This window comes from Bidens hawaiensis, unplaced genomic scaffold (assembly GCF_021521415.1).
Source record: "Bidens hawaiensis isolate Kalapana, Puna unplaced genomic scaffold, B.hawaiensis_p1.1 tig00012636_1, whole genome shotgun sequence".
NCBI lineage: Eukaryota > Viridiplantae > Streptophyta > Magnoliopsida > Asterales > Asteraceae > Bidens > Bidens hawaiensis.
This window is the reverse complement of record NW_027492042.1, coordinates 170139-242227: the sequence shown is the minus strand read 5'-3', so window position 1 is coordinate 242227 and position 72089 is coordinate 170139. Positions and strand designations below refer to the sequence as shown.

General features: G+C 36.3%; 1 protein-coding gene, 3 long non-coding RNA genes, 3 other non-coding genes and 4 pseudogenes across 8 annotated transcripts; 2 read left to right on the top strand and 9 right to left on the bottom strand.

Annotated features, from left to right (window-relative positions):
• Window positions 1–2822: 2822 nt before the first annotated feature.
• LOC143541687 (6,7-dimethyl-8-ribityllumazine synthase, chloroplastic-like) lies at window positions 2823–5332 on the bottom strand. The gene is made up of 8 exons (XM_077034445.1): window positions 5146–5332; window positions 4933–5051; window positions 3922–4017; window positions 3628–3723; window positions 3470–3548; window positions 3330–3376; window positions 3197–3256; window positions 2823–3111 (listed from the first exon to the last, which is right to left on the bottom strand). Exons 1-8 carry the CDS (start codon window positions 5303–5305, stop codon window positions 3070–3072), a joined length of 699 nt encoding a protein of 232 aa, XP_076890560.1. The 5' UTR covers window positions 5306–5332; the 3' UTR covers window positions 2823–3069.
• A 2871-nt stretch (window positions 5333–8203) lies between these two features.
• Window positions 8204–10889, bottom strand: LOC143541686 (putative pentatricopeptide repeat-containing protein At5g08310, mitochondrial; annotated as a pseudogene).
• Window positions 10890–12500: 1611 nt separating this feature from the next.
• Window positions 12501–16504, top strand: LOC143541684 (ribose-phosphate pyrophosphokinase 4-like; annotated as a pseudogene).
• Window positions 16505–16689: 185 nt separating this feature from the next.
• LOC143541698 (small nucleolar RNA Z279/snoR105/snoR108) lies at window positions 16690–16796 on the bottom strand. The gene has a single exon (XR_013136796.1). It is a non-coding gene; the product is annotated as a small nucleolar RNA Z279/snoR105/snoR108 (small nucleolar RNA).
• Window positions 16797–27165: 10369 nt separating this feature from the next.
• LOC143541699 (small nucleolar RNA Z279/snoR105/snoR108) lies at window positions 27166–27277 on the bottom strand (annotated as a pseudogene).
• Window positions 27278–28232: 955 nt separating this feature from the next.
• On the bottom strand, window positions 28233–28334 carry LOC143541700 (small nucleolar RNA Z279/snoR105/snoR108). The gene has a single exon (XR_013136797.1). It is a non-coding gene; the product is annotated as a small nucleolar RNA Z279/snoR105/snoR108 (small nucleolar RNA).
• A 1814-nt stretch (window positions 28335–30148) lies between these two features.
• On the bottom strand, window positions 30149–30253 carry LOC143541696 (small nucleolar RNA Z279/snoR105/snoR108). The gene has a single exon (XR_013136795.1). It is a non-coding gene; the product is annotated as a small nucleolar RNA Z279/snoR105/snoR108 (small nucleolar RNA).
• Window positions 30254–30655: 402 nt separating this feature from the next.
• LOC143541691 (protein MEI2-like 2) lies at window positions 30656–34097 on the bottom strand (annotated as a pseudogene). The gene is made up of 10 exons (XR_013136792.1): window positions 33669–34097; window positions 33431–33589; window positions 33223–33339; window positions 32990–33141; window positions 32799–32890; window positions 31887–32561; window positions 31724–31808; window positions 31570–31638; window positions 31302–31481; window positions 30656–31227 (listed from the first exon to the last, which is right to left on the bottom strand). The product of XR_013136792.1 is annotated as a protein MEI2-like 2 (transcript).
• Window positions 33911–34559, top strand: LOC143541692 (uncharacterized). Its single transcript, XR_013136793.1, has 2 exons — window positions 33911–34066; window positions 34454–34559. It is a non-coding gene; the product is annotated as an uncharacterized LOC143541692 (long non-coding RNA).
• A 9827-nt stretch (window positions 34560–44386) lies between these two features.
• On the bottom strand, window positions 44387–45922 carry LOC143541683 (uncharacterized). The gene is made up of 3 exons (XR_013136791.1): window positions 45714–45922; window positions 44516–44872; window positions 44387–44447 (listed from the first exon to the last, which is right to left on the bottom strand). It is a non-coding gene; the product is annotated as an uncharacterized LOC143541683 (long non-coding RNA).
• Window positions 45923–48757: 2835 nt separating this feature from the next.
• LOC143541682 (uncharacterized) lies at window positions 48758–50789 on the bottom strand. Its single transcript, XR_013136790.1, has 3 exons — window positions 50711–50789; window positions 50506–50562; window positions 48758–49885 (listed from the first exon to the last, which is right to left on the bottom strand). It is a non-coding gene; the product is annotated as an uncharacterized LOC143541682 (long non-coding RNA).
• Window positions 50790–72089: the final 21300 nt, after the last annotated feature.

Here is a 72089-nt window from a genome sequence, read left to right as displayed (position 1 = left end):
TTTAAATAAAACAATAAACGCCCATAAATCTATTACAAGATTACTAAGGTCTGTGTTTCCCGTTGCATCACGCGAGGCACCCGTCTAGTAGCTTATAATATAGTGAGCATGTTATTGGAAATGGAAACAAACCATTTCTTTTCTTAAATAATAACAAAACACAATATACTAACTTGATCATTTTTTAAACTTCCAAACAACAAATTATATGATAGTTAGAAACTTAAACAGTAGAAGCACATCCATCCATGTTACAACTAAGTATATGGTTTTAATATTCCAAGCGACTTGATTAATAAAACAGAGTAGAAAAATCTAGCTAATTAGGACAAAAGCATTAATTTATTTCCTCATTTATAACATACACAAATAAAGGAAGATCAATACCTGCAATGCTGCTCGATATATTAGTCCCTCGTCAGCATTCACTGGTGCATTTGAAACAGACATTGGGGACCTCAGCGGCGGTGAAGTAGCTGAATCCCTTTCAGATGAGTCATTGTATGCTTTATATCCTTCTGGATCCCAATCACTCGATTCGCTATCTTCCAAACTAGTATCCATCGGTTCCATTGGAGACACTACAATTCAATTAACCAAAATCAGCACCTCCTAAAGCCCAATTTCTGAATTAACATAGATTATATGAGTCTCAAAACATGAAATCACAAAAATTAACCAAAAGATGACCTAACAAACTCATTCAATGAAAACTGACATTACAAAGCAGCATTAACGAATGAAATGAGGATTTTAGCATGATCAAGCACTTATTCTTAACCGAACTATTCATATTTTTCATATAATGCTAGCTTGTATACCTCCAATTCATTCATGTGTTTCATGATCAAGCACTTATTATTCACCGAACTGAAAACTCAAACGAACCTAACAAACCGAACAGGTTATCCGAAAACTAGGGTTGCAAACGAGCCGATCCGCTCACGAGCTACTCGAGATCGGCTCGTGAAATAGCTTGATCGAGCCTAAGCCTAAAACAATCTCGTTTAATAAACGAGCTTGGGCCCGAGCTTCACTTGTGAAGCTTGAGCCGGCTCCTAATCCTATACAAGCCTGTCATTTTTATAATATATATATATATATATATAATACTATTAGTTAATATGTATAATGTTATGAAAAAATAACTAAACAATATATATATATTATATTGTATATAAAATTATAATTGAAAAAAATACAAAAATAATTATAAATATATAAAAATTAATTAATTAATTGTAAACAAGCTGAGCCACTCACGAGCCAAACTCGAGCTTTAGAAATATAGATCGAAACAGGCCGAGCTCGAGCTCTGGTAAGTTAAGCGAGACGAGCTCGAGCCTAGTCGAGATCAGGCTAGTGTGTAAGTTAAACGAGACGAGCTCGAGGCTAGTGTGTAAGTTAAACAAGCCGAGGCTCGGTTCGTGCTCATTTACACCCCTACCGAAGGCCGATTGGTTAATAAAATAGATTAACCGGTTTCTTGCAGTTTAGGCTAATAAACGAACCGAAATGTGACCTAAAATTCTGGAATTAGGTTTACGCATTGTGAGATTGTAGTAAAAAGGACGAATAGTAAAGGATTAACAGGAAATTGAGTTTAATAGACGTACGTACAGTTATTATGTGTGCAATCGTCAGGAGTGAAGATCGATCAAAACCCTAACACCCCTGCTTTTGTTTTGATTGCAGACAATCAGTAGGCAGTGTAGTGTGTGTTCTATTACCAACTTTTATATGACGTTATTCAAAATATTTCGGTTTGGCGGATTGCAAGGTATGACTGAAATGGTTATTAAACACTCACTAGTAAGACAAACTTTTGTTTAAAACTAAATTATTAATAACTTTTTTGAAACTAAAATTTGGAATCTCCTTTGCTTCTTTAAATTCCGGAATCTCTTTTGCGATCACATTTATTATCCCTATCTCTATAATTACACTACATTTCTCTCTCATGTTCAATTAAATAATATTTTTTATACCTTTATCATTACAGTTTTCTCTCTCCTCTACTTACAGTCAATCCAACAAATATTAAAAAATAAATAGGGGCAAACAATGTTCCCCAAATTTACAAAAAAATCACTACATTTCTCTCTGTTCTTTTTTGTCATCTCCATCATCTGACTTATCCACATATCCATTGGACTCTATACGATTATATGAAACTTATACGATCGTTTAAGACTTTAGAATATGTCATAAACATTCCATACGATAGTATGGCAACCATACGATCATTTTTTTTATTTAAAAAAAAACAACCAGCAACTTTGAAGATTGATGTGTGTGTTAACCACTGACGTAGGATGGCTGACATCTTATATCACGTCTGGAATATTGTATCGTGTCGTTGCGTAAAACGAGGGTAAGTATGCATGGAATATTATATCATATTTCCTTTGACAACCACATCTGTATACTATCACAAATCTAAACGCATTATTGACACATGATGGTTGAAGATATGTTAGTTAAAATGAAAAATTTACATAAGAATGTTGTCGTTGACTCTCGTTGTCACCCAAATCTCACAAGACATCACGTTTTAGATTATGTTGACGCAATACTATGTCAAAATCATTAAGTTATACGAGCCATATAAATCAAAATCTTACATTCTAGTGTCATATACCTCGTATGATTAATGTCATAACACACCACCATTGTCACACCGGTCAATATTATTATATAACCTCTATAAACAAATTTTGTCATACCATGTTATCATACGGGACATATAATATAACAACCCGTATGATTTGGTGAATAAGTCATACATTTAGTATGACTTGTCACTTGTTATAGTACACTAGTGATGTTTTCTTCATCAATGACTATGCTAATTAAAAATCAACATCCATTCTCAAGTTTTTCCACTTGATTCTCACCATTATTAAGCTGAAATATGTCATGTACTCAACAAAACCACAATATTCTTTTTAATTTTCCTTGAAAATTACAAACAAAAAAAATGCGAGAAAAGATTAATCGGCTCTATAAGTAGTTTAAATGAGAGGAAACTCATATTCGTCGTGCATTTACCAGACTGTCCCACAACAATTAGTCCTTCAAATGATGCTCAAACAGAGATGCCATTTCAATCTGCAAAAAGATCAGGTCAACTTACATATGCATGTATTTATAACTATATATATGTGAGCATGTTAATAAAAAAAAGTCAACTTACAGCAGTCAAAGCTGCCTCGGACCCCTTGTTCCCTGCTTTACCGCCAGCACGATTCAAGGCCTAATACATATGCACATACATACATATATTTAGACAATTATAAAAAAACACATAAGACAATTCACAAATTTACCTGATCCATGTCTTCACATGTCAAGACTCCAAATATGCAAGGAACGCCTAAAACATTGTAATTGAATAACATGAAATCAGTTCAAGCAAAAAAACTTACAGTTAAATTTGTTAATCTTTAAATAAAAATGTAAATCAAACCTGAATTAATTCCAGCTGAAAGAACTCCAGATGCAGCTGTATTAGCAACAGCATCATAGTGAGTAGTATCACCTCTTACCTAAAAATACATAAATAGTTAGTTATATACATTCAGACATCGATGGCAATGTATAACTTGGGAATAACAATAATATTACCACGGCTCCAATACACAAGATTGCATTGTATTTCCCTGATTTTCCAAGCTTTTGAGCAACCAACCCAATCTCAAAACTACCAGGAACCCACACGACCTAATAAGTTTAAACACAATATTAGTCACAATATACTCATAAACGGTTCAACCAAATTGCATGTGATAATTCTAACCAACCAAGAATGATTGATAGCCAAACACTAATTATTAAAAGCTTGTTTTAACATGTTGCGATTTGGTTATAGCCCACAAAAAGTATAGAATTCAAGAAAGAAAAACAAGAAGTATTACATACATCAATGTCTTCTTCCCTCACTGAATATTTCTTAAACGTGTCCAAAGCACCCTCCAGCAATGGCCTTGTAACAATTTCATTGAACCTTGCAACAACCTATGTCATGATAAGTAGTAACATATAACAAAATGTCAAAATATACAGAACATTTTGTTTAATTAAGATTAAACGATTGTTACAGAACAAGCTACAGTTCTATGTTATAAATGAAACCTAGAATCATCAATGTGAATTACACTCTGCAAGCTAAAACACCGCATCAACTCAAAAGAATGCCAGTAAAAGGAACTAAATTTTGTTTTTAAATATGATAGTAGCATCAGTATTGTAAAAATCGCAATTAGGCACTGATCAATCGAAAATCAGAGTGCTATCGAATTGATTTCACCTAATAAGTCGATACCAGTAAAAATTGGTAAAACATCAGTCAAAATTGGTCGAAATCATTGAAGTGTATGAAAAATAATACTTATTTTGAAAAATCATATATAATAATTTGTATTTTGGGGTGTAAACATTCCGAGCCAAGCCCGAGCTCAGCTTGTTTTGACTCCCAAGAGCCCAAGCTTGGCTCGTGAGTGATTTTTATAAGCTCGGGCTCGACTTGTTTATCATTTGTTAATCAATTTATACACATTTTCAACAAATCTTATATACTTTGAGAAAAAACTTAAGCGAGCCTAAGCTCGCCTCGAGCTCGTGTAGTATCTTAAACGAGCCAAACCTTGGTTCGAGCTCGGTTGTGCAGTGTGAAATTAATACATAGAAGTCCAAAAGAGGTCAAACTTAAAGATACACAAGGCTCGTCCACGAGCTTCCCATACAAGGCTTGAGCTCAAATAAACGAGCTTTATTTGAGGCTCGGGGTCGTTTCAAGCTTTTTATCGAGTAGCTACGCACGTTTGCACCCCTAATTTCTATTGCATTTGCTACTCATAGAACTAACTACATTAAACACTTAAACCACACTTATAAGTTTCATATTCTAAAGATAAAATGAAGTAAACTAACAATGGCGAACCGGAACCCCTCGGCTTTCGTCAAGAACCCGGTGAATTGGCGAACAGCTTCGGTTTGAACCGACAGTTTCTTCCTCTCTGCTGGTGCTACAAACAGCGAATTAGATAAACCTAACATTAACAGAGAGTAATTAATAAGTGTAAATTAAACAAATTGAATAAATTGAATGTGGAATTTGAAACCCTAGATGTTATGTTATGTTACCTTTTGAGGGAAACTGAATGAGTGGTGACGTGGAGATTTGACGGTGATAAAGAAGAGATAGTGAAGATGAGCGATGGGTAGATGATGATAAAATTGATGAATTGGTGGTGTTGTGAAGACGATGAAGAAGAATGGTTGATGAACATGAAGCAGCCGCCATTGTTGTAGAGTTTGGGTGGAGTGTGTAGTGTAATTCAGTTTGTCTATCAATTTCGTGAACGGTTTGACGGGAAGTTCGTTTATAGTCATTCGTTAATAAATAAATGAACGACTGTGAGCAAAAAAGTTGTGTTTATTTAAGTTAGGGGTGTTCAAAATATGATTCGAATTCGAAACATTCGAAATTCGACTCGATTCGAATTCGAATATGAAGATTCGAATTCGATTTCAAAATATTCGAATTCGATTCGATTCGTATTCGAGTATAGTAATCGAATACAAATCGAATACGAATTCATGATTTTTATTCGATTCGAAATTCGAATTCAAATTATATAATATATTAATATATATATTTAATTTATTAATTTGGGTCAAATCCTTAAATAATAAATGTCAAAACATAATAAATCTCAATAATCCATACTGATATTTCTTAATTTTGTCAATGCTTAATTTTGAACCTATTTTCATGTGGTATTGTAGCTACTTTAAACTTATATTTATTTGTTTTACATTGATGATTATGATTTTTAAAGTTTTTGACAAATGTGAACTTGAATCAATTCAAATTTATTCGAATTCGAGTTTCAAATACGAATAGAATCGAATTTCGAATATGGGATGTAATACGAATACGAATCGAATAATCCAACTTTTAAATGAATACGAATCGAATACGAATACCAGCAAAAAAATAAATTATTCGAATTGTTCGATTCGATTAACTTGAAAATTCGTTATTCGATTCGATGAACACCCCTAATTTAAGTAAACAAACGAACATGAACACATGTTTCATTCGTTCACTTATGTTTGTGAGCATGCATTTATGATTGTTTATCTATGTGCATTTTTTGAATGAAACGTTGGTATAATCGTCTACTTAATGTTTTATATTTGTTCGTTTGTGTTAATTAACGCCTTGTTCTTGAGTTTTTTTAAATGAGAGAAAGGGAAAGAAAACTAAAGATAGTTAAAAAATGGGTGTTCTTGAGTTTTTTAAAAGAGGGAAATGAAAGGAGTATGAGGAGTTAGGAGGGATTAAATTGATGTTTTTTCCCAAAAAATTATCCTCCTAAAAATGGGATGATTACTAAGGATAACATAGTTATCATTTTCTTTCCTCTAACTTCCTTCCAACTCAAGAACACACCTAATTAAAAAAAAATTCCGTTCCCTTCCCTTTCTTATCCTTCCCTCTCCTTTTATTTTCTTTTCTTGGTTAAAAAAAACTCAAGAACAAGGCATAAGTGTGTTCATTTATGTTTGTACACATATGTTTGTTTATCCTTGTTTTGTTCAGTTATGTTCATTTATATTTGTGAACTGTTCATTTAGATTTTAAATGCGGACATAGATGAACACGAACATGTACATTTCTTAAACGAAATAACATGAACACGGATATTTGTCCTATTAAGTGTTCGTGTTTGTTCAGTTTGTTTACATACCTATTTGTATGTGTGACTTAACTTTTTTCTATGTTGTCATACACCCACTATACGAGTCATATATGTCTCATATGACTTGTATGGTGGGTGTTTGAATATGTCAAAGGATATGTGAATAACCAAAATCTGGAAGTTGCTTTATATATCACCAGTTTTCTTTAATTTAAAATGCATGATAATTATTAATATATTATTTTGTGCATTAGTAAAACTTATGAGGAAATGTTCATGATTTTTTACACATACTTCACTTTTATAGTAAAAACTGAAGTTGATTAGTTTTCACGAATCAAGTTATTTTGAATGAAGTTTGATTATTCGTTATGCTATACAACATCACTTGACACTCCGGGACAGGGTGTTTAAATACGAACCCTTGAAACTTCCCAACATGATGTACTCACCTAATTCCATACCACCTCTTGTGGTGTTCTAGCTCCATTATTTGAACCCTCACGTTTCCAAGAAAATCAACCCCCTTTCTCCTTATTTTCCTCTCATCCAATGCGAGTTCATGAACCTGGAATGATCTCAAAATGATCCCATCTAGCATGATTGAGGCAATTGTAGCGGTGTTCCCGACCAACCCTTACAACCCTAAACTCTATTTGGCGAATACCCCCCCCCCCCCTTTCCCCTTTGGCCCATCAATTTTACCCGCACCTGACTAATATAACCCGACCGACTCAATTTCACATCTACCAGATTAACTTGACCAAACCAAACACATTACCCGAAAACCGATTAACCCTATTGTTATTAGAATTAGACCTTTCAAAATCAAATTAAAATATATAGTCCATTTATATGGAGGCCAATTGGAGCACACATTTATTGGGTTTGGTACTAAAGGCATGTTGCCCTTATCCTGAAGGCATATATACTTCACTCTTTCTGAAAAGTCAATCCTACCCCAAATGTTCCTCACTATCAACATACTCACAGTCACCACAACATAAAGAAAGAAGAAAAAATTTAAAACTTCCAATAACTTTCATTCTTCTAATCTGTTCAAAAATACATTTTAAACTCGAAAATATGTTCGAGTTTTAACTTATTGGAAAGTGAGTTAAAATCCATGAATGGCAAAACAACCAATGTACTCTCACAAATGCAACAACAAAAGAACTAAAACATGAAGTCACAAGCATGTGCTAAACTAAAAAAAAAAAACATTGTACCACAATATGCATCTATTTGGAATTATTGACAATTTGACATTTCAACCAGAAGCCAAGTTCAGATTTAATGATTAAACAAATATTAATATTAAACATAATGTATGTATTCCTTCAAAATGAGCTCCAAAAATGAGATACCGTTTATATACAGTTCTTGATATATTGACCCGATAACTAAGCTTGTGTTCGGTCATCCAGATAACACACAGGAATTCACGATACCATTCAACCCAATCAAAAATCAACTTTGAGTCAAAACTCCATTAAACTGACCGACAGGCTCGACCACTCGACATACCTCAAGTTCCCCTGCCGAGCTCCCCAAACGAAGCCACCCTTCCAAAATGAGGAGCACACTTTGTTGAACAAGCACATTCAAGTGGGCGCCAACTGGAACAGACGGTACAGCGAAAACAACTGAAAGAGCCAACCTCAATGCAATTACGCAGCAACATCTATGTTGCAAGGAATAAAGTGATCATAGAAACTGTAGCTGCAGAGCTAGCAATCCGAGCTATACAAATACAACTACGGCCCACCTGTTTCTAACAAATGACCCGGAACACTACCATCTTTAATAAGATTCTTGACTTCCAAACAGGTCAACTCATCATCCAACAGTTTGACCAAAGCTTCCTTTAACACAATACAATACCTATCAACAGAATCCGGAACCCGTTCATCTTTAATCATCTTTCTCAAAACATAAACCGCCTTCGGTGCATTCGATACGGAAACAAACGCATCTATTAACATCACATAAACATAACCATCTACCTTCATATTCTTCGCTTCCATTTCTTCAAAATATACCAATCCTAAATCCGGTTTCCCACATTTACAAAGTCCATTAATAAAACCCATATAAGCTATCTTACTCAGGTCACAAACTTTGACCATTTCATTCCAAGTCAACACAGCTTCGTCTGACTTTCCAGCATTACAAAATCCATCAATCAGAGTAGAATAAGTAATAACATTCGGGTTTCGTTTCTTCTCACTCATCATTGAAAAGAAACAAACCGCTTGATCAAGCTCACCACTTTTGCAATACGCATCTATTAACAAATTATACGTCACAACAGACGGTACAAACGATTTTTGTAACATTTCATCGTAAATGTCACGAGCTTCCGACACTCGTTTATCTTTACAAAGACCGTTTATGATAGTATTATACGCAACCACATCGGGACAATGCCCGTTAGCAGATATATCCTTAAACATTTTTAACGCATAATTGATTTCTCCAATCTTTAACCAACCGTCAATAACTGTAGAATAAGCAATCATATCCGGAAAATATCCGATTTCCTTCATTATTGCCAAAAAGCTACACGCGTCGGCCGCTTTTCGGTTTATTGATAAGTTTTTCACAAGCAAAGTGTAATGTTTGATCCATGGTTGATGCCCGTGAGTATGCATTTCACGAAGCACGTCTATGGCACCACTCACATCACAAATCTTGCAATAATATCCAAATATAGAGTTGTGAGTAAATTGCGAAGGTAAAAAACCATTCGTTTTCATATCATCAAGAAGCTCGTGACATTTGTCCACTTTGTTTGCATTGCTTAAAGCGTTAATCAGATTATTGTAAATAAGTAAGCTTTTTTTACAACCGATTCGATCCATATCATTAAAGAGGTCTAAACCAATGTCTAACTCACCTTTTTCGCATAAACTGCTAACGACAATTTCAAAAGACGAGGCGTCTAAAGAAACAAGATTTTGAATCTTGAAAGTGTCATCATCAACATCATCTTTGATGACTGCTTGAATGAGATGACGGGCTTTATCGGTTGACCCGCCTTTGACCAGACTAGTCAAAGCAGTATTAAACAATGTAGTCATGGATTTGTTATTCACATGATCTTTTGCCTCTTTCAGTAACAAGATCATATCTTTCTCATCGGATAAAGACGATATTAAACTCTTGAATATACTAACATCAGGACGAATGTTCAACTTATTCATCTGTGAGTACAATTCTAAACCTTTTTTAAACTCTTTTCCTTTGCAAAACCCTTCGATTATAACCGAATACAGCGAAATCCCGGGAACAAAGCCTAAAGTTTGCATCTTTTTTAACAAGTTTACCGCATAATCGACTGTACCATTCTTCACAAACCCGTGAATCAAAACATAAAAAGTCTTCTCATTCAAACTAATCTTAAACTCACCCATCTTATCAATCAACCGAACCGCTTCCTCCACCTGACCCGCTTTAGTCAACGACACAATCAATATCGTGAAAACATACGAGTCAACCCACCCGCACCCCTCCATCTGTCCAAACACATCCAACGCCTTTTCAAACATATTCGCCCGACAATAACACTGCAAAACCGAAGTCAACGTAAACTTATCCAACTTCCACCCGTTATCCCTCATCTCACTCATCCGCACCTCCATCAACTCAACCGACCCCGCCTTCGAAACCGCCTCCAACAACGCGTTATAACTATTATCATTCACCACACACCCCATTCTCTTAACATGATCGAAAAGCTCGTTCGCCTCATTAACCATCCCTAACCCACCTAAACACCTAATAAAGAACCCTAACCCACCCGGGGTAACGTAACAATTTGAACTAATGAAATCAAGATACAAAATTTTCATTGGGGCATTTTGTAAGTGTAGCAATTGTGGCGGTACCCGGATTGGGTTGATGCCCAATTGAAGAACTTGAAGGCTGGTTGCCAGTTCTTGAAGCCTTTGAGGGCTGTTTCGACTGTGTTTGTGGTGAGTTTGAAGTCAAATTGGGTTAGTTTTGATGGGTTTTGGTGGGTGAAGATGGAGATGAGGTTGGTGACTGTTTGGAGGGTGTGTGGTGAGTGAGATGAGTGGTTTGTGAAGTGGGTTTTGGAGTGAATTTGATGGGTTTGAGCTAAGGGTTTGAAGATGAAGATGAAGACCATGCGGCTGAGTGTCATGGTTTTGGGTTTATCAGAACATGTATGCAGTTCACTGGAGTCTGGGTTCAGCCATAAGAGTTATTACTTACTAAGAATGTTATTACTTATTAAGAATGTTGTAAATATCCGGACTACGTGTCGATTAATCTCTGATTAATTATTAGTTCTCACTTTACTGATTAATTTTAGGTTAATCAGTCAATGGTTAAATCCGGCCAAAACTAGGATTAATCAGAGTTAGTCGGCTTTTTCCGACGAGCTTCTGACCAAAATCGATGGTTTCCAACAAAATTCCGTTCAAAATCAGCGGTTCCAATAAGATTCCAGCCAATTTCTAGCAAAAAAGTGTGTTGTGTATATATAAAACTGAAAACCATACATTAAAATCCAATATGTTAATTCTGATTAATATCAATTAGTCATGATTAATCAGTAGTCCTTACTTCAGCGCCCGATTAAGGACTAGCGATTTTTACAATACTAAATTTCGGTATAATTAAACTCAAGAATTCAGACATAAGATTGAATATCCAATAAAGTTGTATTTTTGACGTTATATATATATTATATGTCGGTTAAGTTACATTTTGATGTGTAAAATCAAACAAATGTAGCGATGCTGATATTCTTTTGGTTATGTTACACTGCTGGTATTGTTATGAACCAATGCCGATTGAACTTTCTCTTCGTAACACACGGGTTGAAGTCCACCTGTTTAAAATCAAAATCAAATGAAACTTGAATTAAGTTTTAGTATGTTTTTTAAATCACCCCTCAGCATCAAATAATTTAATATGAAACCTAAAAAATTGATATTGTAATGAAGATAATTGTACTTTAGTATTTTGAAATTAGGTTAATCATATTCATTGCAATAGACAATATTTTGTAGAAACATAAAAAAGCCTTTTTGTAACTTGTTCTAAATTGGCTAATTTATAAACATGTCAAATAATATGGCTTAGAGCCACCATATAATGTTTTAATAATACCTTTTAAATGACTTGACTTTGAGTTTTTAAAAGTCGACCTAAAATTCATCTTCTTAAACTTAAAAGAGCCCAGTCAAGCTGAGCAGTTTAACACTTTAACATTGACAGCTTTGGTGCCGCTAAGCCCCTATAAGGCCAAGTGACGGCACCATAGTGTTCCACATCATTTTATTATTATTATTATTAAATTTGATAATAAAACGATTGTTGCCTTAACTCACCTACGAAATGCCCAGGATGGACAACTTTAGGTTTCTATTGACGCCCGGGTTTTGCCGAGCTTTATGTTCACTTCCGGTATCGTAACGAATGTAACCGAATCCGACCGAATTTGCGTCGACTCACTATCGAAACACCCGGGATCACTTAGGTTTTACCAACAGCGAGTTTTACGGACTCATTGTTACAACGCTTAATACCGACAAGTGACAACGCTCGGGTTTACCACTTTACATGTGTTATTTTCATATTTTAATGTTTTGTATGTTAATCAACTGAACTCTCAGTGGTGCGAACAACTGCAATATGACATAAACATATTCGATCTGCCCGGCATGTTATCCGACCTAGTTATCTACAAATATATTATTACTATTCTCATTTGAAAATGAGGTGGCTGGGCATTTTGGTTGGAATCATACTTTTTGAAAACAAAGCCCCAATAATAATAATAATATTTAAAAAGCAGTGACTCTCATTTCTTCAGAATCTACCACCAACAGTCTTCTTCAATTAATTACCAAAACCCTAACACATTCAAAATGGAGAAGCCGCAGAAGAAGCAAGTGCTTCTGTTCTACTGTGTAGAAGCTGAACAATTAGCTCGCAAAATAGCTGCTCAATCGGAACACATTCAGCTTCAATCCATCAACTGGAGGTTTAATAAACAAATATATTATTATTATTATTCTATGCTGTTTTCACTTCAACCTTTGATGTTGTTAAAAGCTATTTACTTTACGAGATTGTAGGGTTTTTAGTAGTTATTGTTGCAATTTGTATACTACTTTCATTTATCTAGGGCCGTCCAAACCGCTCGTTGCTCGCTCGGAAAAAGCTCGTTCGTTTTCCGCTCGAATGTAAATGAGCCGCTTTGCTCGGTTTGGTTTGTAAACGAGCCAAGCAACGAGCAAAGGTATGGTCGGTTCGGTTTATTTTTATATAATTATATATGAACAAATATAAATATATAGACAAAACACATAAATATAAGCTTAAAATTTTTTTAATCCCCTTTAAATTTTCCTATTCTGTCAGTTTTATAGTTTTATTTGTTCGCTTCAAGTTTCTAGAATACTTGAAGTTTGTCACATGATCATTATATCTCATATCAAAGTTATTTTTAAAAAAATTTTACAATCTATTACATTGTAATTTTTTTTGGGATAAAATTTCATATATAATCACTTACTACAAACGATTACAATAAAGAGGCGGGGAAACAGGCAACAAGCTGCGCAGCAACCCTCTTTTGGATAGCAAAGCCAATCCTACTAAAAACGAAACTTTGGGACCTAGGAGCTGAAGAGGTTCCGTGTACGACACACTAAACCCTACTTAAAAAGTTCACAACATTCAAACTTGTTTCTTATTGAAAATTTTAAAGTGAAAAGGAAATAAATAATGCTCGAAATCGCTCGATGTTCAATCGAAAAATGTTGGATTCGATTTTGGCTTGTTTCGGTTTTTGCTCGGTTCGAATTTCAGTCGTTCGATTTGTTTTGGTTGTTAAAGAGCCAAGCAACGAGCAAGCCTTCGCTCGGTTCGGCTCGGCTCGTGAATAGCCCTACATTTATCGCTCCATAAAATGCGAATTGCTTTTGGGGGATTCAACTATATAAAATTGTTTTTAGTTCGTTAGTAGTTCCTCAAGCTCAAGCTCGGATTGGGCTCGGCTTGTTTATTATTTTTAACTAAATTTAGATATTTATATTTATCTATACATATGTTTTTTAATTATTAATTTTTCTATAACATAATATATAATAACTAGAGGGATACCTGCACAATGCGACGGGGAACACAACTATTTTTTATATAAATAAAAAATTATTGCAATACCATTACAAAGAATAAAATGCTCGTTTTTATGATGTAATTTTTTAAAATATTAACGTATAAAAAGGTTATGGTCGTTTAAAAATCGTGGGGTAGTTGGTTTAAAAGTCAACAATAAGTTTTAAAGGATCATACCATATGTTTTTGATGTTGTAATTGCTTAAACTATTAAAAATTTGTAAAATTACGGTTTTGTCCTCCTTAAATGTATTATAATGTAGTATTGATATTGATATAGATAAGTATTTAATAAATATATATTAATAAAATTTATATAAATACTCAGCCTTATTTAGGGTTGCAAGCTGGCTAGAGCTCGATAACTGAAGCTCGGGCTCACACTCGTTCATTAACCAAGCTTATATTTAGGCTCGAGCTCGTTTAAGCTCGAATCAATTCGAGCCTTTTCTGAGCCGAACTTGAGTAACTCATGAACGGTTTGGCTCGTTTACACAGTGAAAGATGGTTATGGGAACTTGCTAGTTCCTATCATGAAAGTGAATATTGTTAAATATTAATTCGAAATCAATGAAAATCTTTGACATTTGAAGCCATATGTTGAAAGATATTGTAATTTATTGTTTTAACATATATACTGTTTTCAGGAGTTTTGATGATGGATTTCCTAACTTATTTATAAACAATGCACAAGATATCAGAGGGCAGCATGTATCTTTTCTTGCATCTTTCAGCTCACCGGCTGTAATATTCGAGCAGTTATCTGTTATATTTGCGCTTCCAAGGCTCTTTGTAGCTTCTTTCACTTTGGTTTTACCTTTCTTCCCAACTGGATCCTTTGAAAGAATGGAAGAAGAAGGTGATGTGGCTACTGCATTCACCATAGCAAGAATATTATCCAACATTCCAATATCAAGAGGCGGTCCCACAAGCATTGTCATATATGACATACATGCTTTGCAGGTTAGTTGAAGACTTGAAAGTATTTAAAGTTATTTGATGATGAATGTTGAATAACTAACATTAAGCGATTTCTAGTATAGTTTATGCTATTTGCTATAATTTATCTTTTTGCAGGAAAGGTTTTACTTTAGTGACAATGTTTTCCGTGTTTTGAAACTGGGATTCCGTTATTGAAACAACGTCTTCACGAGCTTCCAGATGCTGATAATGTAACAACCTCTTTTGTTTCTGTTTCAGTTTTATGCGGCTTATATTTAACTTTCATTATTATCAAGGAAAATCATGAAAATATCTATTTTGACCAATAAATTTAACAAAGTAGCCTTGACTTTATAAAATTACTAATCAACCAGAGCGTGACAAATTTCTTTTGACGCAACAGATTTCAATCTGTTGCAGCAGACCCATGCATCCAGAGGCCCCACGTATTTAAAAAAATGATTTCTTTTTATTTAAAATTAAAACGCGGCGCAGGAGATATCACTCTAACGTAGGAGATTTTAGTTGAGAGTCTTATCTGTCAGTGGTTGGTGGAAACTAAAAAATATTTTTTATATTTTTAAAAGGTCAAGTTTATACTGTTAATATCGTACGTCAAAATTGATATTTTCATGATTTTCTTGTATTTTACCAGATATTATACTCTTCAAGAATATTGTTTCCACATATTATGAAGATAATGTTTTTCTTTCATATGCTCTTTAGATTGTAAATGTGTTTCCAGATGATGGAGCTTGGAAGCGATTCCACAAGCAGTTGGATCACTTTCCCATGGTAAGTTGAATATTATTACAAAATAGCAAATTGAAAATGTATATAATATTTTACTTTCAGGTGGTTTGTGCAAAAGTTCGCGAGGGTGATAAAAGAATAGTAAGGTTGAAAGAAGGCAATCCTAGTGGTTTCCATGTAGTTATTGTTGATGATTTAGTGCAATCTGGGGGCACTTTAATTGAATGCCAGGTACTTTTTCGACACACTGTATGCTTTGCAGTTATTTGTTAGAATTAACGATGATCATTCTTTTGTTGCAGAAAGTTTTGGCAGCTCACGGTGCAACTAAAGTCAGTGCTTATGTCACTCACGCAGTGTTTCCTAAAAACTCGTGGGAAAAATTTGTTCACAAAAATGGTGGTAAGAATAAACCTTAAAATGTTTGATAAATAAAAATATCCTTGATTATCTTATTATGTTGTAAAGTAAAAAGTTATTGAATGGTCAGTTTTAATACTTTTTCTTTATACAGCATGCTTTTTTTTGTTAGATTTGGTAAATTAATCAGGATGCATACTTATATGACTATAATGCGTTAATTTAATAATCAAATAGTTGTTTAGATAGATATACAGGTTCTCACATTTTTTTGCTATTATCATGTGCAGAGAGCTCAAACAAGGCGTTTGCATACTTTTGGATAACCGATTCATGCCCGCCTACTGTGAAAAACATTGAAAACAAGGCTCCTTTTGAGGTGTTGAGTCTTGCGGGATCGATTGCAGATGCACTTCAAATATGATGGGCTGCTTCTATTGTTGTGGTTTATTTAACGAATAAACGAGTCGTTAACCAGTGATTAGTGATTATTCATCATGTCTAACCGCATGTGTGCCATTTGATGCATTGTAATCATGCAATTTTTGATGGGACCTAGAACTCTTAATAACAAATAACGTGGTTAGCCCCAAGGGGGTGGTTTGTTTAGGACATGGTGCTTCATAAAGAATAGGTCTTGTGGTGTTGAATGAGGTGTTTGTGTTTTCAACTTCTTGGTGGTTATATTAAATGTAACAAGCTAAATAAACACAAGTAAAGTTATTAAAGCAAAACAAATAAAAAAAACAAATAAGATTAATAGAAAGGGATCAGATGGTTTAAGAACAGAGGTGCCCAGTTGTCGTAACAGGCTTTGGGCGAACACCTCGTCTTGCATGTTTATGTGCGAGTAATGACCACTCATCACTTCCCATCAAAACGTGCCTGAAGGATCATGACTTTCTTGAACAATCCCCCCCCCCCCCTCCTAACCATTTTATATAGCATCCAGCCAACTAATCCACTTTCTTTTAAGTACGATATGGGACTACAAATAGCCTAACTCAAACTGTGTAAGTTAAATGTCTGTTTTACATTGTCTATATGATTACAAAAGATATTGTTTTACATTGTCTATGTTTGTAGTGCCAAAATGTCGAGTTTACACATTCACTTGATACTAAATCATTTATATGTGAAGAGGTAGGTCCCAGCAGAGCCCAGTTGGACCCGCAAGACTCACCTCAAAGAGGGACGTCTGCGCAGTTGAACCCGCAAGACTCACCTTCAACAGGGACGTCTGCGCAAAGGCTAGACTCGCAAGACTCACCTTGAAGAGAGACGTCTGCGCAGAAACCAACTGGATCCGCAGGACCCACCATGCTCAGAGACGTGACGTCCTTACGCGCAGTACGCAAGCTGTTCCCGCAGGAAAAGCCTCCCAATGGTCGACGTACTCCGCCTGTTCCCGCAGTAACGGATACTAGCCATCAGGGATGGCTACCCGCGCAGCAAGGCTACACGCACAAGGCACTTAACTCTTAAATAATTCAGTAATGTCACCTGAAGAAGGAGTGAGCAAGCCGGGAACACTCCCGCCCAAAGCCGAGAATACTCCCGCCCAAATGAGCCAGTCCGTACGCTACTGGAGGACCTTTTGTACTGTACCTGACGAGGTATGGACAAAAGGTCTGACCAAAGCAGCGACAGCTCACTGTGACAAAGGAATAGTACACAGCCGGCCTGGTCACTATCAGCCGCTGCCTACTCACCAACCCCTGTCACTATTAGCCGCTGCCTACTCACCAACCTGTCGTAGCACGTGCATAGCCTGCAGTTGGTGGAAAAGGAATAGTACACAGCCGGCCTGGTCACTATCAGCCGCTGCCTACCCACCAACTACCAGCATGGCATGTGCGTAGCCCACAGTTGGCAGAACAGGAATACTATTCAGCCGGCTGTACCTTCTTGGAAACCTACATTCGGATATAAATACTCCAACACCTTGGAATGGTATGGACACATTACATAATCTTACATTATCTGATATCTCATTATCTTATCTTCTCTAGCAATCTCTCAATATATACACTTATATTCAGAGCAATCTAGTCTGATTCTCACGCCGGAGGGTGGTCACAAGGAGGTACCCCCCCCCCCCTTCTCAGTGACGAGCTCACGGTGTCTGTTTTGCAGGTCATCAGAAGAACCATCTTTGCCGGACTTAACCCTCGTGGGAAACATCTATTTAACCCCCAGATTATCCGTAATCTGCCCGGGGTCAATTAGTGTTTCTTCATTGGCGCCATCCGTGCATAAAAGCTAGAACTTGAATCTTTTTCAGTTTTTTTTTCAAAACTTCTGGAAAGATGGTTAAGGTTACTCCGTTGCCAAGGCCAACGAGTGACCAAGAAACCCCGGTCACCACAACCCCAGCCACTGGGGGGAACACCGGCGAGTACACAATATTTACGAACACTACCCCGGTTACCCAAGCCGGGAAAAGTGCAGTAAATTTTACGAACACTACCCCGGTTACCCAAGCCGGGGCAAGTGCAGTAAATAATCATCTCCTGGGATTCATTGATACCCAGGTGGAAAGACAACAGACGAGGCCCCCCCCCCCCCCCCCGCCAAACACTTGAACAAGTTAAAGCGTGGGCGGAAAAACGTCAAAGGGAATTCCAAGCTGAGTTGGATGAACGCTTACGTTCACTCCAACAGGTTGACGAATTCGGAAGCACTCGACAACAGCTCAACATGAGCAATGAGTGCGAGTACTTGGACGATGATTCGGAGGAATCCGACACCGACGTAAACCCTCGCCATAGGGCGAAAGGGAAGCGTAAGGAAACGGACTTCCAACCAAGAAGGAATTTTGGAGAAACCTTCAAACCAAAAAACGCGGGTGGAAATCCACGTGACTTCTCTAAAACCTTCAGACCAACCGCTGCAAATGAGGGAACCTCCAAGTTTTCAAGGGACATTGCGGAAGCAATCGCCCCAAGAAGTGCCAAACAGATGTCCAACATCGGCACTTATGATGGTATATCCGACCCAGACGATCATTTGAACAGATTCATAGCGGGGGCAACCGTCAGCAAATGGACGGAACCCACGTGGTGTTATATGTTCCAGATGACGCTGGTTGGAGCAGCCAGAGCGTGGTTCGACCGTCTACCGGTCCACCACATCTACGAATGGGCAGACTTCCAACAGAAGTTCAGCCAACACTTCAGTCAACAAAGAAAGTACACTGAAGAGCAATGGACAATTCTCAACTGCATCCGAGAGGAAGATGAGTCTTTACTAGACTTCATCACGCGCTTCAATTCAAAGAAGCTAAGTCTGGGCAGTATTAGCGAAGATCTTGTTCGCGCTGCTTTCATCCAGGGCACGAAAGACCCAGAGCTCATCCGCACCTTAACGGGTAAAGATGGCATGCCATCCACATGGGATGCCATCATGACAGCAGCTAAACGCTTCGCGGAAACGGAAAAGCAACTGGGTAGAGATCTTCCCCATAGCACAAACCTCTACACCCAGAAAACAAGAGAAAACAATGTCCTTACCGCCCGACTAAACAAAAAGAGGAAGCTAGGTATTTGGCAGTCAAGGGTAAACTTTGACACCTCATCCGGCTTGCACCATCGGTTAGGCGGAAAGGACAACAGGCAGTCGTCGAACCGGAACCCCCGGTGGACGCCGCTCACCAAAAGCGTCACCGAGATTTTCGACACCGAGAGGCTCCCATGGCCAAAGGCTCCAATAATCCGAGAGCGTCACAACGCTGATCAGAGCAAATTCCGTGACTTCCACAGGACAAAAGGCCACACCACCGAGGAATGCGTAGACTTGAAGGACATCGTCGAAGCATTCGTCAGAGATAGGACGCTCAGGCACCTCGTGGCGTAATGAACGCTGAGCAGGCTAATGCGTGTTGAACCCCAGTTGGGAAAAACACGAAACTGCAGCTTCAATGTTGGAGGCTACATACTGCGTAAACAACGAGATCCTGAACCAAGTGCATATCGGCTCGATGGCACTCCCATCCAAACAACATGGAAGGGAGCTCAATTACACAGTGCATGTAGATCAATTCCAAACTTGTAAAAGAAAAGGCCCAGAGCCACTTCTAATGGAAATGATTCTCCTTATCACATTGACACTGATAATCTTACATTTATACTTATGAACTTTCCACACTGATATGCCGGTCTTCACCGCATACATAAGTGGGGAAGTAAGTCGTTGCGTGTGGAAGGCGGCAAAACCCGCATAAACACAAAAAACGGCCAATCTTCACGCAGGTCAGTTATAGGTAAAGTTGGGTCATCCCACTAAATGAAAGTGCCGGTCCTACCCGCACAAATCATGATAGAGGAAACCGAACTAACCTATTGACAACCGCGCGTCGAACGGTTAACTTATCCAAAACACTGATATGCCGGTATTCACCGCATAAATAAGTGTGAAAAGAAGTCGTTGCGTGTGGAAGGCGGCAAAACCCGCATAAACACAAAAAACGGCAAGAATTTCTAAGGAAAAAATGAGGAAAACCTTCACGCAGGTCAGTCATAGGTAAAGTTTGGTCATCCTACTAAATGAAAGTGACGGTCCTACCCGCACAATCATGATAGAGGAAACTGAACATTAACCTATTGACAACCGCGCGTCGAAAGGTTAACTTATTCAGAACACTTAGAAAATCTCTTAAGGAAAAAATGAGGAAAACCTCCACGCAGGTCAGATATAGGTAAAGTTTAGCCATCCTACTAAGTGAAAGTGACGGTCTTACCCGCACAATCACGAAAGAGGAAGCAAAACTTTAACCTATTATCTGTCACGTTGAAAGGTTAACTTATCCAAAGTACTTAAGAAATTGCTAAGTTAAACTAAAGTATGCACAAGCGAATCATATATTGTTTATGCGGCAAAACAAGTGCCAAATTAAACTATAATATGCATGAGCAAGTCGTATAACGTTTATAAAGCAAGAGTGACGGTCCTACCCGCACAAAAGATTTATATTCCATAAAAATTCAACTGTTACAAGAATGGCCGGGTATCCACCCGCCTATAAGAATATAAATCTATACAAAGTTGTAAATCTATCCTAACAGTGGGAAGGGATTTAAAAGATCAAGCTTCAGGGCCACTGCCTCCAAACCCACTTGTACCCGCACCATCAGTTGGCTGTGGCGGTTCAAGGAAGGTCTTAAGAATGGTTAGCCCATCATCAGCAGCAGCTACTTCATTCACCTTCTCCACCACCGGGTGCGGGAAGGCGGCATACTGGCTCACTGCTTGGTCATATACAGCTTCAGTATCCACATCATATAAAGGGAAGTTGGAAGGCGGGATGCCCTTCTCAACGAACCCTAGACCAAGCAGGAAGCCAGCCTTTTCCCCATCCTCATGAGAAGCGTTGAGGGCTGCGCTCATGGCATCGTCATATGATGTGTCCGTGAAGACTCGATGCACAACCTACAACAAGAAAAAAATACCAAGTATCAAAACCTTTTCTAAGTACAAAGGAAAGCGTAAAGACATTATGAAGCTAAGCTTACCTGCGACAACGCTTCTCGTAGAAGCCATTCCTTGGTAACCAGAGCCTCCTTGAGGGCAGCTTGAGCTTGGTTACGGGCGCGTTCGGCTTCACTTTTGTTAAGGTTGGCAAGCAACACTTCCTTAGCAGCAGCCTCTTCAACGCCCTTTAGCTTACGCTCAGTATGGTCAAGCATACCCCTCTGGTCCAAGATCTCTTGGAGCTTCTTGGTATCTTCCATGGCCAAGGCATCATGAGCCTGCTGGAGCCTCTCTAATTTGGCTTTGAGCTCCTCATTCTCAGTGCGTAGAGGCTCAGCAACAGCTTCAGCCTTGGTGGCCCTCTCAGTTGCGTTCCGTACAGTATCCTTAGCCAACCGAAGCTGTTCATTAGCAGCTTGGGTAGCCTTGGAACGGGCCTCGAGACGGGCCTGGACTTCAACCTCGAGGGCCTTGAAGGCCTTCTCCTTCTCCGCAGCAACGGCGGAGAGTCTCCTGTTCTCCTCCCGGATAGCCCGCGCCTGAGCTACTTCTTGGATACGAGCCGCCTTTAACTTGTCGTTTTCACGACAAAGCAGCTCGACGCGCGGCTGCATCCGGGCAAGGAGAATTCGAAGCTCGTTTGTCAGCCTACCTTCTTGGTAGCTCGACATAGCTTCTCCCAGTGCACCACTGGGGGCGGCGTGGCGCGCCCACTCGACGCAATCCACAGCCGTCCGAAGGGTGGTTCCCCGGCGGATGTTCCACCGAGGAACAGACACCTCATTCGAATCCGACACTACAAAAACAAGAAACAGTTAGGAAAAGATGAGATATAAAAAAAAAAAAAAAAAGATAACAGGCCAAAATAACCCTACGCACCTGTAGGGTCGATGACAGGCCTGTAGCCGCCAAACCCATCACCCGAACCTAACGGATATCCATCCAAGAGGTCAGGCAGATGGGAAGGAGGCAGAGATTGGCTAGAAGCCCCAGACATACCTGCTGAACCGGCCGGGGGCGAGGTGGTCACCGGTGCCGGAGGCACGGTTGAAGCCGCCGTCGTAGAAACCAACGGAGGTGAACTCACAACCGTGGTCGCCGCTGCGGAAGAGCCCGCAGAAAAACTCACCGCCGGCTCAGTGAAGGAATCAGTGAATATGGCACTGACAGCCGGCGGAGACGATGTTACAGTTGGAACAGTTGCCTCAACTGAGTGAGCAACTGAACCAACACTTGAAGCAGGCGCAGCCGCCTGGGTCATCGCCTCGGGTAGGTTGACTAAACCTACCGTCATGGGTCCAGAGGTGCTCCTCCCCGCTCCACCCTGGAATGCGGTTGCATCCACGCCTGCATGAAGACAACATATTTAAATATAATGGCGGAAAGATATGAAGTTAAAAGTTAAAGTTTACACTTACGAGTCCTCTTGAGCTTGAAGGTGCGAATAGGCGGGGACGAACCCGATGGAGTCGGCCTCTTCACGCCGGTCACCGTCGTTGTACTAGGTTGCCCGGAGGTGACAGCTGTCTCAACCTCCGGAACAGTGGTCTCATCACCACCAGGGTTCCCCGCCACCTCTTCACTCTCGGTCTCCGACTCTGACCGATTCCCCTGATCGGCAGTGGAGGCAACCTTCGCCTTACCCTTCCCGCCAGCAGCCTTCTTCTTCCGCGTGAAGAAAGGACCATCTGGGATTCCTCATCAGAAGATGACAAAATTAGAGGAATTCCAGCAGAGGTTTGAGCATTGACAGGACGAGGGTTAAATGACTCCTTACCTGGCCGCGTGGCGCTCAGAATCGGGTGGCCCGGCGGGTAGACCTCCACAAACCGATCCGCCGTTTGCTCCAAGATGGGCAACTCGTTCTCATCAAGAGCACGGGTACCCATCCGAGCGGGACCACCAGCTTCCCGCGGATGCAGGAGCGATTGTAGGTCGTTTCCCTCTGAAAACAAAAGAAAAACAGTTAGAAGAAAACTTTAAATCAGCAAAGAAGATGAAGCATACCGTAAGGGATAGAGTTCAAACCGTATTCAAGGACGATGGGAACCTGTGGCGCCTCCGCCCCAGCATCCTTCCACGCCCGGCTCATACCGAGCATCACCATCCCGGACTCCGCAAAGCGGTAAACCGGAGACTGGACCCGGGAAATCTTGGAGAACCATTCCGCCTCCTCGTAGTTGAAGGCGTGAAGGTTCGGGAGAGCTCTCCCGTTCTTGAACGTCATCGCTATGGGGACGACGCAAGCGGAGATATAGAAGAACTCCCGCTTCCAGGACCGAAGACTGCGCTCGGTAGCGCAGATCTTCAAACCCTTGATCCGAGTGACCAAGGTATACCACCCCTGGATGCACCTCCAGGAATAGAAGGTCATCAGGCGGTCGACATGGGGCTCCACGCCCAGAATGAGGCACACCCATTCAAAATGGCGAATCTTGGCGATCGCCATTGGGTGTACCTCCGTCAGGTGTACACCGTGTCTCTCCAAAACACGGTACACAAACTTCGTCAATGGGAACCTAAGATTCCCATAAACGAAGAATGCGGCATACAACCCTATCTTGCCCTTGGGGGCATCGTACACCGTCTGATGAGGCTTAGGAAACTCAGGCTCGAAAGGCTCGAGCATGAACTTCCTTACAATGTACTGGTACAGGTCGACGGTAAGAGCACACTGGCACTCACCAGCAGTACTCTTATCGTCCTTATCAGAAGTAGACGACGGATTCTCGGCATACACGTCAGACTCCTCGGCGGTAGCCTCAAGATCATGAACGGAAGACATGTTTTGAATGTAAAGAAGAACGATTTCAGGAGAATGCTAGACAGAAAAGTTAGAGTATTCGCCGGAAATCGTTTAGAAGAAGAAGAGAGGTGAAACTGTGAGTTGAGATGCAACCTCTCTTCCTTTATATACTCATCGAAATGAATGCGATGAATTTAATGCGGAAGAGAGAGGAAAACGCTGGTGCAATGAAACTATGACACGTGGAAAAAGCAAGCTGGCAACAGCTGTTGACAGGACGCGTGCCGTAAACTTCGCGGCCACGCGCCCGAAAACTCGCGCCCACGCACCTGAAAAAGCGTCTGGAATGACCATATACTGTCACGTCGCCATAACTTCCTGCACGTCCTGACACTGTCAGAAAAAACCGTCGGACGACGTTTCAACAGTTTGGACTGTTCATATCCTTTCACCAACTCTTCGAATTTCAAAAAGATTCAAAAGTAAGCGGGACTATACCCCTTACCTTGGCAACCAAGTAACTATAAGACAGGTGCGAGTACAGTGTTAAGGCAAAACCCTTCACATACTTAGCACCCGCAGGGAATTGAAGCCAGGAATACCTTGGAAGTAAAGTAACTATAAGACGAGTGCGGGTACAGTGTCAAGGCGAAACCCTTCACATACCTAGCACTCCGCAGGGAATTGAAACCAAGAAGGATCTTCTGGGCCATGCTTGCGGAAACGGGAATAACATCCCCGCATAGCGGGAACGTCGAGAACTAGATTGTTTGAAGCTCCAAGATGGAATTGGTTGTTTAAACATAATTGATCACTATGTTCAAAACTACCAAAACCTCATGGAGAATCTACACAACTGGAACTCAATGCTCCTGACTTGCGAGGAGGTTACAGACCTACCCGCATCATACCCAAAGATCAAGCAGAAAAGTCGGTAATTTCTGCATGTGACATTAGGACTTCCGCGGGAAGAATCCCCATGGAAAACCTTAAAACTAAACCCTTTTCAAAACCCTTTGCTTAAGTCTAAAAGTTCACCTCACTTATTAATAATTCATGAGAAGAACAATGGACTGGGGGGACTTGAAGAGGTAGGTCCCAGCAGAGCCCAGTTGGACCCGCAAGACTCACCTCAAAGAGGGACGTCTGCGCAGTTGAACCCGCAATTCTCACCTTCAACAGGGACGTTTGCGCAAAGGCTAAACTCGCAAGACTCACCTTGAAGAGAGACGTCTGCGCAGAAACCAACTGGATCCGCAGGACCCACCATGCTCAGAGACGTGACGTCCTTACGCGCAGTACGCAAGCTGTTCCCGTAGGAAAAGCCTCCCAATGGTCGACGTACTCCGCCTGTTCCCGCAGTAACGGATACTAGCCATCAGGGAAGGCTACCCGCGCAGCAAGGCTACACGCACAAGGCACTTAACTCTTAAATAATTCAGTAATGTCACCTGAAGAAGGAGTGAGCAAGCCGGGAACACTCCCGCCCAAAGCCGGGAATACTCCCGCCCAAATGAGCCAGTCCGTACGCTATTAGAGGACCTTTTGTACTGTACCTGACGAGGTATGGACAAAAGGTCTGACCAAAGCAGCGACAGCTCACTGTGACAAAGGAATAGTACACAGCCGGCCTGGTCACTATCAGCCGCTGCCTACTCACCAACCCCTGTCACTATTAGCCGCTGCCTACTCACCAACCTGTCGTAGCACGTGCATAGCCTGCAGTTGGTGGAAAAGGAATAGTACACAGCCGGCCTGGTCACTATCAGCCGCTGCCTACCCACCAACTACCAGCATGGCATGTGCGTAGCCCACAGTTGGCAGAACAGGAATACTATTTAGCCGGCTGTACCTTCTTGGAAACCTACCTTCGGATATAAATACTCCAACACCTTGGAATGGTATGGACACATTACATAATCTTACATTATCTGATATCTCATTATCTTATCTTCTCTAGCAATCTCTCAATATATACACTTATATTCAGAGCAATCTAGTCTGATTCTCACGCCGGAGGGTGGTCACAAGGAGGTACCCCCCCCCCCTTCTCAGTGACGAGCTCACGGTGTCTGTTTTGCAGGTCATCAGAAGAACCATCTTTGCCGGACTTAACCCTCGTGGGAAACATCTATTTAACCCCCAGATTATCCGTAATCTGCCCGGGGTCAATTAGTGTTTCTTCAATATGTTTTTGTAAGAATATGTTTTGACTTGTTAACCAACCCTTTTCGTTTGACCATGCATGTATGTAAAATATCAGTGTCTTGTAATAAAGTATGCAGAAAACTAGTTTTTGGGTCATCGGTTCATGCTCCCCTGTTGTAAAAAGCATTGAAAAAAACACTCCTTTTGAAGTCTTGAATCATGCAGGATGTATGCCGATGGGTTTTTAAACTTACAGGCTTCTTAGCTTTCATAAATGAATAAAAGAGTTTTTGTCGGTATGAGATAACCCATCGCCAATGCAAATGGTGATGTGTGGTTCTACATGGCAATGGCGACGGGTATGACACTTTGTCAATGAAAACGGAGTTGGTTATCACACCTTGCCATTGAAAATGGTTATTGCCTTCTCAAATCACTTATACATCTTTAATGAATTTTGAGGAAAAAAATAATTGTTAAAAAGATATTATTACATGAAAATTACCTAAACAAAAAATGAGTCGAATATTACACTTCTGTAAACAAAATAATTTAAGTAAGCCACTTTATAAAGCATCTTATTGTTAACAAAAAAATTATAAGAAAAGGTATTTTGTCAAAAAACATTAGTCTAAAACAAAATAATTAAAGTAAACCACTTGACAAAATATCCTGTCTTTCAAAATTCAACAAAAAAAATAAGAAAAAACAGGTTTTTGGCCAAAAAGTATTAGACTTAACATATAAATTCAAAAAATACAAAACATCTTGTCTTTCAATTCAACCAAAGAGAAAAAGATTTTTGGCTAAAAATTATTTAAGACTAAACAAATAAATTAAAAAAAAAAAACAAAAATCTATTAAGACAATTAAGAAATAGTGATCAGATGGTTTAAAAATAGAGGTGCCCAATTATCATAATCGTAAAGGCTTTGGGCGAACACCCCATCTCGCATGTTTATGTGCGAGTAATGACCACTCATCACTTCCCATTAAAACTTGCTTCGAAGGATCATGACTTTCACTTCACACCCTAATGGCTTTCTATAGCATCCTCTAAACCATCTAATCTCTTCTAACTTCGATGTGGGATAATAATATTCCAACTCTAACCATGAATATGAGTGATGGTAGAAAGAAATAGGAAACCAACACCAACATTTGTATATTAAACCAACAATTACTTCTATTATCTAATGACCAAGGAATTACTTCGATAAAGAGTTTCCACACCAACATTTGTATATTAAATCATACAAATACTTAGACCTTCTGCGTCAGGTTTCAAACTTTCAATGTAACTTTACCTGTTATCTAACAGAAAAAGTTTTGCCACATGAAAAGGATGATTCATTTGAGCATCACAAGAATCCCATTACACTGTTGATTACTCCTCATTTTAGTATTTTTGAAGCGGTTGATCTCCTTGCTTCTATCATGCTACAATCCTCTTCTTGTTGCGCCTCGCTCTCGTGGTCTACAAAGACAACATGTAAGTAAGAACGGATTTATCAAGTTGTTGCAATAATATGATAGAAAAAAAAAACTGCCTTTTCTATATACGTGATCGGCCCAATGCTACCATGAACTTTAAGCAATCGATCGATTTAATATAGATATCACTTCAACACAAAATAGGTCATCAAGGATCTCAAATGCCCACCAAAGCACGAAAGGTATGATTCTCTTATATATATATTAGATGGCCAAAAAACCCAAAGGGAGAACCTAAAACTTGAGAACTTAGCACGTGTATTTGGTTAGTACTGGGCATGAGAACAGTTTTAAAATAATATGTTGGTTTGAACCGGGTATGGTATTAGATGATACCGTCTCATTACCTTCCTCTTTACCTGAATTAAAACAAAAAACTTTCTATATCAATGATCTTAAAAATATGATAAAAAATATTTTAAGTTGTTAAAAACTGAAATAATTATGGGATTTGTAGAAATGTATAGATTAGAGGTGCCCAATTGTCGTAACAGGCTTTGGGCGGACACCCCTTCTCGCATATTTATGGGCGAGCATTGACCACTCATCACTCAGGGCCGTCTTTGAGGCATGACAGGGTAGTCGACGGCCACAAGCCCGACACCCCGCTAGGCCCGAAAATTTATTTTCCAAAAAAAAAATTATATGTATTTTTATTAAAAACATGTGTATAATCAATGCTTCAACACAATTACATAACCACTAGCTTGGTCTAATGGTAAAGGGGCATGACGTCTAACAAAAAGGTTAGGGGTTCTAGTCTTATTTGAGACAAATTTAAGCTTATTTTTATACAAAAGTTTTTTACACAACTTAAATTATAATCAAATAAAAATTTAATCAAATAAGCTCATTTATAATTAAATTGTTTAAACCCAACAAAATATTTATTTAAGTATAAATTGTTTAAACCCAACAAAATGTTTATTTTACTTAAAGCCCAAAAAAAGTTCGCTTATGACACAAATTTTTTTTTTCGTCTTTTCAAAGCCAGCCTTATCATCACTTCCCATCAAAACATGCCTGAAGGATCATGCCTTTTAAGTCCACCCTTAACCCCTTTATATAATATCCACCGACCACTCCTTTTTCTTCTAGCTTTGATATGGGACCAATATAACCTACTATGAGTTTATATATCATAAGTAATCAAATATAACTACTTTTGTCATCTAATCAACAAACAATGCTGTTACCCACCTGCATTATTAGATTTCAGAAATTCATTTTTTCGGTTATCATTGGTTTCCTTAATCCTTTTAGATTATTGTAGTCGCCATTGGCGGTGATTAGTTTCATATGGTTTTGTTATATTATCACTGATATAACGACGTAATATGTTTTGGTCATGTTTAGAAACTTTGATGATGTCTGGTTATTGCTTAATGAAACGCCTAGGAGAGCTCGGTGACTGGGTTTAGTGTGATATCGACACACTGAGCATATCGATATTCATCTACCCTTACGTCCACTTATTTCTGTTTTTTTTATGTTATGCACGTGATTATTGACCTTTATTGATATACGCAAAGCACCTATGTTAAAATGCCTATATATAGATATAAAAGCACAATGGGAGTATTGAAAGACAAACATTTACTGTTTACTGCCCACTGATATCTGATATTTCAAAAGTATATGAGTCGTATGGCGTATGGCTTTGTCAATCAGTGTTGTGCAGATATTTTAAGGTATATATATGGGATGTATGGCTTTGTCAATTGATGTGCGTCTTTACATCAGTCACTTCTATATCATCTAGCACGCTATATGGACATACGACCTGTATATGAATTTACAAATTTCAACTCATGTAACACGTCTGTAAACAAAATAGTTTTAGGGAAAATTCTTAAAATGTCAAGAGATTCCAAATATGTTCCTTCAAATATTCAAATTCCCCAATTTGTCCCTTATTAACTCGTCTTCGGCTCTACGTTAGAAAATCGAAACGACATGTTTCTTAACTCGTTGTCTTCCCTCCATATTAGCTCATAACCCGTCGCCTCCCCATCATATTAGCTCAAAACCCATCGCCTTTTTTTCCATTTTAGCTTTAGATAACAAGTTAGTAAACCACTTTATAAAGCATCTTGCTAACAACAAAAAACTGTAAGAAAAGGTATTTGTCAAAAACCATTAAAGTCAAAACAAAATAATCAAAGTGAAACACTTTAGAAAACATCTTGTTTAAAATAAAAACAAATAATAGAGGTTTTTACCAAAACTAAAAATAAATTTTTAAGAAAATTAAGAAATACAAAATAATTAAATTACAACACTTTATAAAAATAACTTGTTAATATAAAAATAAAAACAAAAAATAAAGGTTTTTGACCAAAACAATTTTTAAAAAAAATTAAAAATAGGGATCAGATGGTTTAAGAATGGAGGTGCCAATTGTCGTAAAAGCTTTAGGCAAACACCCCATCTCGCATGTTTATGTGCGAGTAACGACCACTCATCACTTCCCATTAAAACTTGCTTCGAAGGATCATGACTTTCAAGTAAACCTTTAATCCATTTCTATAGCATCCCTAAAGCCATTCACTTTCTTCTAATTTCGATGTGGGATTTTACTTCTTTTTTTTATCTTATTTTATTAAATTTGTATCAGAATTGTTTCTTCTTTTTTGACCAAAATAATGACAAAAACCATGTTATAGACTTGTGGATGTATTTGAATCAATTCGTCTAAAATCGTCTTTCTAACAGTCTAATGAAATTTACTTAGTTAGATTGGTTGACGAATACATATGTTAATATTATGATTGGGAATAGAATGCTGAAGTTGATATTCATAACAAATGAAGTTTGTGAAGTATCACATTGATTCAAATTTCAAAATATAAAAACACAATGAGAGTATTGAAATACAAAACACTTCTGATATAAGATATTTCAAAAGTACATAAGGGCCGTTTGGCTTTGTCGATCTAGTGATGCTTTTTAGCGCTGACCAAAGACAATCCTCAAAATTCACACATTAACACAAGTCTACACAAATTATACAAACAACTTACTGGATTACAACGTGTCAATATATACATACATATACGATCAACAGATCATTATCTGGAAATTATGACGGGTCTGCTGTCTCCGTTCTATACATTTGAAAACAGCCCCATGACACTGATCTTCTAACTCACACGAAATTATTTACACATATTATTAGAACACATTCGCTAGTTTAATTACACACACACTGCACATTGTTACAAATATCTCTGCTTCACGGTCTTCTCAAATTCCCATAAAACTTGTTCCTCACAGTACAACAAACCAACTTCCCTTTTATTGGTTTAAATCAGCTCGTTAAAAATCATATTTTTTTCAAGTCTAGTTTTTTTCCGGACTACTTGTTGAACCATCTAGTGAATCCACCGAGTATGATCCATCTGGTTGACGAATGCATATGTTCATGTTATGATAAGGAATAGAATCCTGAAAACAATTAAGGCATTTGGTCAATAGTAGTCAAAACACATATGTGAAGTCAAACAAGTGGTCAACGTTACCTGATTATCATTTTCTTGGGCCTCTGACTGGAAGATAATCGGTCTGCACCATTTATCCTCGTTCATTAGACTCGAATTTTGAAAATGCGTAATTAGAGCCACTTTCCCTTGGATCCTTGCGTATGCCAACGAAGCAACCTTTTCACTGTTAAATTTCTCCCATTTTTTACCATTAAATACCTGCACAAAAAGTAAATTCCATTAACATTCATATAAAGATTATTAAAAAAAATAAAAATAAAAAATCTAAAATAAAAGAAAATAGAACCTCATAAAAGGATACAATATGTGAAGGTGACACCATGTTGATGAATGCATAGCCCACATTGCATTTATTCTGTTAACATAAAAGATAAATCAAGTTATCAAATTGACACTAGTTTGACTATCAAGTTGACTTCATGAGTTCATAGTACTATTACCTTAAAATCAATTGGTAAATACACAAAGTCATAAGTACCCTTGTGATTTTCATCAATTGCTGCAAGTAACATCTTTGAAGTGTACCTTTTATTTAATAAAAAGTTATTAACCAACCAAAAAGCAATCTACTTTAACTAAACAAAAAGATTATAACTTTCTTACTTGTTAGGAATATTTTTGATCATCAACGTCTTTCTAGGATCTTCCCCGTTAATTATCTTCTCCAAATCCAGTTGATACTGTTTATTTCCCGACATCTGGTTAACAGTATAATCAACTCGCCGAGTATAGTTATGTTCGATAAAGCCCTCGTTTAACGCTCCCCGTCCTTGATAAGAACCATTCCCAATAATAGCCGGTCCTTATTAGGAAAAAAAGTCATTCGTGAAATAGGCGAACCACTTCCGTTACTGATAACGGGTCCCACGCCATTGGATGGGGCAGAACCTACAAGATGACGTGGACCCAGAAACGCGCCATGCTGACTAGGACTGGCATAAACTGAACGAGAACTCTGGTGGTCAGAGTAAGTAGTTTGACTTCCCCAAAGAAACTCTGGACCCGATAACCGACCGATGCTAGACGGGTCAAAATTTGAATTGTTGAGAGATGGTGAGTTTGCTGGACTGGAGGTGTGTGATTGTTGATGGTCAAATCCTAGAGTTGACTTTATTCCGATTGGTGCAATCTTTACGGGGTTTGACATATGTGGTGGAAGTATAGATGCCAGTCCAGGCAACGGGTTGTGAACCGGGCTAAGTTGTCCGAACCCTGGTGACCAACTGTACCCTTGCGGTGAACCGTGTTCTATTGGACTGCTAAAATGAGTCCAGCTACCTGCCACATAATAATAATAATAATAATAATAATAATAATAATAATAATAATAATTAGCTTGTTGCTCGCTTACCCATTATCCAGATGTAGCTTGGTTTGTGTTAAATGTTAATAAAAATGTTTTTTTTTTTTTGCAAAAAAAGATAATAATAATAATAAAAATATTATAATAATTATAACAGAGGTAACATTTTGACCCGTTAACTTTTGAACGGGTCAACTAACTAACTAACTAACCAGGAGGAGAGTTGACCACTGGTGAACCAGCATGGTGCCAGAAGGGTCGGGTTTCATCCTGTTCGAGTGCTAGACTCAGTTGTTGCATCAAGCTATACATATATAAACATTAGTATAATACTAATAATATGGTTTTAAGTAGCAAATATTAATAAATACATACGTTCTAGCAAATATTAATAAATACATACGTTCTACGAGCACCACCAGGCCTGCTATGCTCGAGTTTTATTCGTTTTCCTGCGATTTCACTCCCGTTTAAATCTTTTAAAGCCATTTCCGCTGCTCTAAAGTCATAAAACTCAACAAATTTGTGGTGCCTCTTGTGTGGTGTTTCCCTTATCTGTTTTTCAAAAAAAAAAAAAATTTAATTAAAAAATAATTTAAAGATTTTAACTTTTCAAAATTAAAGAGAGTCAAATACCTCTTTGACTTCCCCATAAACCGCAAATATATGACGAAGATCATCACTCGATATCGACGCATCCAAGTTGAAAACAACAAGAGTTCCTTGGTTAATATCTTTTTCTGACGGATTATCCTGCATATATCATATACAAATATATATATATAAAATGATAACAAATATATTAATGATGATAAGTATATAAAACATGTTACAAAGTACAAACCTTAGGAATTGAAAAATGAATATCTAGTTTTCTTCTTTTCAAAGGCTTATTTTGAAGCTCTCTCATTGCAGCGCGCGCGTGTCTGATGTCATAATAAGATATCATCACAAAACCCCTGTGCTTACACGCGGTATATAAATTTCGGATTTCACCATATTCCTACACAAAATAAATATTTCTCAAAAGTTAATAATTAATACAACAAATAACTAAACAAGATCTTCAAAATGATGAATACCTCAAAAAGTGATCTCAATTCAGGGTCTTCAACATTGCTGTTAATATTCCTAACAAACAAAGTTCTCGAAGGGTGTTCTCCGTACGGATGCTCTCCAACAACCCCCACCATTGGGAAGCTCGTGACGGTTAACACCAGTTAAAGGAACAATTAAATTAGATAGACCGAATCTGATACCATCATGGGACTCAGAATCCATTTCCATTCCACCTCCACTTTCGAAAAGATCATCTTCCAAATCCAAATCCTCTAACTGTGTAGGTAAATCACCAAGGTCAAAATCGTCCGTTCCAGTAAATAATATCTCGTCTTCTTCGCCTGGAAGCATGCTTCCGATTAAACTAGTTGTGATGTCTTCACTCTCATCTTCTAGAGGAAATCCATCTTCACAACATTATGTATAAATATATTTATATAAAAAATAAAATATAACTGAATAATCATCATCATCGTACTCAGTATATCCCACCAATAGCAATGCTATGGTAGGGTCTGAGGAGGGTAAGATGTAGACAACCTTACCTCTACCCCATAGGGATAGAGAGGCTGCTTCCGATGAGACCCCCGGCTCGATAGTAGTTTTGCATCAAGCCTTGGACATAAGGCACATAGCACTCAATCATCGGGACACCGGCTGATTGGTGCATGTGCCCTTGTCTTTCGGCTATCAACGCCACCACATGATGCCTGAATAACCTTCCCCCACTTTTAACGTTATTTTCACGAGATTAGTAAAATAACGTCAAAATTAGTGCAATTTTACTTTTGCCCACCCGAGAGTTCAGGTGACCGGTAATGAGCTTGAAAACAAACTAATATCAGCTGATGCTCGATATGCGTTTTCCACTTCTTGAAACACGGTCGGTGCTGCATAAGATTCAGGCAGACCTGTATGATGAAAATATGCATATTCTAATTATTATTATTATTTGTGACTAAATTATATTTAACATTACTATAAAAATATAACAACTCACCTGAAAAAGATTTTTTCGAGTTCTTCTCCATTGAATCACTTCCTACCACAAGCCCAAGTAAACCTATTAGCAAAAAATTATATTATAAATTCTTTCATTATATAAGACAGAAACAATGGAACAAAAGCAATATTATCAATTTTATTTATATTTTTTTTGTGATTATGTCAGTTGTTAAAAGAGGTTATATATAGGTGTGTAAATAAGCCAAGCTGCTCACCAGCTACTCAAGCTGAGCCTAAAAATAAGGCTATTTAATAAACGAGCCCGAGCCTGACTTGTGAGCCTAATCGAGCCTCAACTATTTATAAATTTTCATTTAATATGTTTAATATATATCAATTTAACAATTATAACTATAAATAAAATTATGATGAAAACAACTAAATAATCAAAATAACTAGATAATACTTTAAATTATGATAAAAACAACTAAATAATCAAAATAACTAGATAATACATTAGATTATGATAAAAACAGCTAAATCATGTTATGTTAAATATAAAATCATAACTGAAAAATATATACAAAAGTAACTATAAATAAATACAAATTAAAATAAAAAAATAAAAAACCAACTGAGCCTGAGCCAAGCTCGAGCTTTAGAAATAGAGCTCCATGAAAGTAAAACGAGCTCGGCTCGTATACAACTCTATTTCTAAAGCTCGAGCTAGCTCGTGAGACTAAAGGAGCCTATTATTTAAATTTTTTTATTTCATATGTTTAATATATATTTACTTAACAATTACAATTATAAATAAAACTATGATAAAAACAACTATATAATACATTAATTTATCATAAAAACAACTAAATCATATTATGTTAAATATAAAATCATAACTGAAAAATATACAAAAATAACTATAAATTAACTAAAAACAAACCGAGCCGGAACCAAGCTCGAGCTTTAAAAATAGAGTCGAAACGAGCCTTGTATAAGTAAAACGAGCTCGACTTCGTATACAACTCTATAAATTTGGTTCAAAAAGAAAACCCCCGAAGAGAAAGTAGCAATTTCCATTACAGGACCAAACACGAACCCGCTTTTCAGGATTCATAAAAATCAGAACCAAGCCCACCATAACTTCAACTACAAAATCACCATCAAACACACACACACACACACACACACACACATATATATTAGACCCAAAATAATTAATCTGGTGAACACGTGTGAATTGACTGAATTACATGAATTTCACATGATGAGTTTTAATATTTTGCAACCAACAAAACAAAGTCAAATAGCCGATTCGATGATGATCATATAAAATTTGAACAAACAAATAACTAACAGAAGAACAACAATAATATTAATAATGATAAGAGGAAGAAAGAAAGAATGAACTGACCTTAGGTGGGTTGTTGCTACGGGATTGAATTGGAGATGATAAATATTGATTTGTGTAGTGTATTGTATTGTATTGTATTGTATTGATTATTATAATTATAATGAATTAATTAAGAGAAGAGAAGAGTGGTTCCGTAGAAGGCGAGAGAAGGTATTTCGTATACTCATCTACTTCCTTTCCTCCCGCCGATGATCATCAACTTCTTACTCTACAATCATTGGATGCATTGTATTAATTAATTAACTACTAGACTACACTATTATTATTATTATTATTATTATTATTATTATTATTATTATTATTATAAAGTACAGACAACGACAACTTATTTTTGTCTACTTCCAATATCTATATCTTCTCTCCAGAAATAATTATATATTTTTTTGAAAGGCAAACAAAAAGCAAATAATAATATTAGAGTTTTAATTTCATTTTTTTAATAAAAATATCTTTTTAATTGATGATCGTAATAAAGAAAAAAAGAAAAATTCGTTTTTATTGGTCTCAACTGTCGTCTTTTGGTCACTGTCGGTTCCAGCTAACGGATTGGCTGTTGATGGTCCCAACTTTTAACGTATATGTTCCTAACGGTCCGCGACTAACAGAATTCTGACGCCGTTAGTTTTAGGTCGTCGGAAAAATGTTTTTGGCTGGAAAATACACATTTTTTTCCCGAAAACTCAACAATTTTGTCCCAAACATCATGGTAACTATGTATCGTACCTTTAAAAACCTTTTTTCTAGTAAAAGCCTCAATTATTGAGGTCGCCGAAACCCTAGAACCATCGTCGGAATCAGTTGATGGTGCTTAAGTGATGTTGATTGGTTGGCGGTGTTCAGGTGGTGTTTTCCGTCAATATAAATTGACTTTCCCGGCCAAAAACGTTTTTTCGGCGACCTAAAACTAAACGCGTTAGGATTTTGTTAGCCGCGGACCGTTAGGAACAAATACATTAAAAGTTGGGACCATCAGTGACCAATTCGTTAGTTGGACCATAAATGACCAAAAGGCAATACTTGAAACCAATAAAAACCAATTTTCCTAAAAAAAATAAAAAAGACAAGGTATTCACCTCTTTTATTATATACTAGTTTGAGGCCCGTGTATTATACGGGTAATTGTTGAAAATTTTAAATTTTGTCCATTAAGTGAAATACAGTCAATAAATTGATCATATATTGTTAATACAATTACAATTAAATTAAAATTACATAAATTACATAACAGATTACACAAATATGTTACAAATAGGTAAAAACTTCTTTTTACACTACATTTGTAATTGCATTAGCAGGTATACATTGTTTATCAAAAATCAAAATTTTTAGTCCATGTCTGATTGTAACTCTTAATAAAGTAACATATAGGTCTGCTTATAACTCTTGATATAGCTATATATAGTTGTCTGTGTGACTAAAAAAAGTTCTCCAAGTACATACCAACTCTAGATAAATGATAATATATATCCATTATACTAATAAAAAATATTCATACACATAAAATATCATAGCTTTTAATCAATTAATATGATGTCATTTGATAACATCTTCTTATGTTTATCCAAAAAAAACATGATTAACCCAAAACCATATACCTGAACTTTGATGATATAATTATCCTTAAAATCTTTACAATTTGAAATTGATTTATCATGATAAATTTATTGTTATTAATATCATGTATATGACAAAATTTTAATTGACTTTATATTTTACAATAAAAATTGTATAATCAAGCAACATAAAAACGAAAATTTAAATGTAACAAAATGATTTGTTTATTTCATATGAATGTAATTGTCAGGAAAATGAAAAATACATACTAACGTTAAAACCATGTTCGAATAATAGTGATTATTCTGAGTTAAAAAAATATTAGAAGATTTAAAACTGAATATAATGAATATAGTGATTCTTATTTATAATCGTTGAAAGTAGGGCTGCCACTTTTACCCATTATTCTGAGTTAAAAAAATATTAAAAGATTTAAAATTGCATGTAATGAATATAGTGATTCTTATTTATAATCGTTGAAAGTAGGGCTATCGCTTTTACCCGTAACATGAAACCCAATCTAAGAAAACCCGTACTTGAACCTAAACTAACCTGACCCGAGAAACTCGAACCCCAAGAAAATACTAACCCGAACCTAAACGGAAGTAATTCGGGTTGGTTATTGGGTCCGAATTCTAGTTTTTGGGTCAACATGGAAACTTTTAGTTTTAAAATCATATGTATTTTTAGGTATTAAAGGCTAAGCCTTAGCCGCTGACGTTATCAGAATTTAGTCAAAGTCGATTGTTCTCATTCCACATATTATGAATCGAATGTTTATTGTTTTGAATATAAACCATAATAAACACTTTAATTAACACTTCAAAGTTCACTAATCGTCTCTTGTTAATTTATATGGAGATAGTAATGGATTTAGTTGGAATAAACCTATATTTTTAATGTCACATATTGAAATGATTTAAAAGATAAGGACCATATATGAAAATTGGTTGAAAAAAATACGAGGAGGCTATGGTATTAACAAGTGGCAAAAATGGTAAGCTTTTATTAGAATTGATAGATAATCTATAATTAAACATAAAATTATTGTATTTTTTTTTTCCTTTTTTTTTAATAAAAAAGATTTACTTTTATACTTTTACCATTATCTTTTATCTTTTTTCTCTACTCACAACCACTTTAAACAAATATTAAAAAAATATGAACTTTTTTAAATATACACAAAAATATAAATATGTTTTCTTTCCTACACTTACATCCTAAACTACTCCTCAAATTATTTGACTAGCTTTTGAACCACCCGTGTATTACACGGGATTTGTCAAATAATAAAAATAGTTGAAAGCACCTTGAATCCACTGGATAGTAAAGGATCTTGGATCCAACACAGAACCCTTTGTGAATGAGAGATATAAAGACGAGAAAGACCAATGAAATCAAGTTTCAAGGTTGTAATCCGTTATTTCAATTGTAATTCTCAAAATACTTATCAATTAGTTTAGTGTAGATTTAATGAAAAAAAAAACAAATGGGTGGTTAACAAAAAGTTCTAAAATAGTATGGTTTTAATGGAAACGTCAGATGCTGATCTGCAAGAAATTTAAAAAAAGTACTAAAGTTGCGTAATTGGTCAAACCTCAGCTATGAAAATGAAACTTAATTCAATAATGAATAAAATCCACACTATGTTATAAGCCACTTGACAAAATGGTTTTGACCCATGACCCATGAATAACTAGAATGAATGAGATAAGAGATTAGAAATTAAGAGAAATATAAACTTAACACATAAGCTTCAACATTTTCTTTTATTAGTATTGTAAGATGTAAGATAGATAGAATGTGGATGCTCTTACATTCTTTACATTAATTGCATTTAAAAACTTCATTTAATTTTTTTTTGGAAAGTGACTTGTTTACCCTTATCGGTGAATGACCAGATTAGTGATTTTCACAATTGTTTTCTTTTATTTTCGTTAGTGTGAATGACGTAATCGGTTACAAAAAGTAAACATAGAGAACGTTAAACATGACTTTCTAAGATAAATGTTGAAACCTACTATTTATATAAAAATGGATGTTTCGTGAATTTGTCTATAAAAAAGTTGGCTTGGTTGTTAAAAGAATAAGTTAGTACCTGGGATCCACAATTTATTTTAGAGTTTGGCTACTTTTGATTTAAGTACCGTATGCTCGATTCCTTTTTTAACTATAACTTTTTTAGCTCTTAACCTCTTAAATTTTCTGTTGAAGTTACTAACACCATATGATAAACAGTATCTGTCAACATTTCCATCACCAAGACAAAGAAGCTATATAAAAAATGTCATTGGATCGTTCATATAAAGAAAGACAATTCCATCACCAAGACAGAGAAACTAAGATCACGATGGTTTAATCCGTTTCAAGAAAAAAATTTGTGTCAAATATAATAGATGTTAAGATTTATTTTTTATATATATTTGTGTGATTGGAATGATGGGAAATAACATTTGATTTGATTCTTAGATATTCTACATATTATAATATATATATAATCTTTAAATATAAGTTAGGAAGGTATTGACCTCATATTTATTTATATTTGGAATGGTTTAAATAATGACTAAACTTTATACGATTGAGTTCAAAAGATTTGCCACGTTTGAAAATAAGTAAATTAGAATAGGAATTAAGAAATGAGGTGGTGAAGGATTTTTATTTTAAAAGAAAAATAAGAAGGATTTTTATTTATACATAAAACATGACGCAACAAGTGACGTAGCATCAAGCTCGCTTTTTTCACTGCCGGCCTGCTTTATATAAAGAACTCAATTTAAATAGATCAAACTCACATTGATTGGATAACGATGTTACTTAAATTTTATTTTAATACTTATAAATCTGAATAGTATTTTCATATAAATACTATTGAATATACTTTGAAGAATATGAATTATCATTATTTTTTGTGTAATATCGTTTATGACCGATATTTAGATATAATTATTTTGTAAAGTTGTACATTTTCATATATTTAGCAATCCGTTCAAGGGCAAATGATCCATAGTCTAAGTAATTGATGTGAAACATTTACAGACAATATTATTTGATTTTTATAAAAAAGGAAAAATATTAGGTTAAAGTCTCACATGTGATAAAAAATACGGGGTGCTAGCTTCCAGGTTAGCTCACAGGGTAGGGTTTTATTACATATATGGTGGGTTTCCTCTAGAGGGTGGTCTACAGGTTGTGATTGATGGGGTGAATTGATGTACAGGCTTCTAGGAGGATGTGCTAGTCTAGCATTTTGTTACACTAGTTGTGTGCCCGCGCGATGCATTGGGGCGCACACGTAGCTCCACATTGAACGCATAGTTCGTGTCGGTACATACATAACCCGATGACAGTGCGCATGTAGTCTAAAATTGGACAGGGTAACTCGTGCAAAGTCAGTTGCGTGTAATCGAAGATTGAACACGTGTAACCGGAGGGGAATACACGTTACCGACATTAAACATGCTCAACCAACACCACACGTGTAATTCATGCCGATTAACGTTGTGGGGCGCTAGGTTGAGCGCTTACCAAGATTGGGTTATGTGAGTACGTGGCGTTGGACACGTGTTTATCGGCCCCAGCCATGTAAACAACGGTATCTACGTAACCTGTAACGAAAGTCAAAAGGCAAACTTGAAATATACAATAGTTTGAAATAAATCATTTTTTTAAACCAACCCGTTTTGGACCAAAACCTGTTCTGACTCGACGACGTTCTGACCTGACCCCTTTCTACTCGAACCCGAACCAAATTAACCATTTTTTTTGTATCGGCTCATTTCGACCGTAATGTACTTTTACAAATGAGCTGAGCTTGTCCGACTCGACATGCTACCCGATTCTAAATGGTAAGCGCGTAACATGCTATCTTTTTTAAAACTTAAGAACTATAGTAGTATCATACTCAAATTAAAGAGAATAAAATGTTCGTTTTTATGATGTAACTTTTTTAAAAAAATATTAGCGTGTGAAAAAGTTACGGACGTTAAAAAGTCGTGGGGTAGTTGGTTTTGAATTAGGGGGTATATGTGTAACTATTATTAAACTTTACAAAAAAGGTAGTGGAGTTGAGGGACCAAAGTTATAAGTATATTTTGAAAGAATGAAAGCTACATAACATTTGTGAGTAAGGACATAATTACCCATAATTTATATATTTTTTTAATGCATTATGTGTTGTATATAAAGCAATGAGTTTGATACATCTTAAAATTTAAGATACCCGTAACTCATGCTTTATATATAATATAGATATAGATATAGATGTAGGGATGCAAATGAACCAAACCGAACCAAACGAAGCCTTGTTCGTGTTCGTTTGTTTAGCATTAAACTTGTTCATGAACGCTGACCGACGGAAAATCTAGTTCGTGTTCGTTTGTTAAAAAATGAACTTATTCACGAACACAAACAGACATGTGCTATTTAAGGGGGAAAAAGCAACACCATTAATCCAAAATATTATACATAACCACCTTGATTAGATATAAAGTTAAGCCTTTGAGATAATGATAATAATAAACATAATCATCTCAAATTTCAAATGTATATTATCATAAACATAATCATAAAATGGCCTGCCCAAAAACGACTATGGTACACAACGCGCAACATTGCAATGAGACCTGTAAGTTGCGCTCCTCAATAAAGCACAACGAGGCAAATCATAATTTTCTCATCTTTTTAAATTTAAATAAATTTATGGTGTATGCTTACATTGACTTTGTACAGCAAGTAACTCGTTTGCGCCACATGCAAATTTGGTTAGTACTACAAGTTTGAAATTTATTGCCACGCATGTGCTAGACACATGGGAATATTTAAGGAAAAACTTAACCTCATCAATAGTGGGAAATTTTTTGTTACCACACAAAAACTTATTGGACTTCAAATTAACAAATTAAATTACCCAAGTTCTCCTATTCCAAAATTTTTAAATCAGCCTACAAATAAGTATTTATCTGAATCAACAGTTAGATACTTGTACATAAAGTTGAATACAGATTTTTTGTGCTCAATTATTGATTGATATTGATTTAAATAACAAGAAGATAACATGAGACGACATCCCTGTCACCCCATAGTCCCCACAATGTACCCACACACATTCCAAAATGAAACTTCTTCATGTTATGATAATTAATAAAAAAAGTACACAATTCCTTTTCTTTTGGAAAACCTTATGAAACTTCTCTAATTTAGTTGAATAATCGAACCGATTATGATGTAACAGAACAGAAGATGCAAATGTCATGAATAATAAAACTGAATGCAATTTTAATCTTAGAATCGTGATCACATTAAACCAACTAAGGTACACCTAGCGTATAATTGAATTAGATTAAAGCAAGACCGGCCATAAGGTGTGGCAGGGTAGTCGATTGCCACTGGCCCGAATTTTTATTAGATTAAATGTTTTTTATTAAAACAATATGTATATTTAGCGTTTAAACTCAATTACATAACCACTAGCTTGGTCTAGTGGCATAGATGTATTACTCATAATCAAAAGGTTATGCGTTTTAGTCTCATTTTAGACATGTTTAATCATATTTTTATACAAAAGTTTTTTACACAACCCAAATTATAACAAAGTAAGCTCATATAAAAATTAAATTGTTTAAACCCAACAAAATACTCCTACTTAAGGTCCAAAATTTTTTCGCCTTTGGCCAAAATTTTTTTTGCGTCCTCGGAGCCGGCCCTGGATTAAAAGGGTGTTTGGGTGAGCTTTTAAAACTTGTTTATGTGCTTATTTGACTTTTGAAAAGCTCAAATTTGAAGCTTTTGGAGGAGCTTTGTCAAATACATTTTCTTTCCATAAAACACATAAGCAAGTTTTAGAAGCTCACCTAAACACTCCTTAAGATAAATGTGAAGTAAACTACTAAGCCCAAATAAAATACTAAGCTCAAGTAAAATGCTAAGCCAAGAGTTTTGAAACCCATATATACAAGTTAAATGGAAACCCAATGAATTAAGATATAGCCCAACTAGAGATATGGCCCATCGACATAATTGGTACAAAATTAAAAGAGCTTCATGAACTGTAACTAACAATTAGTACTCTTTAAAAATACTAGTAAAAGTGAGCTTTATTTGAATTTGTATGGAACTGGGCTAATTTAATAAACTGCAATTTTTTATTTGGTAATGTTCAATTGTTCATATAACTTTTTTGTTCATTAAAAACATGTAAAATTATTTGAAAATCAACGGACAAGGTCAAAATTTTTATCATATTAAAAGACGGGGGTTGTTCGAAAATTTAGTGTTATATGCTTTACACGAAATGTGAAAGAAGATTAGTACCAGATGACCCCGACACCAACAGTGTACCTCTGCCACTGTCCACTCATAGCTTGCCCTTAAGGATTTGGGCATATAAGTTATTTTGGTTATCCAAACCACCTTTAATGGAGGTATTCTCCGTCTCTCTCGTTGTCGATTTATCAAACATGATACTGTGTCTTTCTTGGGCATTGAGGCTGAATACCCTTGCTCACACAACCACTAAAGCTTCGTTGGGTCATGCCGATACCATGGAAGCTTCGCATGACACTGCCTAATCCACCCGCCTTGGTAACATTTATCTAGCAGCTAATCTAGTTTAACATCAACGCGCAAAGTATCTTGAGACTGATTTCTACTTCACTACAATCATTTCTTAGAGTCTTTGAGTTTGCTATGTACCAAATTCACAAAACTTGCAAAGATTTAATCGTCAAGATCTAGCAAAGATACCAAATTCACAAAACAGGAACGCTTTATAAAAACATAATCGTTTCTCTTTATATAAATGATGATTACTATCAGGTGATTGTTTTTCCTACCTTAAATATACAATGGGTTACGAAAACACATTAGCTATTTACATTAACTCTTAACACTTACATCTATTAATATGTATGCATCTAATTTTCTCATCCTTTTATACAAGGGCATACATGACCTGACTTTTTATTTTGTTTTAAAGTCAATATCCAATTCTGCCCTGCATTGCTTTGCATATGACCGCAATATACGATCTCCTTCATTACCATGGTTTCATTATTGGTGCTTCTGATGCTAATATTTCTGATATAAGAAATAGAATAGAGTCACTTAACATATCAAACTTTCCAAATTTAGAAAGTGAAGTTGTCCAAGTGGCCCCCCACCATCAAACCATGTCATCACCTAAAACTTATGTTAGCCCGAATCAATTTCTTCAGAATCCTGCCAATTTTTCTTCATTGGATTCACGTGTTCTTTAACATGGCCATCTGACGGTCTCATTGTACAAGTTCTTGAAGACTCCACCAATAAAGTTCACTGAGGATCAAACTCATCATTTTAGCAAACAGGTCAAAATGCCATTTTAGTGAAGCGGTCAATTATAAATTTAGTAAACGGGTCAAACTCATCATTTTAGCAAACAGGTCAAAATGCCATTTTAGTGAAGCGGTCAATTATAATTTTAGTAACGGGCCAAAATTGTCGTTTTAGTGAACAGGTCAAAATTATCATTTTTATCTTGCATACTAAAGAGGTTGCAAGATTCTGTTTGAGGTGTGTAACTTTTACACCTTTTGAACCATTAAAATACTGATGCTCTTATTTGATTACAAACGTGCCAAATAATGAACGGTTTAAGGCAAAAAAAATTGCAAAACCATCTGATCGTGGAATAAATAATAATAATGCATCAGTATTAACTGTATTATCTCTGTTTGGTGCATATTATACTTCATATAAACACTACAAAAAATACTATTTACAGTTAATACTTTCTGTTTGGGGAATATACTAACTTGTCGTTTTAGTGAACAGGTCAATTATAATTTTAGTAACGGGCCAAAATTGTCGTTTTAGTGAACAGGTCAAAATTATCATTTTTATCTTGCATACTAAAGAGGTTGCAAGATTCTGTTTGAGGTGTGTAACTTTTACACCTTTTGAACCATTAAAATACTGATGCTCTTATTTGATTACAAACGTGCCAAATAATGAACGGTTTAAGGCAAAAAAAATTGCAAAACCATCTGATCGTGGAATAAATAATAATAATGCATCAGTATTAACTGTATTATCTCTGTTTGGTGCATATTATACTTCATATAAACACTACAAAAAATACTATTTACAGTTAATACTTTCTGTTTGGGGAATATACTAACTTACATTGTTCTCGGGTTTACAAACTCTCTGTTGGATCTGTGTGTTCACTTAGATGGCCTTCCGACCGCCTCATTCTTGATGATTTCACTAATAAAGTTCACTGAGGATCTGTGGAGGTCAAAGTCATCATTTTAGCAAACAAGTCAAGATACCATTTTTAGTGAAGCGGTCAATTATAGTTTTAGTAAACGGGCCAAAAATGTCGTTTTAGCTTCGAACTTTAGCTGATTTTGTAACAACAATTTATAAATTTGACATCTAGCTGATTCAAATCAATCCCAAAAATTGCCTTCGAACTTTAGATTCGATCTTATCAATTGTTATAACCTTATTTAAGAGTTCTAAAAATTGTTATCTAGGTAAATAGTTCATTTTATACAATCATGATGAATATCTTTTTTTAAGAATCTCATCTTATACATATTATTTTGTAGATCCGAAAATTCTTCAAATTCTTATAAAAGATATATATCTTAATTTAAGGGTAGTTAAGATGAATAAAGAATTTAAATAATCAACAATTACCTAGCGAGTTTGCCTTCTGAAATCCAATGAACAATCACCGATCGTTGTTCAATCCCCTGCATGATGATACCGATTCCATGTTAACAAGTGATCACTTTCAAAAGACTGGAATTTAATCATAACACAACCAGTTTTTAACACAAGATGATAATCCGAACAAGTTAAGAAAATTGATGAGAATAATATAATATCAAAATCCACTAACCGATTTTGAGAGATCAGGAGGAATGTTTTCATTGAACATGATGATGATAAATCAGATCTAGATCTAAGTTGTCTGACGGTGGCGTGTTGTGAATGTAGAATGAATGGGTTTTATAATTGTGCAACTCTAGAAAGGTTTGATCATTTACAATTCTAATCCTATTATTTTTCACTCTACCCCCCCCCCCCTTCCTTCTAACTCCCATTTGTTTATTTCTACACAAATGGATACGTATAAAATACATGGCATGTGAAGTCGTAGGGCATTTTAAAATTTTATGAAGCTCATAAGTGAATGAGTTATAATCTTGAGTTTATAGCTGTGTAATATTAAGATGAAACACGTAGGTTAGTCACGGCAAATTATTTGGTCGTGTAGTATTTGAATTACGTTGAAGTTCGGCTAGTTAAGCTTGGGAGGTGAGTTGGAAGCATACATGGCTAACTCGTGATGAATCGGCTCTAATACCAGTGAAAGGAATCGCTTTGGGGACTTGAAAAGTTTAAGAGAAAGCAGATAAAACAAGTGATATTTAAGACTTAACTATTCATTTCTTTTTTAACTTGAAATATGTTGGCTGATATATATCTTTACTGAGAACATAAAGGAACATAGACCTTCCGGTAATAATGGAAAGGAGATCTACTACAAATAGAGAAGTATACTGGTTTCTTGATTTTCATCACTAATGGCTCATGTAGTTGAGTTCAGATTGATTCCTTATTTAGCGAGACTAACTCTCGTAGAAAGACTTTCGGTACTCACTCTGTGTGAAGATGTGTTCACCTTATTAAAACGCCCTTTATTCACCTTAATTAAAATGATCATTTTTCTTACAATACATCATCTAAATAAACTTTCTTAACTCATTAACAAAAAATTTTATCCATCATATTTAACCTTTAGCATCCATTCACTACATTACCCAAAAACCAAAAGTATGCATTCATTTCTCATCATCAACACTGGATATCTCATAATTCTAACATGATTTCACATATACTTAGGAAACTTCTAACCCAAAAGAACAATAAATTCCAACTTACAAACGCATCTGATTATAATTCATAAACTATAATGGTAGATGATTAATTGATCCAAGCATCGATTGTGAACTCGAAGTTGAAAGAACTTTGTTCCCCCCTTATAAACTCCCATCGCTAAACACCTTAGTTGGATAAAGTAACCATTAACTTTGTGATATAATTAACAACCTTAAATTAATGAGTTGGTTATCCTCAACATTTTAGAGCACCCACAACGACATCTCTTGTCCGTTTCGCGCTCTAATTTTTTTTTTGTCCGTTTCTCCCTCATATCTCCTCCCCCTCACAAAACTCATCCGGATGCCTCATAACAAACGAGTAACAAACCCGAATCTAGAAATGGATGTACACTTATTGAACATAACAAACAAGTAAAAAATTGCAAAAAGGTTGGTTTGAAGACTCTAATATTCAGAAACAACTTGAAAATATAACTACACAGCATATAAGATTCATCACATACTTTATTGTTGAATTCCTATGATCATTTAATGCTTTTCAAGTCCCTGGCCAGCATCTTATCTAGGCAACAGATTTCAATCACCTTTCTGGTCCATTATAGTCCTTGATTTCTGGTTCCACGTTTATTAACTATCAGCGTGTTCTTGATCATCATATGATTTTATGCTTGTTCGCTGAATTTATTAGCAAGTTCGCTTGAAGACTAAATTAGTCGAGGAAGATGATGTTTATGACAAATTAGTCACCGCAGGCGTTTTTTTCCCATTATGGTGTAGTTGAGCCTCCAGAGATGTTTGAATATCTATGTTGTGCTTTGATCAGTTCCACTTCTGTGTTTAAGGTAAAAAAAATTAGAAATGGATCAAACTGTAAAATCCAACTTCCATTATAAAACGAATCTTCTATCTAATATATCTAATCTAACCTATATGATAAAGGAATCCAATATGGGACAGCTGCCCTTTTAATATTCATCGAGCCTTTTATTCCCCGCCGGCCCATTTACCTTTTGAGTTTATTCATAAAATACACAATCACATCGTTCCAATTCTCCAGGCTACAGGTGTTATCAATTCTTCTTCATCAATTCAATGCATCGTTAATCTTCATATAATTCATCTTCAATTCTTGGTTACGATTCTGTTTTTTCTTGGTTCCAGTTTCAGATCTGGAGAACAGGTTCCAATTTTGGAACCTGTATTTTAATTTAGTCTCAATGGAACCTGTTTTTTATTTTATTATATTATGTATTTTTTTTTTATTTTTGCCGACAGAGATATCCCCGTTGCAGATGCTCTAATGTGCCAGATTGTGCACAAAAGAGGTTGCAAGATTCTGTTTGAGGTATGTAACTTTAACCCTTTGTACCATTAAAATACTGATGCTCTTATTTGATTACAAACGTGTCAAATAATAAACGGTTTCAGGCAAAAAAAATTGCAAAACCATCTGATCGTGGAATAAATAATAATAGTAATAATAATAATGCATCAGTGTATTATCCGTATTATCTCTGTAATTTGGTGCATATACTTCATAAAACAGTTAAGAGAAATTAAATTAATATCTAGAAATTCCATATAAACACAACAAAAGATACTATTTACAGTTAACAGTTTCTGTTTGTTGAATATACTGACTTACATTGTTATCAGCTTTACAAACTCTCTGTTGGATTCGTGTGTTCACTTACATGGCCATCTGACCGTCTCATTGTTCAAGTTCTTGATGACTCCACCAACATAGTTCACTGAGGATCTGTGGTTGTTCAAATTTATCGGTTTTAGTAAACGAGTCAAACTCATCATTTTAGCAGACAAGTCAAAATGTCGTTTTTAGCGAAGCGGTCAATTATAATTTTAGTAAACGCGCCAATATTGTCATTTTAGTGAATAGGTCAAAATTATCATATTAGAAAACAGATCAAATTTGTTGTTTTAATGAACAGGTACGGTTTATATCAACAATTAATATATGTATTCTATTATAGGGATGAATGGAAATTAGAAAAAAAAAGAAAACAGTTTAGAATGAACTGCTTGGTAAACCGCATTATCAATCTCTATACTGAAATTCCATAATCCCCAAATTTAAAAGTCAACCACAAGTTAACACTACATCTATTGAGATTTATGAGTTCATTAATAAAATTTGTTACCAGATATTAGCAGTAGTGATGCTATTTCAGTTAGTTGTTGACCCGTTGTTATTCGCAGAAGCGTTTGCACTTGCGGCCTTCAATAAGAAGCTCATCAATCCCTGAATCGAAGCCAAAAGCGAACAGATCAGATAAGAAAACTGTATTCACGAAAAATCTTAGGTAACCGAAGTCCTTAGCGTGATTGGACTTGCCTGAAAATGAAGCTGAGATTAAGCCGCTAGGAAGAAGGATGAGGTAAGAAGCCAAAGGCGATGGAGAGAAAGAGACAACTGCTAGGATTTTTGGGAAAGTGAAAGATGTGAGTCGAATAAGCACAAAATCTCAAATTGTTATTCAAAAATTGAAGCTTTATGAGTTTACCATATGCTTTAAGATGTGTAAATGTCTTAAAATTAAGAGTTTTTGTTCAATTACCATTTTTCCCTTCGTAATTATCAACAAACTCACGAATTGTAAATTTATGTTATTTACGTAAAAGTTTATTTATTTGTTATGAAACCTCTTCCACTGCAATTCGTGCATCTAAACCGGCTCCAACATTTCAAGATTTGCTTTCTCAAGCTGACTTGTAAACAGTTTATAAAATTGACATCTAGCTGATTCAAATCAATCCCAAAAATTGCCTTCAGACTTTAGCTTCGATCTTATCAATTTTTATAACCTTATTTAAGAGTTCTAAACTTCTTATCTTGGTAAAAATTTCATTTTATACAATCAGGGGTGTACCAATAAACAACAAGCTAATGTGTTTTACAATTCATGATGAATATCTTTTGTAATAATTTGTAGATCCTCAAATTCTTCAAATTCTTACGAACGAATATTCATCATGATTTAAGGGTATATATATAGTTAAGATGAATAAATAATTTAATTAATCAACAATTACCTAGCGAGATTTGTCTTCTGAAATCCTATGAACAATCGCCGATCGTTGTTCAATTCCCTGCATGATGATACCGATTCCATGTTAACAAGTGATCACTTTCAAAGACTGGAATTATATCATAACACAACCAGTTTCTAACACAAGATGATAATCCGAACAAGTTAAGAAAATTGATTAGAATAATATAATGTCAAAATCCACTAACCGATTTTGAGAGATCAGGAGGAATGTTTTCAGCGAACATGTTGATAAATCAGATCTGATCGATCTAAATCTAGGTTGTCTGACAGCTGTCCTGACTGTAGAATGTAGGTAGGGTTTTATAATTGTGCTAGTCTACAAAGATTTGATAATTTACAATTTTAATCCCATTATTTTTCATTCTACGCCCCTTTCTTTACTCCCATTTGTGATACTCTTTCGTATATAAAATCGGTATTGTTATGTTCTTTTCCCTTTTCGGGTAATTGAAAGCGTATACATTAGTTTTATGTTCTCCTACCAAGGAACACACAAATGGAATACGTATAAAATACATGGCATGTGAAGTCGTAGAGCATTTAAAATTTTATGAAGATCATAAGTGATTATGTAATCTTGAGTTTATAGGTAATATTAGCTGAATAGAGAGGTTAGGCATGACAAATTATTTGGTCGTGTAATATTTGAATTACGTTGAAGTTCGGCTAATTAAGCTTGGGGTGAATTAGAAGCATACATACTCGTGATGAATCGGTCGTGACTTGAGAAGCTTAAGAGAAAGTAGATATAACAAGTGATATTTAGTACTTCATTATTCGTTTCTCATAACTCAAAAAACCCACTTGGAAATAAAGAGAACTTTTCTCTCACCAAACACCTCCACTTTCTATCTTTCTTTCTTTTGTTTCTTACACACTAAGATCTGAGATCCGAGTGTTGTTAGTGATTTTCACTAACTAACAACACGGATTGATCTGAGTAAAGTTGTTAGATCCATCCAAAGAGGACCTACATATTCTATATTATTATTAGGATTGTGTATAACTTTATGTTTGCTTACAGTACGATTATTTTGTACGTAAAAGCTCAACTTGGGCCATGAAATGTAAACCTTGGAGAAATGAGGACCCAATAAAGGGTCACTTTACCCATTTCTCCAAACAACCCACTTTGAAATAAAACAAACTTCTTTCAAAACCATTCTTTCTTTCTTTTGTGTTTGAAATGTGAGTGTAGTTAGTGATTTCCGCTAACTAACAACACGGATTGATCCGAGTAAAGTTGGCAATGAGTTAACAAGTGTTAACGAGTGTCGTATCGCTCCCTTCATGGTTAAGCGGCGTTAAACGCAAGGTGGATTGAAAGATTAACGGGCTTTAAAATCCACTACACGCATAATTACATTAAATTACAGATTTCTCATAAGTTTAGCATCCGTTCACTATATTACCAAAAAATCAGAAGCATGCATGCATTCGTTGCTCATCATCAACAACGGATTTCACATATACTTAGGAAACTTCTAACGCAAAAATCAAGATTTTCACTATCAGTTTCTGGTGAGACCGGGGTGCATTGTAAGGGAAATTTATCTTTGCATTGCATATCTGGAGGGTACTCAAGTTGAGCTTGAAGGGTAACTAAGTATACACCAATAAGTTGAAGTTAGAAGACATGTAGTGAACTTATAATACATGATGGGAAACGATTATTTAACACTTTTGACTATAAATTTTAGATAATGAACTGATACCCTTAACTGTTTAAATTAAATTAAATCAAACCACCCAGCCACCACCGCCGCCTCAAACCACCGTTCAATTCCGGCAGTCCGTTGCAGCTTCCACCGGTCACGAGCACCTGCCGTCGTGTTGCTGCACGCCTGCACCACCGCTGTCAACCGTCAACCCAGCTTCACCCTCCCTCTCTCACGATTTCAGCACCACAGCTAGATCAGCTTCTACATCAACACCCGATCAAGGTTTTCGGTTTGCCCACCAGGTGTTCGATAAAATGTCTCAATGAGTTAAATCGGTTTTTTCGGGTTTACGGAGGGGAGAGCAACTGTGGGTTGCTCTCATTTCGCCTCTTAGTTCGGGTTTTTACTTCCAAACTCAGCTCGAGTTTGTTTGTTGGCCTTTCGTCTTGTGGGGTTATGACAAGGGCTTAGATTGTCAACGGAGCCCCATCGAGGGAGGTGGGCATGGGCTATTGGCCGTGCCCGTTTAGAGGATTCCATTGCTGCCTGGATGGATTGGTTGGGTCCAAGGGGATCCAAAGGTTAGGGGCACATATAAAGCGGTTACACCTATATTCGGATGACAAAAAATGCACTATGCGGGATGCGGTATCCGGGGATTGTGAGCTTTTTGTTGCGTTGGCAGATGCTCTAAAGGTTGCCAAACTATGGTTGTGCGGTGAGTGCATGTCTTTACAGGCCCTCAATCGGCATTGTCACCATGTAGACAAAGTTATCAAGTTCAAAGGTGATACGGGAGGGGTGGAAGACTTCATTGTCGGGATCCCTAAGCCACAACTTGCGATAGATGTAGCTCCTTTGGGTGGGATACTTTTGGACGCGACCCTCCTTGACCGTATTTTCGCACTTCCAGTAAAGACAGTTAAAAGCATCCCTTCTAGCTGTCGCATGGCATTTGCCCATGCCTTATCTGTTTCATTGTGCAAGGTGGTGTCTAGGCCAGAGTCCATTGAAGCGTGGGTTAAACTTTTGATATTACCCCATTGCACATTACAAGTTGTCAAGCCTTCCAACCGACAGGAGCGTAGGTCGGGGAATAGGAAATCCTTACAATGCCATTTTATTTGGAAGGCCCTAGCAAGTTGGGGTGATGGAGGCAGATGTTTTGATCTTATCCAATTGCTCTTTAACCAACCGATGGATATGGGCTCCAGAGACGATGAGGGCTCCTTCGGGGGTGATCATTCGAGGGAGGGCCTCAATGCTAAGCAATGTATTTGGAAAGTTGCCGATGGGCACTTCACGGCCGCAGTTAAAGTTTTGTGCTCTTCGGGTGTTGCTCTTCTTGGTGACGCTACTATGAAAGCGTTGCTTGATAAGCATCCCGTCTTGCCCCTGCCCGCCTTGCCTGATGCCTTACTCTCGGTGGCCCCTTTGGTTGTGGACGTTGAAAGTGTCCTAGGGTGTATTAAATCGTTTCCTAAAGGGACTTCATGTGGTAGAGATGGGCTTAGGGCCCAACATATTTTGGATGCCCTATGTGGGGAAGGATCCGCGATTTCCGTGGGGTTGCTTAAGGTTATCACTGAGGTGGTTAACTTGTGGTTAGGAGGGAGATGCCCTGTTTCTTTAGCGGAGTTTGTGGCCTCGGCCCCTCTGACGCCACTGCTTAAGCCCGACAATGGGGTTAGGCCTATTTCTGTTGGCGTGATTTGGAGAAGACTTGTATCCAAAGTGGCTATGAGGAGTGTTGGGAAAGAGATGGCAAAATACCTTGGTGATTTTCAATTCGGGGTGGAGGTCCCGAGTGGAGCGGAGGCGGTGCTTCATAGCGCGAATAGATTTCTTAATATGTTCCACTCGGATGGGTCGTTGGCTTTGCTTACAGTAGATTTTTATAATGCCTTTAACCTGGTGGATAGGACCACCCTCCTGCAGGAAGTTCGTGCCAGATGCCCATCTATTTACCTATGGGTTAATTTTCTTTACGGGCAACCTGCAAGGCTATATGTAGGGAATGATTGTATCCAGTCAACTACTGGGTTCAACAAGGCGATCCTTTAGGACCCCTACTCTTTGCTTTAGCTTTACACCCCACATTCATCAAGTACGAGATGGTTGCAAGTTACTTTTCCATGCATGGTACTTAGATGATGGCACGATTATAGGAGACGCCATTGAAGTGGCTAAAGCCTTGGATATAATTAGATCTAAGGGGCCAAGTTTAGGGCTTGAGCTTAATATTAAAAAGACAGAAGTATACTGGCCGTCGTGCAATGGGGTAAAGGCAAAAGTAGGTTTATTTCCTATAGGGATTGGGAGACCGGAGTTAGGGGTAAAACTCCTTGGAGGTGCGGTTAGCCGGGATGCTGGGTTTATCAGTAGTTTGGCCATTACCAGAGCTTCAAGAGCCGTGGAACTAATGAGATGTCTTACTCGTCTACGTGACCCTCAATGTGAGCTTCTCTTGCTTCGCTCATGTATGGGGGTGGCTAAATTGTTGTTTGGACTCCGAACATGTCAGCCTATGTTTGTTAAGGAAGCTGTCTCTGTTTTTGACAAAGGGCTTCGAGCGGCGATTGAGGATATTGTGGTATGTGGGGGTCCGTTTTTTGGGGATTTTCAATGGAGACTAGCCTCTCTCGTAGTTTAGGGTTATATTCAGCTGAGGATGTTTCCACCTATGCTTTCGTCGCCTCGAGAGCACAATCTTGGAAGTTATAGGACCACATTTTGCGTGATTGTGGTGGTGATGGGTTGGATTCCGATTTTGGGTGTGCGATGGATTATTTGCACAACTCTATTCCCGATTTTAATCTTGGCGGGTTCGCTAATAAGGACACCGCCCCCCTAAAGCCCAAAATGCTTTGGCGAGTGCCCTTTATAGTAAAACCGTCCAAAGATTGGGAGAAAAGTTTGGCATGTCCTCTCGTCAAAAAGCGGTATTAGAATGTCTTCAGGCTCCTCATGCTCAAGACTTTTTGACTGTCACCCCAATCGAAGGGTTAGGCCAGCACATGTCAGCAGTGGAGTACCGAGCCATTCTTAAATATCGTTTAATGATCCCACTGTTCCCAGTTGATGAGCCATGCCCGGTCTGTCGTAAGGGTTGTTTAGATAATTTTGGTGAACACGCGATTCATTGCAAAGAACTCCCTGGGTTCAAATATATACATGATTTGGTCAGAGATGTCCTTTGTGATGTGTTAAAACGGGCGGGAATCTTGGCAAGAAAAGAGGCTCCTGTGAATTTCTTGTCGGATCCACGTGAAGGAAGGTCTACTCTCCGACCAGCTGACATTCTTGTGTTTGGATGGGCGGGGGGGGGGGGGGCATGCTTGTGTGGACCTGGGGTGTCCCCTCTTGTCGGGCTTAGGGACACCAGGTTTGTTGCTAGGCATGCCATGCTAAAGGCAGAAGCAGGAAAAATTGCTAAGCACGAGAAGGCGTGTGTGGAGAATCAACACGCCTTCATTCCTTTTGCTATTGACACATTTGGGTCTCTTGCCCCCGATGCTGTTGTGTTTCTAAAAAGAGTTCAGCGGGTCGTGCACAGTAACTCATCGACGCCGAAGAATGATAACTTTGTTTTCAGTAGGATCGGTTTTGCCATTCAAAAGGGGGTGGCGGCGCAGCTTGTTGCCCGCTTACCTGCCTCTTTATTGTAATTGGAACTATTTTTAATATAATTTAACTCTTTGAATAAATTCCAACTTACAAGCCCATCCTATCATATATTCATAACTACTCATAGATTTAGAATCTTGGGTTCCAGGCTTTCTTTTTTAATGGTAGATGATTAACTGATCCAAATCTTTGATCGCAAACTCAAAATTTGCAAGAACTTTATTTTTACCATATTTCATACAATGTAAACGAATTTTCTTTACCGTATTTCATATAATAATTTTATTAACTTGTTGTTGGACCGATATCATTATTTTATTGGAATTTTGGTTTAAAAAGATTGCTAATAAGACTTGTTGTTTGATCTTCCAAGTTCCCTAATTTTAGAAGAAACAAAATTTAAACCCTAAATCACTAATCAATTCCAATTTACAATGAAAAAAATATTCAATAAACCATAATCAATCATTCAAATATTCAATTTCCCGTAAACAAATCCAAATTAACACTTTATATAAAAATTAACAATTACAATTTTAAATAAAAGTAGAATAATACTTAAACTGAACAAGTAGAAGTTCAATTGTGTTGTCAGCTCCTCAACTACAGCGTGGAGGTCCAGTGACCGAATTAGGGTGACAAGGGACAAGGCAGTGTGCGGTAAAAGCAGCGTGGGGTGGACAGTGGCTGAATGAACTTTGATTTGTTGAATATTGATGTCCTGGGTGTCTGTAACAACGAACGTAGATTATATCTTATTGGGCTTTAAACTTTAATTGGTTTTAGATTTTAATATGGTTGGCCTTTAATCAAATAGGGGAAACACTATTTTTTTCAGAGGTAGCAAAATACAAAGACCGGCTAAATAAAAAAAACTGCACTACTGACGAAAAGTTAAGGCACTACCCCTAGTTAATAGCTAAGTTCTCCCTATTTGCATATTTCTTTACGGTTGGTGACCAAATGAAGTTTATTTTGCATCAAATGTTAAAATAAAAAGTAATTAGCTGTAAAAGAAATGTGAAACATAAGAAAATACCAGAAAAAGTAACAAAGAGATTCGGTTCCGAAACAAAATTATGCGCGATATTGTAGACACAAAAATTGTGCGCATAATCTAATTCTAAACAAAGACATAATGTAGGTCTCGTGACCGGATCAAACAACACAACAAACTAAGTACTAGACGTTCTTGGATCTACCTCACAACTAGTTGGCGGAAACAACTAGCTAGACCGAGATCTCGGATCTTGTGGTGGAGCTACAAGAAGTCTTATTTTCAGTGGCATCACCACTACCACTACCACTTCCATTTCCACGAGTATCATCATAGCTATCATACTCATCCTCATCCTCATCATCTCTCTTCTGACTAATCATCGTATCCATCCAAACACTTTTCAAGATATATTTTATCGGGTCAATACTTAACAACCAACGCAATGAGGACCTTGTTGTAAACAAAAACCCATTTTGACTAAATACTTAAAAATTAAAATAAAATAAAATAAAATTAATATTTTAAAATAAGTTTAAAGTAAAATAAAGTTTTAAAGGTTTAAATAAAAATAAAACAGAAAATGAAACTTTTTAGACAAAAATGAAATTTATACAAAATTTAAAAGAAGTTTTAAAATAATTACAAAGTTGAAAACAAAAGTAAAACTTAAGAAATAAGAATAAAATAAGATAAAATCAAATAAGTTAGAAGTAAAGAAAAAATTTAAAAATAAAGTTAAAAATAAAAGTTGAAAGTAAATGAAAAAAGAGAAAATAAAATTAAAAGAAATACAAGTTAAACTAATTTTAACATGTAAAATAAAATAAAATAAAAACTTAAAAATGAGCTAAAATTTAAAATTAAAATATGGAGAAAATTAATAACATATTAATCATATTTATTAATTTGAAGAAGAGGCTATTAATACTTGTTTTTGGTAAGAAAGATTACGACATGGAATCATATTGTCTATAGTGTCCTAGATCACACTTCTATTTGGATATTATTATGCCAAGAATCCAAAGTCGATTGTAGATATGTTGGTCCACTTAAAACTTAACAAGTAATTTTATTTCACCGTGATACTTTAAGGTATAGTTAGGCACAATACTTGTGTGGTCCCCTGTTAATCCAACATGTTACATACTCCATCAAACCTCGGGCATACTTTGTGTTCATCAGTATCACCCCGAATTGACTCCGACCCCTAATGATTGATCGAAACATTTTGAGCTTCATAGACTTTTTGCAAACTTTTCTTTAAACAATATGTAAAGGTTGAACCATAGACTTACTAGCCTTGTTGACTTGTGCCCTCATATAAAGTGTTTAGGACTTACTTGTTTGCCCCACGTTACGTGGTTCTAATGTACCCCTTTTTGTTTGATAAAATTATCAACATTTTTGTTGTTGATTTTTGAATACTTTTTGAGTATTTTGCAGTTTTTCTGCTTTTTCAATAATTTTTGATATTTTTCAAAATTTGAAGCTAAAGTAAGAAATAATTTTCCATTGTGACCAATCACTAACGGGCTCGTGTATGACTGACTATTAGGATTTTTGCCTTCATTAACATTACTTATTTGGAGTCGGCAACCACTTCATAAGAGTGTAACCACTAGTAAAGGCAGATATTTAAGTTTATATCACTATGATACTTACTCATTTGTTAAGCTTATCTACACATCAAGCATTTTCAGATTTTCTTGAATAAAATAATATAAAAATATTTTTCAAAAGTCAAGTGACTCAATTTTAATTTAAATTTTTTAACAAATGTAAAATCTTTTTGGTGAGTTAAGACTCGTTTTCTTCCTCTAAAATTGTGACATATATAAAAATATTTATAATTTTATATACAAAAAGATAAAAGAAATATGAAATAAAATGAAATGCAAATTAAAAAAAATTAAAGACAAAATAAAAATGAAACAAAAGTTTCAAATTTTAAAACTTAAAAAAATAAATTTGAAAATAAAAGTTTAAAATTTAAAATAAAAGAAAATTTAAGCTAAATTAAAAAGGAAACTAAATTAAAAGAACTTAGATAAAATAAACTTTTAAGAAAAAAATAAAAATAAAATGAAATATAACAAAATAAAATTAAAATAATTTTAAAATAAAAATAAAGAAAAATAAAACAAAAAAATTAAAACTTAATTTTGTACAAAAGAGATCATGGCAAGTGACTCAACGAGAAACAAAAATCTGGCACGTTCTATATGTGACAAGCTTTCGGTTCAGTTTTAAGAGATGCTAAGCAAGTTGTGGTTCAGTTGTTCCACCAAATTGACTTCATCAAACGTCAGGACTCCATTTAACACTCTACCCTGTTTAGTGATATTTTCACTCATATCTCCAGCAAAAGAAACGTATCCGCCATTGAACGGTTTAATGTAAAACAATAAGGATTCGTCTCCTGTCATGTGTCGAGTACAACCACTATCTAAATACCAAATACTATTTACATAACGTCATGGCTGACCCTACACATTAACAGTTTAATTAGATACAGGTTCCTGAGACTTAGTTCTCTCGGGAGGGTCAAATGTCCTTTTTCTCATTTTTATTTATGAAGTTGTGGGACGTGTCAGAACTAGAAGAGAAGTCTTTCGGATTCCATGCACGAGCATGTTTCTGTTTTTAAAATATTTTCGAGATTGTCTCATTCTTGGTTTTAAAACAACATCCTCAAATTTTTCAATCTTTGGATTTCTTTTCTCCTTTCTTTTTGATAAATTCTCAGACCTTTCAGTCTTTGAATTTCTTTTTGCTCTCTCCTTTTTGGTTATCCAAAAAGGAGGTTTAACATTCTTTTTATTTCTGGATCTCACATCTATTTCGCTGGCAGAACTGTCAGGTTGGTCACATCTTGCATGTTCTTGAGCTTGGTTTAGCTCTTAAACGGAATTGATTAAACCTACTGTTCGTTTCTCTTTTCATCTTATACCAGCTCTTGCAATGTCTTGAAAGGTGATACGGGTTACCACACACAAAACAAAGTTTTATTCTATCTTCTCTATAGAAACCGTCAGAATGATAATACATGGGTTGTGGCGAATAAGGATATGGTTGTACGGGAACAAACAAGCTGTCAGATCTATAACCCCGATCATGAAAAACATTTGTATTGAAAGAGTTAACATAATCTTGTGAATAATAACCATAGTAGCTATTATCAAATTGATTGTACAGTTGGGGTTGATAATATTGATTAGTAGATTGATAAAAATTGTTTCTATGAGGTGGCACATATTTACCAGATGTACTTGCCTTTTCCTTTTCAAAACGATTTTCATTAATTTTAGTCTCCTCAACTTTACAATCTTTGACGTGGTAGGTTAGTATTCACAGAAACTGTTTCATGCACAGTTCTATCAACAATGGTTTCATAAAAAATAGTTTCAAAATCACTATCGGAAATAGAAACATCATTTTCATTTTCAAGAGATGTGCCAACATGAACATATTCATCAGATACATCATTGTTCAAAATGTTGTTGAAAACAATATTACTACAGACACGGTTGTTAATAGATGAATCAAAAAGTAAGTTTTTATCTCCATAACCCATTTTTTTTTCATACACCCATTTTCTTCTACACGACTTGCTATAGAAGATGAATCACTATTAGGATTAACTGAGGAATTAGCTGAAATTACAATTTTGGGAGCTGCAGGAACAAATGTCTTTGATATGGTTGCATGACCATTACCATAGACCATTTCTTCCTCAGGAGGAGAGTTAAAATCAAAGTGAGGAAGGCTAGTATAATTATTGTTAAACGGTGGTGGTACAGCAGAACTATCATAGCCTATACCAGCACTACGTGAATATTGGCTTTTAGCCACACACATGCTCTGGGCGGTTTGCCACACCTCGGCTTAAATGTGTGACTAAAGGTCGCTTTCGCGACACATTCGTTATTCGTGTGACTAAAACAAACCTGTTAGAACCTTTAGCCACATAAATTAGATTTTCGTGGCAAAAAATCACACCTGCTGGAACATTTAGCCACACTTTTTCAATTCGTGTGACAAAAAACACACCTGTTAGAACCTTTAGCCACATAAATTAGATTTTTGTGGCAAAAAATCACACCTGCTGGAACATTTAGCCATACTTTTTCAATTCATGTGACAAAAAACACAGTTGTTCGAAACCGTTAGCCACACATTCATAAAAAATGTGACTTTTACTTGCCACACTTAGTAAACTATGGCCAAATATGATCTACGCTCACAGTAGTTTGATAACGATGTGGTTAAAACTAATACATATGGCCACACTTACGGGTATATATGACCATAGAGTATTGTTTGTTAGCCACTTATAAGTTTTATATGTGGCTAAAAGTTAACGGTGACAGCAAACAAAATGTGTGACTGTTAGTAGTTAATGGCCACACTTTAATTGTTTCATATGTGGCTAAAAGCTTATACATGTGGTCACACTTAAGGGGTTTATGTGACCATAAAGCATTATTTTATAGCCACTTATATTTATGTATGGCTAAAAGCAAATAGTTACATTAAAACAAAAGTGTAACTATTGATAATTAGTAGCCACATTCTAATTCTTTTGTGTGACCAACCAGACACCCACCCTTCAGTAACCAAATCTGAACCATAATCCATAACCAGCTGCTAATACTTTCATCACTCATTAACATCAATTGAAGCTCATCCCTTGGTTAGGTAGGTGAGTTATACTTTAATTTTGAGAAATTTGGGTGTTCGAGGGTTTGAATGTAAGCAATTAGGTCTTGGATTCAATCGATTAGTATTCGTTCTAATTTAAACAATATTGATACAAGTTGCAAGTGACATTTTTGAACCTTTACTTTTTATCATTGTTGGATTTATATTTTCTAATGGGGTTTTTAACATGATTAATTAGAACTCTAGTGATGTCATAAACATGTTTGGGTTTGAGTTTTGTTGAGAACAGTTGGCTGACAGATTCGTTCTCATTTATTGATTGGTCTGTAACTCGCTGTTAAATGATGATTATTGATCAATTTTTGATTTTAGGATATAGTATTCTGAGTCTAGTTTTCAGAAAGATAAATTTTGTAATTTTTGGATGAGTATTGAATACCTTTTATGATTTTACAAAAACATATGTCAAAGCTGATTCGGGAAGTTATATTCTGGTCCATTTTTCGGACACCATAACTCCATAATGACAAACCCAAACGGGTTGGTTCCACTTCTGGAACTTAGTATTATGAGTTTAAAACATAACCCAATTGGTCTTACACAATTTGGTTTAATGAGTTGATAGAACCATTAAACTAGTTTTTGTTGCGCAATCTGCTGAACTCTTAGTACCTATCTGTAATGGTTGAATTATTGTGAGTTTTCTATGCTTGAGAAAAATATAATAAAAATTGTTTGAGAAACCTGATTCATATATCATACTGGGTAAATTTTGTAGAATTTATCCTTAAATCTTTTCTTTGTGAATAAAATCAGTTTGCACATACCAGAATCTGTCTCGTGAACTGAATGATCATAAGTTAAGTTGTATGATGAATATTTGGTTGCTTTGCCATGATATGATGTGTGGATACATGTTAGGACTTTCGGTACTATTGACATTACTTATTATCACCAAAGATTCGTCGGGTCAAGTTTGTGTTTGTGTGTGAGTTCATACGTGGGTCTTAGAGTCATGTGTTGTTGAACATACTCTCATAACTTAAAACACTTGTACTAGGTAACAGTTAACGAGTCAAATGCATTCATTTGGTTTTGAGAAAACTCTGTTACACGTGACACCAGGTTTTGGATTGAAAACACGGACATACTTGCATACTAGTTTTGAAAACACTAAACGTTTGCCTATACTTGTTTTCTGGATTAAAAACACAAAACGTTTTGAAGTATTGGTTATGTAACCTGCTGAAACGGGCAAAAACGAGCTGAGTTGATTTTTTATTGCTGAATTGCTGCAAAATTGGTCAAAACGTGCTGAAACGAGCTGTTAAGTGCTGAAACAGACTGAAAAATCGATGAAACGAGCTGTTTAACATGATGTTTGCTGTAAAAACGAGCTGTTACGTGCTGAAACGAACTGAAAACTTGCTGAAACAAGCTGTTTAACATGCTGTTTGCTGTTAAAACGAGCTGTTAAGTGCTGAAACGGACTGAAAAATTGCTGAAACGAGCTGTTTAGCATGTTGTTTGCTGTAAAAACGAGCTGTTAAGTGCTGAAACGAGCTGTTAAGTGCTGAAACGGACTGAAAAATTGATGAAACGAGCTGTTTAACATGATGTTTGCTGTAAAAACTAGCTGTTACGTGCTGAAACGAACTGAAAACTTGCTGAAACGAGCTGTTTAACATGCTGTTTGCTGTTAAAACGAGCTGTTAAGTGCTGAAACGGAATGAAAAGTCGCTGAAACGAGCTGTTTAGCATGTTGTTTGCTGTAATAACGAGCTGTTAAGTGCTGAAACGAGCTGATAAGTGCTGAAAGGGACTGAAAAATCGCTGAAACGAGCTGTTTAACATGATGTTTGCTGTAAAAACGAGCTGGTACGTGCTGAAACAAACCCGTTTTGACCCGTTCCGACCTTGACCCATTTTGACCGGGACCCGTTATGACCCGAACCTTTTGACCCTGACCCTTTTCGACCCGAACCATAACAACCTTTTTTTAGTTGACCCGTTCCAACCCTGACACGTTTCGACCCTAACCCGTTCCGACCCATAACCCGTTTCGACCCAACCCAACCCATTTTCCACCCCTATGTTTAATGTATATCAACGGGTTAGGCGAGTTGTAAGGCCCCGAACCCGGTGGCCCTACTTTCGTGTCAGATTTACTCATAAACACAGTTCTTCAAATCAGAGTTTATTAAAACTTTTCGCGGAATATAAAACATCAAGCATTTGTTACAAAACATTAAATCTTTTCTTTGATACCTTAACACAAAACTTTATTTTTAAAACATCTTTACTTATTTCTTCAGATGCCAGCCGTTCAATCCATGCCGTGTGTCATCCTCATGCTAGCTCTGTAATCAGCTCACCTGCGTGCATACTAAAAGTCAACTACGCTGAGTGAGTTCTAGTTAATCAAGCAACTTATCATACAACCACTACATACACTATATACGTATCCGAAGACACATAGTCCACTGTCTAACATGCCACTGTTTAACCACTTAATTACCCCTATAGCTTAGCCTCTTAATTACCCCTACAGCTTAGCCACTTATGCCACTTGATGCCACCTTAATAAAGAAGTCACGTATAGGCTTACCCTACCACGTACTATCGTCATGCCACTAACACTCTTACTAGACTCTGCCACTTCTATCACACTCTACCACTACTTGTCTACAGCACTCTTTATACCAATACAATATTTACATAATAAGCAATCGCATCATAGAATACATACACACTAACAACCACTTGACAATCACTCTCCTTGACGATACGTGCAATATCCGAAGACCGTTCACGTACCGACAAGCATTACATAATAGCTACTTGTATAACATCTATACACTTACCACTTAAGGTAAGTGTATTCACACTTTCGCATCTAACCTGCTTAACTTACCACTTAGCCTCTTATTTACACCTACCACCTTGTCACTTTGCCACTTTAATAACGTATAACGTTATGCCACTTTGCCACTTTAATAACGTAAAACGTTATGCCACTTTGCCACTTTAATAACGTAGAACGTTATGCCACTTTGCCACTTTAATAACGTAAAGCGTTATGCCACTTTGCCACTTTAATAACGAAGGCACGTATAGGCTTACCCTACCACGTACTATCGTTATGCCACTAACACTCTTACTAGACTCTTGCCACTTTTAACACACTCTACCTCTACCTGCCTATATCACACTTTATATCAGTTCGGTATTTACGTAATAAACCAGTCACATCATAACATTCATACACACTATCAACCACTTGGAATTTACTATCCTCGATATATAATATTCGTACCTTTATTTTTAACCTGACAGTACGCGCAATATCCGAAGATCGTTCGCGTACCGACAAGCAATCATTCATATCCATCACATATATCACATATGGCATACACTTATCACTTAGGATAAATGTATTAACAACACATCGAGTATGCACACAGCCCCGAAAACATAACAAGGAATGGGGCTAGAAACTCACCTGAACTCTGCTTCTTCCTCTGATATCGGTAATTTCCTTCTTTAACTGAGCTCGGCTGACTGTACAAGTTACACGTATCAATACTCGCCTGATCTAATCTGGTGGTCTAGTATTAGCTTACTTTTACTTATCGTTTTTAATTTATTTTCTAAACGAACTTCACTTCAGGCGAAGTTAAACCTTAGGCGAACTTGGCTTCAGGCGAAGTTAAACCTTAGGCGAACTTGGCTTCAGGCGAAGTTATCCTTAGGCGAACTTGGCTTCAGGCGAAGTTATCCTTAGGCGAACTTGGCCGTAGGCGAAGTTATCCTTAGGCGAACTTGGCCGTAAGCGAAGTTACGCTTGAAGGCGAAGTTACGCTTGAAGGCGAAGTTACGCTTAAAGGCGAAGTTCATCAGGCGAACTTAATCTTGCAGGCGAAGTTATCGCGCTGCAGATCTGTTTGCCCATAAATCCTTCGTTTCTTAGCCAAATAACTCGATTTTGGTACCCACGGAATCGTATGATCGGCGCCTACAAATCCCAACCATCAAATCGGCCTAAAATCGACGTTTTAGGGGTCCGATTTGGGCAGTTTGGGTTTCGGGTCCGGTTAACCCATCCAATCCTAACCATTTTCAGTAATATTAGCTTTGTTGGATTTGTTCTTACCTTACCAACTCAGATCTATCAACAAAATCTCGGGTCTCGGCTTCGAATCTTGATCGGTTAGAATGTGTGTGTTTTGAGTGTGTGAAGAAATAGATGTAAATGAAGATATTTTTGGGATTTTGGGGGTATTTATATCCCTGAAATCCCATTCTTATTTAACCCATCTCAATTAATCCAAGTCCACAACCCACATCCATTACCCAACACTAGCCCGACCCATACCAACTCATATTCTATTATTTATTTCCTAATAACCCGGGTAAACTTTCTCTCTAATAAGTAATATAATTAATATTACTTGGAAATTTCGGGATGTTACACGAGTTGTACCTCTTAAGACACAATTTAAAATTATATGCATAATGGTCCATTAGAGATTTCAAGGCCCAATATGGCCCATTATGACATGTATGACTTGTATTTGTCTATTATGGTCTAATATGACTCCCTATAACATGATATAACCCTTAAATATCTAATGTTACATATCACATGCCATAATAGGCCACTAAGAGATTACAAGCACTAATATGGCCCATTAGAGCGACTATGACATGAAAAAGGCTATAATGGGCCACTAACACCAACAAGGCCCAATAAGACCTATTGATGAAAGTATCACATGTTATCGGACATTAACATCTAACTATGACTAATGACATTCCTATACAACCTTCTTAGAGCAACTATGATGTGATAAAGGCTATAATGGGCCACAAACACCAGTTAAGGTCCAATGAGTCCCATTGATGAAAGTGTGACATATTATTGGGCTTTAACGAAACTATGACTCACTAAACTCATATTCAACCCTTTTAGAGCAACTATGATATGATAGAGACTACAATGGGTCACTAACAACAATCAAGGCCCAAGACGGCCCATTAATGCAAAGTATGACATGCTACTGGGCGTTAACACCAACTATGAGTCACTACACTCCTATACAACCTGTTAAATTAACTATGACATGATATAGATATATTGGGCCATTAACAACAATCAAGGCTCAATATGTTCCATTAATAAAAGTATAACATGTTATTGGGCGTTAACACATGACCATGGCTCACTACACTCATATACAACCTCCTTGTAGCGACTATGACATGATAGGTGATACAATGGGCCACTAATACCAATCAACGCCATTTGATGAGACCAACTATGACTCACTACACTCCTATACAATCTGTTAACGTAACTATGACATGATAGACCCATACTGGCCATTAACAACAATCAAGGTCTAATAAGGCCCACTGATGAAAGTATGACATATTATTGGGCGTAACCAAACCATGACTCACTAAACTCATATTCAACCCTTTTAAAGCAACTATGATATGATAGAGACTACAATGGGTCACTAACAACAATTAAGGCCCAAGACGGCCCATTAATGCAAAGTATGATGACCAACTATGACTCACTACACTCCTATACAACCTGTTAACGTAACTATGACATGATAGAGACGATATTGGTCATTAACAACAATCAAGGCCCAATATGGCCCATTAATAAAAGTATGACATGTTATCAGGCGTTGACACATGCCTATGGCTCACTACACTCATATACAACCCTCTTGTAGCAACAGGGACATGATAGATGCTATAATGACCACTAATACCAATCAAGGCCCATTGATGAATGTATAACATGTTGGGCCGTTGACACAAATCAAGGCCAAATAAGGTTTATTGACGAAAGTATGGTGTGTTTCAGGCGTTAACACCTAACCATGACTAATGACAGTCCTATACAATTCTTTTAGATCAATTATGACATGATAGATGTTATTATGGGACACTAACACCGATCAAGAACTAGTATGACCCACTAATGAAAGTATGGTTTATTGGGGGTTAACACTGATTACCACACTCTTATACAACTCTTTTAGAGCAACTATAAATATCACTTGTATTTATTTTATATGTTTTTATATTTAAACTACAATTTTTTTATATTATATAAGTTTTAATTAGTTGTTTTATATATAAATATATATATATATACACACACACACTAACAACTCCCTTTATTTTATTTATTAAAAATAAATTAAATTTATATTTAGTTCATATTAATTTCACTTCTCTCAAAATTTCAAATTAAATTCAACCCCCTATTTTCTTCAAAAAATTTTGAAATACCCTCCTATTCTTAAATTTAATTTGACCACATATTTAACCTACCTTTTTTTTCTTTCTCTTCATTCCTTCTTATTATTCTTCTTCTTCATCACTTTACACCCACCATAATCCTCAATTATTAATTCTCTAACTCACTCAATTTTTAACCAAATCCTTTGATTCCAGGCTCTAATCTAATTATTTTTGCGAGAGGAATTCACGTGTGGTGTCGGTTTTCATCAATTCTATCTCGTTTTTTGCCGGATTCGTGTTAAGTGTGAAGAACCCTAAGAACCAAGTTTGGGGATTTTCAATTTTAAGTGTTATTTCTTGTAATTGAAGCTTAGTACATCTTCTTTCATCGCTAAAAAGGTATGTATTTCATTTGTTTGATGACAACAGTTTGCTGACAGATTCGTTTTCGTTTATTTATTGGTATGTAACTTGATGTTAAACGATGATTACTGAACGATTTTTGATTCTAGGATATAGCACTATGAGTCTAGTTTCCAGAAAGGTAAAGTTTGTAATTTTTGGACACGTTTTGAATAGTTTTTATGATTTTACGAAAACACTGGTCAAAGCTGATTCGGGGAGTTATATTTTGGCCTGTCTTTCCGACACCATAACTCGCTAATGACAAAACCAAATGGGTTGTTTCCAGTTCTGAAAGTTAGTATTATGAGTTTTGAAGACAACCCAATTGGTCTTGCACAATTTAGATTAATGAGTCGATAGAACCATTAAACAAGTGTTTGTTGTGCAATCTGCTGAACTGTTGGTACATATCTTTAATGGTTGAATTATTGTGAGTTTTGTATGTATGAGAAAAATATTATAAATTTTTTTTAAGAAACCTAATTCATATATTCTACTATGGTAAATTTTGTAGAATTTATACTTAATCTTTTCTTAGTGAATAAAATCAGTTTGTACATGCTATAATCTGTCTCGTGAACTAAGTGATCATAAGTTAAGTTGTATGATGAATGTTTGGTTGATTTGCCATGATACCATGTGTGAATACATGTTAGGACTTTTTAGTACAGTTGACATTGATTATATCACCAACAAGTCGTCGATTCAAGTTTTTTTTTGCGTATACATTATGTCTAATGTGATTGTGCGTGATAGTCGTCGTGCTTTGAGGTTTCGCCTCACATTAACCCTTTACTGGTTATGATGCTAATATTTTAACAATTTTTGGTTCAAAAAGTTATAGCCAAATGGAAAAAGATGAAAAGAAGTCAAGAAACGAGTTGGAAGAACGAGCGCAACGAATGGAATAAATGGAAAATGAACTTAAGGAAAACGAAGAAAGGAGGCAAAAACAATTTGATTAGTTTATGAGAAAGTTTGAGGTCGGTAGTAATTAGTAGTAGTTTCAAATATTTTGAATTCATAACTTATTAGTGAAGGTTTGTTAATGTAAAATTGTTTTGAATTTATGTTATTGTGTTTGTTAAACTTATGAAATAGCCACATTTATCTATGTGTGATCAAAAGTATGATAATAGCCACACTTTATATTACAAAAGTATTATGTGTGACAAACGGTAGACAATGGCCACACCACAAACTACAAAAGAGTGCTTGACTAGCAAGTTCACATTTTTAGCCACATTGACAATAACCTCCAGTGTCTATATGATATGATTAGCCACACAATACCTCACTATGTGTGACGAAAAGTTTGACTATAGTCACACTTTAAATTACAAAAAGCATTATGTGTGACAAACGGTAAGACAATAGCCACACTATAATCTACAAAGGAGTGTTTGGGTGGCAAGCAAACATCTTTAGCCACTTTTAATGTAATTTCTAGTGTCTGTATGATATAATTAGCCACTCTATTTTTAATTTAAGTGGCCATTTCTTTGCTATATTCACACGGTATAGGTCACAATGCAAGCTTAACACAACCCTATTGGCCACATTATTATAAAATTCATGTGGCTGAAACATGAATTCATGTGGCTGCATACGTGCAATGGTCACTCATAGTAAATAGTCATGTGGCCATTTTCTACCGTTTAGCCACACTTATTGGAGAGGATTCTTGATGGCCAGCAACTAATGCCTGTACCCTTTAGCCACACTTATTACCACATAAGGCCACTAAAAACTGTGTGTGACCATATCATACCCACGGTGTCGCGACCTTTGTCCACATATGACTTGAACCAAATGTGTGTGGCTAAAAGCCTACGGCCACACTTTTTTCGTGTGGCCGAAGGTCAATTTTCACGTAGTGCAGTCTTTAATCTTGACTCCATTTGTGACCCAATTAGTTTGTTCAGTTTTTATAGTGGCTAACTCAAAGTTTTCAATAGCAATCTTCTTTTGGGTTAACCCAATTTCTAATTTAACAATTTTAGCGTTTAGTTCAACTACTTGATTTTCATGACGCTTTGCTAAATTTCTAGTAATTGAAACTTGTTCCCTAAGATCGGCCATATCATTACCATGAGTGTTAATTCTAATAGTGTAGATCTTTGCAGCATTTTTAAGATCTTCATTCTGAATTCTAATGCTTTCTATTTGTTCAAGAATTTTAGCATTATGGTTTCTATAGTGAAAAACTTTATCTATGCAAGCTTGTGAGCAAAGTTTGTGTACCTTGGGAATGAGCGAGTCAGGTGTAGGAATCCCATTAGTGTTGCTTGAAGAGGTGTTTGATTGACTACTTCCACTTGCAGCACACTTGGGGATTATAGGACTTGCTTGACTGCTCACACACGCATAACTTGTCTCATCTTTATTTTCTCTTCACCAAAACTTGATGGTATAAGTCATCTCTGAGAGTGTTAAAGTATCCAGGTTTGTCGTTCTCTTGATGGTAATCACACTGCTATTCCATGCGTAAGGTAGTGAATCCAACAACTTCATGTTGATCTCAGACAACTCCAAGATGATACCGATACTTCTCAATTTAGTAACGAGTGACTCAAATCTGTTGATGAGAGAGGCAATCGATTCTCCTTGAGTATGTTTAAACATGTTGAATTCTTCTTTTAACATGTCCTTTTGGCATTCCCTCATATTGAGACTCCCTTCAAGCCTAAAATTGCAAGACATTGTTTATTTTATTTTTTTTTGTTTTTTTGTTCAACTGGTCAAAGTCACGGTCAATGGGTCAAAGTCAACGGTCAACATGTCAAAGTCAACGGTCAACATGTCAAAGTCAACAGTCAACGGGTCAACCCTTTTCTCAAATATCAAACACTCTTGAAACAAAGAAAGTTTGAAAAACACAAGTCCAATGTATTCAAATGACCAATTGTATTCAAATGAATAAGTGTATTCAAATAACAATTGTATTCAAATGTACAAGTATTTAAATAACAATTGTATCCAAATGAGCAATTGTATTCAAATGAACAATTGTATTCAAATGATGAAGGATTTGAATACAATTTTCTTATGAACAATTTTATTCAAATAACAATTGTATTCAAATGATGAAAGATTTGAATACAATTTACTTAGAACTCGAAGGCTGGATTTGAATACAATTTACTTGGATCAATTGTATTCAAATAATGAAGGATTTGAATATAATTTACTTAGAACTCGGAAGCTTGGATTTGAATACAATTTTCTTAGATCAATTGTATTCAAATAATGAAGGATTTGAATACAATTTCCTTAGAACTCGGAAGCTTGGATTTGAATACAATTTACTTAGAGCAATTGTATTCAAATGAACAATTGTATTCAAATGATGAAGTATTTGAATACAATTTACCTGGAACAATTGTATTCAAGTGAAAAAAATATTTGAATTCTTGTTTTGGAATGTCACCAAAACTCACTTTCCTGTCACCTTTCTCAAACCAACCCATAAACATGCATAGCACTTCTCTTATAGTAGACAACACAAAAACCAATACAAACACCAAGTCTTTGAGATTCAAACACCAAAAACACAAATCATTTTTGAAGATGAACAAACTTATTTTCTTGAAACTTTGAAGAACTTATGAACCCGAACCCACTTATTTTCTAGAAAAACCGTCTTTACACACACAAGACCAAAATCCAAGGTTGTGACCCAAGATCTACAACTAGTAGAGCCCGAAAGCTCTGATACCAATTGTAGGTCCCGTGACCGGATCAAACAACACAACAAACTAAGTACTAGTCGTTCTTGGATCAACCTCACAACTAGTTGGTGGAAACAACTAGCTAGACCGAGATCTCGGATCTTGTGGTGGAGCTACGGGAGCCGAAAGTTAGGAAGAGTGGGTGAGGTAGACAGAGTTTAAGAGTTGGACAATATGTTTTGTGAAAGGGTTTCGTTGGTGTATGAGATAC

What these genes read in the sequence shown, in the direction of transcription:
- LOC143541687 (XM_077034445.1), bottom strand. Translation starts at nt 5,305, where the DNA reads ATGGCGGCTGCTTCATGTTCATCAACCATTCTTCTTCATCGTCTTCAC. An exon ending in AGGGGTTCCGGTTCGCCATT is followed by an intron (nt 4,018 to 4,932) that starts GTTAGTTTACTT and finishes ATCATGACATAG; the next exon opens with GTTGTTGCAAGGTTCAATGA. An exon ending in TTCAGCTGGAATTAATTCAG is followed by an intron (nt 3,377 to 3,469) that starts GTTTGATTTACA and finishes ACAATGTTTTAG; the next exon opens with GCGTTCCTTGCATATTTGGA.